Genomic DNA, 72,089 nt, shown 5'->3' with positions numbered 1-72,089 from the left:
CAAACATTTTTCTTTCTAATCTTATTGTATTCCACTTGTGTGTCCTTCCAGTTTTGTTTAATAGAAGAAAGCTCAGGATGCCAAAATGAGGCATTCTCTTTATCAATATGGACTGTATTTGCCTTTCTAGGCTATTGCTTTCTTCATGGAAGTGCCACCTTTGTGTTTGCCTGAACAGCATAGTCATGATGGCTACGATGTGGTTATCATCTACTCTGTATATCCGTTAATATTTGAAACTGTTCAGTTTTACATTTCTCTTTTAAGAAGGCTCAAATTTATAAAGAAGCCTAAAAATTTACCTTAGCAAATTTGTAGCTTTGTGTTCCTGTAATTCTATGCAGGACCACAGTAACATCTTTTCTGGTATATTTAGTACGTTTGCTAACTAAATATCAAATGAGAGGGGTTGATGCACATGATCAGTGAAATGTTTTCATTTCTAATATTTTGTTTGGCCGTATTTTGTACTTTTGTTTGAAACTAATGGGAATGTCAGCTGCCGGCCAGAGGCATAAACATATACCATCTCTAGCATGTATTTTTCTAACATACATTTTATCATAAACATGTTTTATGCCTTATTACTAGCTAATGCTATGAGGCTACTATAATCTGACTCCTTGCCAACCATATGGAGGAAAGTAGGGAAGGCTTACATTGCAGTGGCCATAGTGAATTATATAGAAGTCAAAAGCAACAGAAAAGGAGGACAGTCTTCACTCTCACTGATTTTCAGTTGAGTCTTCTTTACCAGCTGACTTCTGAACAATAGATTGAATTTCAGCCTCACATTCTAAATCTTTGTGAGGTCTGTTGTGAAAATGCTTTCTGCCATCATAGATTCTGATAGCTGCCCTCCCTCCTGGAATGCATCACACTCTGGTAGCACTCAGAGCTTTTAGCTTGTTAGCGCAAATCAACTTTTATTGCCTGCATCTAAGAGAAAAGGACAGTTAAATTGCACATCCATACATTATTTTGGCTATTTGTAAAAGGTTAAAAAAGAAGAATGGAGGCAAAAATGGCAGCATTTTTCTGAGGGCTTAAGAAATTACTTTGAAATACACATGCACACACACAGATGCACACACAGGTGCACACACACACACAGGCATACACACCAGCTGCTAGTGGTTTCCAATAGTACACCAAAGGCAAACTAAATGTTAGCTAAGTGATTTACTGTCAACATGGGATGGCATTTTGACATGCACTGTTTTTATATTTTCCCATTTCCTGTATGAAATTTGTGGAACTTTCAAAGCTGTTTGACTCCAGAAGCCTGCTTAGCTGGTCTGACAGCTCAAACCCTGCAGACAGTAAGTGGCAAGGGGTGGTAAAGAATTACTGATAAATTGGGAGTTGAGAAGCAAGAGTGATGAGGGAGGCAAGTGTTGATATTAGAAACTTTGATTTGGGGGTTTATAAAGGTAACTGAATGTGACATTCAGTCATCTCGATTCTGAAATGGGTGAGTGCAAGGATTACAGATGATAGCTTTTAGTGAAGGGCAGAATCTTTTAAATCTTTTATGGCTGAAGTTTCAAGGCAAAGTCAAAACTAGATTAGAAGATAATCAATACTCTGAGACTTACTAGGAGGTTCAGAACATTTTTACTCAGAATGCCTATCTTAAGAAATGGCTTTGGAAAACAGCCTTAGATAGAATCCATAAAGGGAGGTTCTTAAAGGAGATAACAGAAAAGTGCATTTTAAAAATACAAAATAAGTGTAATAAACATCTTATTTGCCCACAAATGCGTAGCCAAAATGGTTATCTGTATATAATTATGGCAATTCTGATGTGCACATGTCCAAAGCTTCTGTTGAGTAAATTTGCCTTTACCAGCTTTTCTCACATGTATTAGAAGATTTAAGCTATTAGAAAATATATAAAGCTAACTGTTTTCTTCCAGCCTATGGGTTTGATGATATATTCTCTAGGCTATGGTTGGAAAAAATTGGCAAGTGTCAGTCTTATAATTGAGTCTTTAGTAGATTTTTGAAAAAAGTGATTCAAATTAAGTCTGCTATATGCAAACTTAATTTGAGGTTGCCATCTGAATATTAATTGTGAGTGAATCTATTGTTATACCTAAAATGTAGTGCAATGCCCTGTTTGTTCAATAACATGTGTGGAGCCTCTACCTGATGATAGAACAGCCTTGTGTGTAAATGCATCCTAAAGCTTCCTGCAACTTACTACACATTTCTCCCCTCTCCTTCAATTTTCTACTCTATACATGCCCAATCTCTTAGGCCACGATGTAGCATCATATCTAAATGATAAAAAATCTAATTATTTTTATTTTCCACAACAAAACATACAAACCTCCTTGCATCTATACCTATCCAACCTCATTAGCTATTATTAAGGAAATGTCTTTCATCTATTAAAGGTAAGATTCCCCACCTACCCTAGCCTTCTCACAGGCTTTGCATCTCTTCCTTAATTGCACCAGACTCTACATCTGTCTTACTGTTGCCGTTAGCAACACACACAAGTGTCTTTTCTATTCAAGAAGAATCTTCTGAGTCTCATATTCCCCTCCAGATATCACCTTTTTTTTCTATTCCCCTTTACAGTGTAACTTTTCAAGAATTGTTTCTTCCTGCTGTCTCCATTTTCACACATCACATCTGCCCCTCTTTCCACTCCAGTTTGGGCTACATCTTTCCTTCCTACCCCCCTGTGAAGATATTTGTTCCAAGGTTGCCAATCACGTCTCTGCAGTTAAGAAGTAGGCTTCCTTTTTGTTCTGATTTTATCTGCCTTTTGGCAATATTCAACAGGGTAAATCACTTTATTTCTTGAAATATTATCTTCCCTTCGTTTCCAGGATACTACCCTCTCATGGTTTTTCTGACATTTTTGACCTCACTCTCTCAGTTTCTTTTGGTTTTGTCATTTCATTTTATTTTGTTTTTTTTCCTGATGCCCCTGCTCACCATACTTCTCTTAATAGCTTTTTCATCAATTCCTGTGGCTTAAAATATCATTTTATCTCCAGCCCAAAGCTTTATTCTCAGCTCCAAACTCAAATATTCAACCACAGCTTGACAACTCCAGTTGGAAGACTCACAATCATCTCCAACTAAACACTTCAAAATGGATTCCTTGATTACAACCTACTCCCTCTCCACACTGATCTCATCTTTTCACTAAATGGCACCATCTACCCATTTGTTCAAGCCAAAGGCAAGAATCATTCCTGATATCTCTCTCACATAATTTCCTACATTGATCTATTGGCAAACATTGACACTTCTTCCTGCAAAGTGTATTTAAAATCCATTTGTCCACCTTGATCACGATTTTCATTACCCCAGTCCAATTTCTATCACCTCTTGCCTGGTCCAGTGCAATCATCTCCACTGTGTCTCCCTGTCTGTCTACTTTCTTACCCTTCTACAACTCAATAATCACCAGATCAATTGTTTCAAATATAAATCACCTCTTATCACTTCCCTGCCTATAAAGTCATTAATGACCTTCCATTGCACTTGAATAAAATCCAAATTCTTCACATGGCCGGAACTGTTTTCTCCACTTGCAACATGTTTTGTCCCCAATTTTCATTCTTTGGACATAAGCAGATGTCATTATCTCAGAGAAAACTTCCCTCACTACCTAGATTTCTAGGTATCAGGACTTTGTTTATTTATCTCATGGTAACCACTGTAATCACTTGTCTTCATTTGTTGATGCTGAACTGCAGAGAACAGGGACCATGATTGTTTTATACATTAATACATTATCCAGTGCCTACTTTCACATCTGAAACATTTAATAGTTCAATAATTATATTTCAATTAAGGGAGAAAGAAAGGGAGGGAAGTGGGGGCGGGGGGAAATTAAGGAATATGATTTCTAGCAAATTTACAAGCACTTGCTCCAAATCATTTTTAAAATTATAAATATCTTGGGTTCAGTAAGTTATTTGCCCTCATGACACATTTCACTGAAGCAAGAGTTGTATGTCATTCATGTCTCCCGTGTTTCAGTCCACAACTTCTTCAATTATAGCACATAGTCTCTCTCTATATCTATTACTCTAAAATGCATTTAATCAGTTTAATTTATCAAAATGGTCATTCAGTTGCCTTTCTTAGAGCGAAGCAATTTTATATGCATTTTTGTTTCAAGTAAAATATAAGCACTATTATATTTATAATTTTAAAAATAGCCTTCTTTAAACAATTAATATTTATACTTTGTATTCAGTTTTTTTTTTTTTTTTTTTTTTTTTTGAGATGTAGTCTCACTCTGTCACTCAGACTGGAGTGCAGTGGCATGATCTTGGCTCACTGCAAGCTCTCTCTCCTGGGTTCATGCCATTCTCCTGCCTCAGCCTCCTGAGTAGTTGGGACTACAGGTGCCCACCACCACGCCCCGCTAATTTTTTTGTTTTTGTTTTTTTGTTTTTTAAGTAGAAATGGGGTTTCACGTTAGCCAGGATGGTCTTGATTTCCTGATCTCGTGATCCACCCGCCTTGGCCTCCCAAAGCACTGTGATTACAGGTGTTACCCACTGCACCCAGCCGAGCTCATCAGATGTTAAACACAATGAAAGGTGTTTTTGTTTTCGTTTTTTGTTTTGTTTTGTTTTGTTTTGAGATGGAGTCTCACTCTGTTGCCCAGGCTGGAGTGCCATGGTGTGATCTCAGCTCAGTGCAACCTCCGCCTCCTGGGTTCAAGCAATTCTCCTGCCTCAGCCTCCCGAGTAGCTGGGATTACAGGTGCCTGCCACCATGCCCAGCCAATTTTTGTATTTTTAGTAGAGATGGAGTTTCACCATGTTTGCCAGGCTGGTCTCGAACTCCTGACCTCATGATCTGCCTGCCTCAGCCTCCCAAAGTGCTGAGATTACAGGCGTGAGCCACTGCGCCCAGCCAAAAGTTTTCTAAATTCTACTATTTTCATGGATTTTATCTTTCCTTAGCAGTTGAATTATTTATATGATGTACGTATATAAATCCGACAATATAAATCTAAGAATGACTAAACTGAATCACAAGTTTTCAGACAAGTTAATAACAGCCCCTTTTGGCAACTGAGTATTATTAAATATTATTAGATGCTAGAGGCAGCTCATATTGAATGAAATCAGATAAAAATTATTGGATGAGGTTTCAACCTCAGTGTGTGATATGCATCCATCTGAAATTAGATGGGCTATATCAAAAGCCAATCAGTGTTGGCCTGATGAGGATCCAGAAGAGACCTCATGGGCATTATCATATGCCTCCACTTCTTTGCCCTTTTCATTTGGTTTTGGAGTCATCAAAAGGTAGTATTGATATGTGACTTCTATTTCCATCAAATCAAGGTTTTTTCCTCCTGTGATCCTAATTAATGGTCAATATCTGCATCATCAATTGGATTGGACATTTCATCAATACGACTTAGCAATGAAGTCACTATTAATCAGATCTACATTTCTAAATGCTATTTCTGGCTTACCATAAAATCTGGCTTAAATTGATTTTATTTTGGTAAATGTTTGCCTTGCCTCAGCATTTTTAATGAGAAAAACAGGGAAATCTACCAAAATAACAAATGTTATTAAATAGGGATCAAAGCAAAGAAACTTCTAGCTGCTAATATGGAACTCTGATTGTTGCATGCCCTGTCTCATTTCTGTATCATAACTTTCAGCTTTCTACCTAGACTACATATTCTCTAAGAGAGTTTCACAAATTGCATTATTATGAAAGATATTCACCACCTTTCACTTTCAGGTCCTTTTGATGGGAGAATTATTCTTCCTAACCCATTGATAATTGGCTTGTAGGTGTGACTTCATTTGGCTAATGAAGTGTGAGTCAACATAACATGTCACTTCCAAAGAGAAATTTTAAAAGCCAGTACATTCCTGCCACTGCTGTTTTTTCATTACAATTAGACCAGCATGAGTGGACAGGGCCTACTCCTTCAGCCTAAATTGCAACATAAAGATTGGTATGCAGATGAGTCAAAAAGCTAACCTTCAAAGTTATATGAAACAAATAACAAATAAACCTTTGCCTTGTAAACGTCTAAGATTATTTTGTGCTTCAATGTTATTGGAGTGAAACCTTTCTTAAACTGCCTAATATAAATGTTTTCTATGTTATCCACTATATAACCTCAAATCCTTGCAGAATATATAGTGCAGAGAAGATAATGTGTTGAATGAATAAATGAACCAGAAAAAGAGACACTAGTTCGCATTCCTATTAATTATAACATTTTATTCCTTTACAAATCACTACCGGTACTGAGATATAATGTATTCTAGTTAACAAGACAGAATTCAGTTCCGAAGTGGAGATCTATTTAAGAGTAAGCTGTTACTACTTTGGTACCCTAAGAAAATAAGCAGCAATTTTCATACTTATTTGAAATGTGAAGGTTTTAAACACAGCAAAATATTCAAGTATGTAAATAATAAGTATTGCTTAATAAAGATCCCAGTTCGTGTAGACTAAATGGTAATCTCTGTCTCTTAATTTTTCCTGCCTGGGGAGCTTTGATAAAAATAAACGATGTTGTGATGCCTGTGCTTATCAGACATGACCACACATTTCCCAAGGAGAGTATTTGTCAGGCACCCGTACTGCCTGTGGGGGTTAAATTCAATGTCTCCTTATTAGCCCTGCACTTAATTTTGGTAAATTCTTCAGTATCGTTATTTCCCCAATTTGAATATGTTAAACTATTAGTATTTCACAATCTGTCACAAGCAGCATGTTGATGAACTTCTGTGCACCATGATCTTTGTAACCCCCTTCATTATCTTCATAGGATTGAATACTGGTCTCAGAGTCTTGCCTATTTCACTTAAGTCTCCTACTGAGGACAATCATGCACTCCACCCATACACAATGTAGAAGTTTAAGTCTGGATTTAAATATCACAGGATAAGAAAGAAATCTGGCAATCATGTAGTAAAGTTCATCTGTTTGTACAAATATATTTGGATCTAAATTAGGATATCTAAAAGATTGGCCACTAAAGGCTTTACTCATGATTCTAATTTGGTCATCTTGAAGATTTCTGGATGATCATAGCCAGCCATCAACAAAGAGTGATCTTTACCCTCTCCTATAAGAAATATGTAACTGTAACCAAGCACAGTACTAGGGAGAAAAAGAAAAATCTATCTTTTGGCTGTCTCTGACAGTTGGGTCAGGAGCCAAGTTAACAACAAAGCAAACATTCTGTGTACCCCTGCCTTTGATCTTTAGCAACATTTGGTTAGAACAAAAGTTGGATTGAACTATGATAAAAATGAAGCTACTTCTTCAGTCATATAGTAATGTGAGTGAGTTACTGTTCTGGATAAAAGAGTATGCCTCTGGCTGTTATTAGTTTAAAAATATATAAGAAAAAGAAAGAAGTAAGTCTGGCTTCAAATAATACTGAATACCCAGTTACCAATTAATCATTTGAATTCCAAATGTCTCATTTGGGGAAGTTTGACAATAGCATGCAGGCTCAATGCTCCTATTTATGTCTTCTAACAAAGCACAGTGAAGACCTTCTTTGGTACTTTTCCTTTCACTGTATTCCACTCATGATTGAAAGCAAGTAATTTATAATGAATGATGCCTTCAAGGTAGAGTGAGATTGCTACCTGCTTTTACAGCTGGTAATGGAAAAACTGCAGACATCGTGGGTAATAACTTACCTCATTAACTTTCTCAGACATGTTTTAGGCAATAATCACCTGATTTAAACCTTTGGGTGTACAAAAACATCTTGGCCTTCAGTGGAACATATCTGCTTCCATAATACCCCAACTCGTGACACTTTTCTTATTTCTTTTCTAGTGCATTAGGACATTCTGAGTATGACTTTACCTTCTATGGGATAATATGCATGTGCCACTTTGCCTTGTTCTCATCATGTACTCCCATATAATGAGAAAAATGCATTTGAACAGTTTGTGAATGGAACACAAAGGTAATTTCAGAACATTTGTCTATAATTGGAGAGCCCCTGCCTATGAAGCTACAAAGACTGGGTGACCCTGCAGACCCTTGTTTTGAGAAAGTAGCTAAAATGCTTACATTCAGGCACTGTCAGTGTGTGAAGGTTTGCTCTGCTGGGTGATTCAGAGAATAGCAATAATGATGATAATGACAATGATGATCATAATGAAAGTGGGAGTTGTTTTGGAAAACAATGTTCCGTCTCACTCAAAGCCAACAAAACAGGGACACCAGGGGAGCCTGTCAGGCATAGAAACTGTCTACAAAGAGTCTCTGTTCCTACTGCCCTTTCCAGCCAACCCAGCTACTGTGACTCAGCTCCCTCAAACACCTTTCTGATATCCATGAAGACCAAAATATTTGTTTTTATCAAAAACAAAGCAAAGCAAAACAACTAAGACTTCCCTTCCATTAGCACAATCTTGACAGAAGAGAAAACTTATTACCAGGGCTGTTCCCACCCAGTCAACTTCTAGGTTGGATTTCCTACCAGGAGGGAAGCTTCAGAAAGTTCTTTTCCTAGTTTCTCAAGAGTGCAAAAGTCTTTCCTCTATCCTCAGGACTATAACCCTAACGATTTACTTACTGATAAGAAGACAAATCTATACTCACAGCAGGTAATGGATGCATTCAAACATAATAAGGGATCTCAAATTGACACTGAACATCAAACTGGGGAAAGCAGGAAATAACTTGTACATTCTTAAGCTTAGGTAGGAAATCCAAATATACTCTATGCCGCACACAAGGAACTCAAGGAAATTGTTAAGTTAATATTTTTTGGCCTTCTACATCTCTCTTTTCTTCTTCCCCCTTGAAAATGTATATTCTTTCCCCAGCCATTCAGTTATCTCTTCTAGGACTGTGCTCTCAGTCAGGTTTCAGTATAAGGTAATAAAATACAGAACTATGGTAGGATTACTGTTGACCAAGATTAAAGCTACAAGGCTGGATAGTACCATCAAGAAAGACCTAGAACATTCTCATGATGTCATAAATAATAGCCCTCTGCTTTTTCTTCCTTTTAACTTGTTTAATAATAAACTATAACACCAAAAACAAACGAATTGATCTAAAACTCTGATTATCTCCCAGACCACCTGGCAAATATATCACTGTGGTACCAATGATTTACTCCTACAGCAGCTATTCCCCAAGAGCTATCAAATTATTACCAGGTGCTATGAAAGTGTGATGCCCAGGCTTTTGTCCTCTTGGGATTTATAACTGGGAAGGCAAGACGGAAAGGCAAGCGTAGTTGCATGACAAAGCAAACCACGAGCAAAGAAAATGCAAATGACTATGATTAAATGTAAATGGGTTGGGTAACATTGCTTCAGAAGATTAAAGGAGTACATAAAACTGGAACATGGCAGATGGGACCATAGTAGAGTAAGCAGTTCTGGAAAGAGAGAGCAGAGGGTTGAGTAATGCCATGGAAGAAACAAAACAAGCAAGGCAGAGAAGCAGGAGGACTGTCCTGGCATAGTTGCATAGTACACTCAAAGTTGAAGGTTCATATATAGAACTAACTAGAATTAAGGTGGAAGGTATATTTGGATTAGATTGTTTAAGAACTTAAATTCCAAGTCATTCCTATATTTTCCCTTTCAATTCATTTGACAAAAAGAAAGGGAAGACAGGAAGCCAGGAAGGCAGAAAGGCAGGAAGGAAGGCAGGAAGAGCAGTTTGGGCATTCTCTGGTCAAATTAGACAAGGACACTCTTGATTAAACCTAGTATAAAATACTTATTGGCCATAATGGTGACCTCTGTTCTATCATCTATGTGCTTTGGGAGGTTAAGGCAAGGCAGGAGGATCACTTGAACCCAGGAGTTCAAAAACAGCCTGGGCAGTATAGTGAAACCCCATCACTACAAAAATGAAAAGAAAAATAGGCAGGCTTGGTGGTACACACCTATAGTCTCAGCTACATGGGAGGCTGAGGCAGGAGCATCGCTTAAGCCCAGGAGTCCAAGATTATAGTGAACTATAATTGTGCCACTGCACACCATTCTGGGCAAAAGAGCAAGACCCTAGCTCAAGGGGGACAAAAAAAGATTTATTTGTAACTGGAAGTTCATGTGCAGGATGGGTGTCTGAAAAGAGAAAAAGAAGAGAGTAGAGAGTGTACAATGTCCCCCAAGGCTGCCTTCTCATGGCTTTCGCATTCTACAGAAAGATTGATCTATCCAGTTTCTCACTATGCATCTGCAGAAATCAAAGGACCAAAGAAGCAAACGATCTACCAGAGGCCAGCCAGCTATGGGGAGCAGGGGCACAGCTGAAACCTGTCTCCTGGCTTTCAGTCAAGGGATGTTTCCATTCTTCTACCACGCCAATTATTAATAATTAAGAGTGGAGGTGCCTTCTTGCATTGTTGGAATAAGTTACCTGAATGGGCAAGAATCATGAGATAGAAGTAATTTTTCATAGTTCTTTTGCTTAGGTAAGTGTTACTGACGTATTTTTGGTGTGAGAAGCATCTTCTTCTTTTTACCTCTCTCTAGCCCTGAGACCTTCGTAGGATTTGTGGTGGGATGAGGTTGAGAGGAACCATGGCACATTCAAAGATGCAGAGCAGAGAGCCAGCTCTATAGTTGAATATAACAGAAAGCAAGCAGTGATAATAGATGGATTTTTCTACCCTTCCTCCTAAGAAGCCAAAGATGAGAGTGTGACCCCAGCACCTGACTTGGGGTGCCATCCTGTATGACTCATTACCTGTTCCTTTGCCCTATATTTCAATAAAAGCTTAATATTTATTTGGCAAGGTAGAAACTCAAAGTATATGACATAGTCTCAATAAATCTATCCTCTCATTTATGACATAAGGTTCTCCTAACTTAATTTTATTGACATTTTATTTAATTTTAACTTACTGTCATATATAAAAATTGCTTACCTTTTTGAAATTTTATTTACTTGAATAATTAAAATTTTTAAGAAGCATAAAAATGGACAAAACCTTTGTGAGATTTCCGAGAAAACATATAGAGCAAAATATTGAAAAATGATCACATAGATGATAAAATCAAATAGACACTAAGCTGTGAAATTAATAAAAAACACTCATAAAAGAAAAAGCTAAAAAAAGGAACAGCATAACACTATAAAAGTTATCGAACAGCTCTAGTCCATGTAAATAATTTCCAACTACAATATGTATGAGAGAATAAACCAGAAATATGTGATTCATTGGTAAGCACTGCCTTACACATGTTATCAAGTTTGAATCACCAAAGTATTTACTTTACTTGAAAAGAAGATGTTTGTTTTATAATAAAAAATGAAAATATGTAAATGATGATATTTTATTGATAATGTTCAAAACATGCTATAATGTTATGTTATGCTAGCTATAACTGTTTAAATTGTAAGAAGCTCACTTAATCAAGTGGGCTTCATCCCTGGGATGCAAGGCTGGTTCAACATATGCAAATCAATAAACATAATCCAGCATATAAACAGAACCAAAGACAAAAACCACATGATTATCTCAACAGATGCAGAAAAGGCCTTTGACAAAATTCAACAGCCCTTCATGCTAAAAACTCTCAATATTAGGTATTGATGGAATGTGTCTCAAAATAGTAAGAGCTATTTATAACAAACCCACAGCCAATATCATACTGAATAGGCAAAAACTGGAAGCATTCCCTTTGAAAACTGGCACAAGAGAGGGATACCCTCTTTCACCACTACTGTTCAACATAGTGTTGGAAGTTCTGGCCAGGGCAATCAGGCAGGAGAAAGAAATAAAGGCTATTCCGTTAGGAAAACAGGAAGTCAAATTGTCCGCATTCGCAGATGACATGACTGTATGTTTAGAAAACCCCATCATTTCAGCCCAAAATCTCCTTAAGCTGACACGCAAATTCAGCAAAGTCTCAGGATACAAAATTAATGTGCAAAAATCACAAGCATTCTTATGTATCAATAACAGACACACAGAGAGCCAAGCCATGGGTGAACTCCCATTCACAATTCCTTCAAAGAGAATAAAATACCTAGGTATCCAACTTAGAAGGGATGTGAAGGACTTCTTCAAGAAGAACTACAAACCACTGCTCAATGAAATAAAAGAAGACACAAACAAATGGAAGAACATTCCATGCTCATGGATAGGAAGAATCAATATCGTGAAAATGGCCATACTGCCCAAGGTAATTTATAGATTCAGTGCCATCCCCATTAAGCTACCAATGAGTTTCTTCACAGAATTGGAAAAAACTGCTTTAAAGTTCATATGGAACCAAAAAAGAGCCCGCATTGCCAAGACAATCCTAAGTCAAAAGAAGAAAGCTGGAGGCATCATGCTACCTGACTTCAAACTATACTACAAGGCTACAGTAACCAAAACAGCATGATGCTGGTACCAAAACGGAGATATAGACCAATGGAACAGAACAGAGCCCTCAGAAATAATACCACACATCTACAACCATCTGATCTTTGACAAACCTGACAAAAACAAGAAATGGGGAAAGGATTCCCTATTTAATAAATGGTGCTGGGAAAATTGGCTAGCCATAAGCAGAAAGCTGAAACTGGATCCCTTCCTTACACCTTATACAAAAATTAATTCAAGATGGATTAAAGACTTAAATGTTAGACCTAAAACCATAAAAACCCTAGAAGAAAACCTAGGCAATATCATTCAGGACATAGGCATGGGCAAGGATTTCATGTCTAAAACACCAAAAGCAATGGCAACAAAAGCCAAAATTGACACAAGGGATCTTATTAAACTAAAGAGCTTCTGCACAGCAAAAGAAACTATCATCAGAGTGAACAGGCAACCTACAGAATGGAAGAAAATTTTTGCAATCTACTCATCTGACAAAGGGCTAATATCCAGAACCTACAAAGAACTCAATCAAATTTACAAGAAAAAAACAAACAACCCCATCAAAAAGTGGGCAAAGGATATGAACAGACATTTCTCAAAACAAGACATGCACACAGCCAACAGACACATGAAAAATGTTCGCCATCACTGGCCATCAGAGAAATGCAAATCAAAACCACAATGAGATACCATCTCACACCAGTTAAATGGCAATCATTAAAAAGTCAGGAAACAACAGGTGCTGGTGAGAATGTGAAGAAATAGGAAGACTGTTACACTATTGGTGGGACTGTAAACTAGTTCAATCATTGTGGAAGACAGCGTGGCAATTCCTCAAGGACCTAGAACTAGAAGTACCATATGACCCAGCCATCCTGTTACTGTGTATATACCCAAAAGATTATAAATCATGCTGCTATAAGACACATGCACACGTATGTTCATTGCGGCACTATTCACAATAGCAAAGACTTGGAATCAACCCAAATGCCCATCAGTGACAGACTGGATTAAGAAAATGTGGCACACATACACCATGGAATACTATGCAGCCATAAAAAAGGATGAGTTCATGTCCTTTGTAGGGATGTGGATGCAGCTGGAAACCATCATTCTCAGCAAACTTTCACAAGAACAGAAAACCAAACACTGTGTGTTCTCACTCATAGGTGGGAACTGAACAATGAGATCACTTGGACACAGGAAGGGGAACATCACACACTGGGGCCTATTGTGGGGAGCGGGGAGCGGGGAGGGATAGCCTTAGGAGATATAGCTAATGTAAATGACGAATTAATAAGTGCAGCACACTAACATGGCACATATATACATATGTAACAAACCTGCACGTTGTACACATGTACCCTAGAACCTAAAGTATAATAAAAAATGAATTGTAAGAAGCTATAGTATAGATTATTCTCAATAACTTCTATGTCATAGGATTTAAATTTCGCCATCAATATTTAATGTGTTCAATCTTTCAGTGGAGCCATCTATAACACTGTAGTCTGTAAGGAATGGGGAAGCACAGAGAGTTTTAAGCAGAAAGTAATGTGGAGAAAACTGGACTTTAGTAAGATTAGCCTGATGACAAAATGCTAGATAAATTAGAAAAGGGAACTTGACTAGTATCTCCCTACAGTGAAACTACCCTCATTAGCCAACTCTCAGCATTTTCTTGTCATTTCCACACCAGTCTACTGACAATCCCTTTTTGTTTCGTTTTGTTCTACCTAAATTCATATTTGCCCCAATCATAGTGGAGAATGACAATTTGAATAGCTAGTTTATAAAAACTTCAGGAAGACACTGTGCTGAATTTTTTTTAACTCCTGCCCATGACAATTTGAATAGCTAGTTTATAAAAACTTCAGGAAGACACTGTGCTGAATTTTTTTTAACTCCTGCCCTGACTTTTCCATAAGATTTATGAATGTGAAGTTTAAAGCTGCTCTCCAGCTCTCCCTGGTAGTAACTGCATCCCTTACTACTGACACTATCTCAGCATCAGTACAGAATATACAAGGCTGCCAGTTCTTTCTTCTCTTGTGTCTTTGATCACTGCTCCTCTAAATAATATAAGAGATTTTCAGTATTGGGCTTTAGTGTCAATTTATCACAAAGGAAACACTGTTGCTTGTTATTGGTTCAAGCTGCATTCCTATGGAGGCTTATTTTTATATCAAAATTATTACCAACCTGGTAAATGATGAGGCTTTAGTGTATTCAAATGATGTCACATCACTGGGAAAAATTCACCCGAAGAATACCTTTAGGTATGAAACCTTTGAAAGTTCTCTAGACTAAGCAATCTCCAATTTCCTACTTCCCAATTGAATGAGAAAAGATTCTTTTAATTTAAGCTTTAAAGTTTCTATTCAGTTCCCTGGGCAAAAGGTAGAGAGGAAAGAAAAATAGAGGCTTTCAGAGAGATCTGTATCTTTTTTGCATAAGATGAACCAACCAATGACATTAAACTGTGGCAGCTTTACAAGCTAGCAGATTCAAGACATTTCAACCTAACCTCGGATGACACCAAACTCCATGAGTTCCCTGAAACTTTTAAGTAACAATGATTAACATGAAAATGAAACTGACTAAATAATGGAGCCCTCTGTATGTTAATGACACTAGATAATAATCCTTTTCTACCTAGCAGACACAGAGGAGTAAACCACTATTAGGGTTTTGTATTTTTATTATTCTCTCCCTCCCTCTCTCTTTCTCTCTTTTTTTCCTAACATTAAATATTAAAGATTTCCTAAGGATTCTCCTCCCAGAAGAGATGAAAAAAAATCAGCATACAGATTTGAAGATATATTGTTATCATGGGGTTTTGCAAAGCAGTATTCAATCCTCACATACACACAAAAAATAATTGCTCTGTTCATTGTACCACTGAAGAAAATAGACTCCTCATTCAGTCTAAGCTCCATCTGGTCTAAATAACATCTCAGCTGGTGTTGCTTTCTGTCTAATGAGGAAGAACCTCAATATATAGATGGGTTTTCCCATATTTTTGCAAGCTAATTAAAGGCTGAAATTTTTCTAAAATGCAATGAATGGAAAAACTAAAGAGGTTAACTCACCAATCTTGTGGGTTTTTTTTTTTTTAAATATTTCTAAATTGCTTAAAACTATTTAAAAGGCTTTAAAACTTTGAATTTATAAAATGCTTAAAAACCTTCTAATTGGTTATAATCCAGCTACCATTTAGTAATAATCACATTTTCTATAAAACCTATTTTAGACCTGGGAAGTCAGCAAATACATTATTTAAACTGTCTAATGGTATACTGTTAGTGAAGGGTCAATGTCTATTAAACCATTATTTTTCATTCACCACAAAGTTTGAAAGCTATGCATTTGAAATAATCTTCTCAGCAAAGAAGAATGAAAAAAAAAAATGCTTGTGTTTAAAAAAGAGCTTTGCTGTTGGGTAGAATTTAAAACATGGTTTGAATTTGATTGGTGACCTCAAGAAATAGAGAAATATCTAGTGTTGGCTTCTAATCAGTAAATAATTCACACTTCAGACACCTTCCTAGCTGATCCCTGGTGGACTGGACGTCTTTGAAAAAAGATTCCTAAGGGCTCATTAGAGCTTTATCTTTCTGAAAGTGAAATCATTTCCCAGATATGAGAGAAGACACAGGAGAGCACTGGGGGAATATGTGGTTGGCAAGTGAGTTGCCCAGTTAAATACTTTAAATGGAGTTGATGAGTATATGGAAAAAGGTATTGCACCCATAGATTAATATAAAATAGTAGATTAAATGGAGGACAACATATGTGACATCGAGTGTACCAGCATAATACAGTTTTTTTTTTTTGTCCTATATATACTCAGGTGACAATATCACAGAATCTTATATGAAAAATAGATTTCCTATTGTCATTGAATATATACCAACACAGACTAGGTAACGAAGTTAACTTGAAATTTTGAACAAGAAAGGAAATTTTATATCCTCTGAGACTTGATGACATGACATTAATGTCTATAATGAGATAATGGAAATGTATCACTTCTTCTAAAGATATAATTTTGGTAGAAGAAGACCATTAAGAGTAGCAGAATCTGAAGCATCTGCAGCCATGACCATATGAGAAACAGGCCATGTGGTCAATAGAACCTTAGAAAATTTTATTGGCCTAGTGATAATTTCCATGCTCCTGGGTTAGGTGATCTCCTAGACAAAAGCTGACAGAGTAACTCCCAAATATTTTATTACTACCTATAGGACAATAAACTCCTAAGCCTCTTCCCTGTATAACCTCTTTCCAATACTACCCTTTAAACATCTATATGTAGTGAAAACGTGTTTCTCTGAAAAGTCACCTTTAATATTCTCAATAGTATATGGCAAGACTCTTATTTTCTATTCCAAGTCTCAGAAATTCTAAATATAGTTTATAGCATAAAAGATTCCTCTTACCTTCTCTCCTATAGCTTTGTTTATTAAATGTGTTTTAGGAGAAAGTGGAGAGAATTGTGGGAAGGGGATTTGACTATGTCTGCTTGAAAAGACACATTCTAATTCAACAAAATAGATGGGAAAAAAAAGAACAGTTAAATTGAATATAGTGATATCTATGTTGTCTAAATAATAAAGGAGATAATCAAATTAAGTATTTGGCACAGATTTGCTGTAGTCGACACTTAACAAATGATCCCTCCTACCACCACATTTCCTTTCCAAATACCAGTTCCAACATTTGAACAGAGGCAAGAAATTTCAACTCTACTGGAAAAACAAATACAAAATTTGTAAAATTCTTTGCTTTTTTACAAAGTTACAATCTCATAGAAGACAAAAAGGCAAAAAATTAAAATTATGCAGTATATTTTGTTTAATGAAGAAAATAAAACTGGATTTAATTCAAAGGTACAGAAATTTGAGTAGGAATGATAATCAGGACTTTGTGATAATGAGCAAAGATAACACTTGATGTGGTTGGACTTAAACACAGTGTAATAGAGTGGAAGTATATGACTGGAGTTGGAAAGACCTGCAGTATTTACTTAATTGCTTTAAATTGTAGTTTCCTCATCAATAAAATAAGAATGCCAGCTTTCAAAGTCACTGTAAGGATTAAATCAGATACTGTTGGTAAAAGCTAGGTAGCATATAGCAAATACCAACAACTCAAGTCTACTTTCCCCGGAGGTTAGGAGCATACATTTCAAATAGGTTAAAGAAAATAGTAGTATGGCACCATGATATGAGACATTGAGGGAGAATGTGGCTTGTAGAAGATATTCTAGAAAATGGCATTAGGACTATATAACTGTGAATGATCCATGCTAAATAAAAATGTATCCAAAAAAATTCTTCAGTTGCTGAGAGGACTATCTCATTAACTTAAATTTTAAAAGTGCATGTGTATAATTTGGAAGACAGACACAAAACTAAAAGCCTACACAAAAGGTTGGTGTTTACCTGGGAATTATTTTTTTAATGAACACTCAAAATGATCTAACACTTTTGAGGGGCAAGCATTAAAAGAAATGAAAGCAAGACTTTTACACCTACTCTCAGCAGGATGACTGATACAGAAGAGAGAGATGTGTCTGACGCTTAGAGGAAACCGTAGTAGGACACTAGGTGTCTGAGAAGATGCAAACCAATAATTACCTTCAGGAGCGTGAATGGCCATCACGCTAGAAATGGAAGAATAGGATAAAGAAAAATTATACCTTAGGATAATGGAGGAGAAAATTTAAGAGCAACATTCTATTTTAATTTACTCTTCAGGAGAGATTTATCTCTACCAGGCATGCAGAGATGTGCTGGTAATAAAATGAAGAACAAAGAGGTAGCTGCTGTTTTCACAGAGCTTATAATATAGTGAGGAGATAGTAAATAAATAATCACATAGATAAATATATAGAGATTCGTATCTGAAAATTGCTAGGTGAGAAGTATTTCAAAATTCACATTTTTTTTTTTAGATTTCAGAGGTAATATATGAATATACTGTGTATTAAAAAAATACAAATACAAAAAAAGTGCCTGAGGCAGCACCCATAATCAAACACTTTAAAATGCATTTTATTGAAACACATTCAATAAAATATATGAATAATCATACAAACTCAGATAAAAATAAAAATATTACAGCTTATATATATGTAAATATATGTCATGATACATAAGGTACAGGTAGAGATAAGCATACTGCTTTCTATTTTCTTAAAGTTCTAAACATCTACAAATTCAAACTAACTTTACTTGTACTACACATTCCATAACGGTTTACAGCATCTCTTTGCCTGAGGCTCTTAAAAAAAGATCATATCTGATCATTAAAAAGTGAAAAATTCATGGATGCTGGTGAAGTTGTGGAGAAAAAGGAATGCTTTTACACTGTTAGTGGGAGTGCAAAGTAGTTCAGCCATTGTGGAAGACAGTGTGGCATCAATTCCTCAGAGACATAGAGACAGAAATACCATTTGACTCAGCAATCCCATCACTGGGTATATGTCCAAAGGAGTATAAATCATTCTATTATAAAGACACATGCATGTGTACATTCATTACAGCACTATTTACAATAGCAAAGACATGGAATCAACCTAAATGCCCATTAATGATAGATTGGATACACATAATGTATACATGGTAAATATATACCATGGAATACTAAGCATGCATTAAAATAAAACACAATGAGATCTTGTCCTTTGCAGGACATGGATAGAGCTGGAGGCCATCATCCTTAGCAAAGTAATACAGGAACAGAAAACCAAATACCATATGTTCTCACTTATAAGTGGGAGCTAAATTGTGAGAACACACATAGCGGGGAACAACACACACTGGGGCCTAGTGGAGAGTGGAGGGAGAGGATCAGGAAAAATAATGGATATTAGGCTTAATATCTGGGTGATGAAATAATCTGTACAACAAACTCCCATGACACTAGTTTACCTATGTAACAAACCTACACATGTACCTCTGAATTTAAAAGTTTACAAAAAGCCATATTAATGTTACCAATGTCATTAGTATCAGGTTGGAGTGGGACAGAGTAAAACTCTATAATCACAAAGCAAAATGTCTCATTGGGGAAAACTAAGTGCCAAAACATTTATTTATACAAGAATATCAAGAGAGGGATTTGTGTCCAGAGCAATAACATTTTACAGATTTTTCCAGTCTAGTTTTCTTGCAACGAGCTCATGCTGCTAGAAAATAGGTTTTGTGTGCATAATAATGCACAGGTAAATTAAACACCTCTTTGAAATATCTCAGATGCTTGCTTTCTCAATCCCTGACATCTTCATTTGGTGTGTGCCCACAGGGTTGCATTGCAAGAATTAGATCCCTTATACCCTGTTCTGTTGGTGTTTTCTCATGGGCCATGTTTAAGGTTTCTGCAGGAACACAGTACCAGTGAATCAGCATTACACATTTATTCACAGCTCAGGATTTTTTTAAAGATATTTTCCTGCCAAATGCCTCAGTGTGGTTTTCAGCTGCATCGTGATCTACATAAACCCTTTTTCAATAGATTTTCTGAAATTTTACACCATGACATTCTTTAAATTTTGTGTAGATAGCTTTCTAAATATTCCACCACCTTCAATTTTCTGTTCTTCTTGGTGTATTCTAGTTTTTCCATGGCCAACAAACCAGTCAGTACTTATATTCTCTTCCTAATGTCAAACTCACTTGATCAGTAAGTGGTTAAGATATTTAGGGTTCATCATATGCAATGTTTTTCCATTTTTCATAGTCTTTGCATCATGGTCACTGAACAAACCTCCAACAATCTGTCTCTCTTCTTAATGTCTTACGTCATGGTGATTCCAATACTCTACTCTTTAGTAACATGCCTCATAGATATGCAACATTAAAGTATCTTACACTAACTCCACTTTCTGTGCTTTTGGTATTAATAGATACTTCCTTTTTTTCTTCTTCTCACTGTTAACCATAAACAGATTTTACCTCTCTGTCATTTCTTAACACTATTACATCTAAAGCCACAAAATAGCCATGTTTAGCAGAGGTATGAAAGATGTGGTAGTGTACTGAGATACAACTGTCTTACATAAGTTCATATTAAAATATATATATGTATATATATACATATATACACATACGCATGTGTGATATATATGTGTGTGTGTATATATATGAGAGACATTAAGAAAAAAATTGAATGATACAGAGTCCTTTAGGTTTTGGGATTCTGTGGGATCATTTAAATAAACTGTTCAAATGTGTAGCACCAAATAAGGTACATCTTACAGGCTGAAATAATTTTCAGATGCAACCTGAGTCACTGTTTAGAATACTTGAAAAATTGTAGATATTTAAAGATGATCATTAAAACCAGCAATGCACAAAGTCTCAATTTCTCAAATAAAGCAAAATATGTTATGATAAAGTTACCGAATAAATGAATTTTGAGTGTCTACAATTGGCCATACTATCAATCTTCTGAGGACGAAGTCCATAGATAAATGATGCTAGAGCGAAAGTTGATTTTCCCATTAGGTTTGCTTTGGACTCATGCCCCAAAATGAATCTTCTCTTCACTTCTATCTATGCAGCAGTTGACCAAAAACTTCCATCTCTCCTATGCCTACTCTTTTATTATTGTCATTTTCTGGATGTGGATACTCTATTCCCCTCCATCTCCAACCCCCTTCAAACCACGTTTTCATTTCAGAGTCCAGGCTATTCCTTCCTTCACCATTTCTCTGTTTCAGGCTGAATGGCCACTGTTTTGCCTCAGGACTCTTCCTATATGATTTGTCCCCTGTAAGCAGATCCAAGAGTTGAAGTTCACTGTGCTCTGATCCCACCTCTCAACCTGGACTGCAGCTTCCAGTGAGTGTCACACGAGAGAAGAAAGGCACCTGCTGTCAGCATAAGTGCATTCACATGGTCATACCAAATTAACTTTCTCTATCCTTTTTTTTTTTTTTTCCTTTGGTATTGCCATGGCATTATAAGTTGGTTGATCAACGAATTGTGATCAGAAAGTAATGAAGAAACTGTTTCATGGTAAAATACTAAAATATGTACTAAATAATTATTTCCTTTTTGAGTTTTCACATGCTCCAACAGATTCTTAACAACTGGAACCCTAAATATGGTGCTACCCATTTTATATCAATAACTTAACCAATAACCTAAAAACAACATTTATAAAGTTGTAAGTGACACTAAATTATAAGACATGACAAAATAAAGACTAGGTCACAGTTAAAAATAACATTTCATGGGAATAAATGTAAATGTTATTTGATTCCAAAAATATTTCTAAACTCTGTAATTTGAAAAGATAATAAAGCCCAGAGCCCCATCAAATGAGCTAAGAACAGGTCAGTCAGAAATTTTTCTATTTTTTAAGCCATCAGGGACAGGTAGCTCACTGTTGCCCAAAACTGCCCATGGCATTTAAAAAAAAAAATAGCAAAACAATTCTTTGTAATATTGGGTTCAATTTTGTCTTCTTTTGCCTTATTTTAACATAAATTACTTTCCATTCTACCTTCCAACTGCGGCCATTCAGATATTTGAAGAGAGTTCACAAAACAGAAAACTGTCACATCATTCTTCTTTATGGTACCTTTCTGGTTCCTTTCACGGTTCCTCATAAGATATTTCCTGTAATTCCATGACTATTCTTATCTTTCACCCCCTAAAATACTCCAGTGTATCAATATGTCTCAAAGATCAGGATGTAGAAATTAGCACATACTGTAGGGGAGAAATTATAAGCATACAATATAATGGTTATCTCTCTTTTCCTGAACATTTTCTGAATTATTATAATCTTATGATACATAAAGACAAGATAGGAAAGCCACAGTCAGGCAACAGAAATGTGAAAAGTCTGAAGTTGTTGACTTCAAGATTACAATGGGAAAATTCTGCAGTACAGCTGATCAGCCACTTAAGCAAATCCAAACGGCATTAGTAGAGGTGTAATATCTAAACCTTAGAAATCAATAACCCTGTAACATGCTGCATTGATTAAACCATATCTGGAATATTGTTTTGATTCTTGAAAAATATTTATTGTTGAAATCTTGAAAACCCAGTGTGCAACTAAAAAACAGTCCCTAGGAAGATAAGAATGATCTCAGAACCATGTAACCTAAAAACCTGCTGGAGTAATAGTGCATCTCAGGCCAGGTGAAGAAGAACTTACTAGGATGACTGCTGTCAAAACTCTGAAGCATGACACCTGAAAGAGTGTTGCTAATTGCGGTTGTTTCATAAGACAGAACCAGAAAAATGAGTAAAAGCTACAGAGAGGCAGGAATAACTACTTTGTGATATGGTAAATTCACTGCAAGTATTCTGGTAGAGGTAGATTTCTATTTAGCAAGATTAATGTACTACAGATTCTGGCATTAGGTACCTATTTGAGCAAATCTGTAATTTTCTTTCAAAAGCGAAGCTACCATGATTACTAATACTAAAATTCTCCATCAGTTCTAGAGAAAACAGATATACTAACAGTAAGATTATATAGAGGCAGAAAAAAGGTATGCATTTATCATGCCACATTACCACAAATCATGAAAAAATGAAGGTGTCCTGGGTTTATCTGTGTCATTGGCCCATCTTTTTCCCCAGCCCACTTTGATGCTTCCCTCTGGCAGATCATTTTCTACCAACCACTTCTTAGCCTTTGGACCACGCTGTCCTGTACTTCCTAGTATTTTATGCTCCGAGAAGCTACAACTGAGAGAAGCACCAGGGAGGAGTCATTTAATTCCCTTAATTGTCTTGCCATTCTAACCTCTGGAGGCCCTGTTGATAGTGTTTTTTTTATATTCACTTTTAATTATTTGATAAAATATTATGCATCATTTAAATCACCAAAATATATATATATATGTGTTAATATACATTTGTGCATTCATTTAATCAAGTATATACAAACATTTCTTTCGAATGGCACTGTGAAATCATCTCAAAGCAGGCAAAATACAGGATTTTTCATTTCTCTGTTCTGATTTTGTAAATTAGAAATTAATAAAAATGGGAGTTAAATATGAAATAACAAAAAGAGTCTAAGCAGATTATGTATTGGGTAGGCTGGTCAAAAATAAAAGTCATGAGAAACACTCATACACATAACAGACACTGTGATTTACAATACTTTTTAAATGTTAGTAGTTAAAGAAGCATCATAGCCAATACTTGATGTAACTATCTTTTTACATACAAATAGTTTGCCTTTAGGTAAATAAGTATTGTAGATACTTCCTTCTTCTTTCCACAAAACAACCAACCAAAACTGTAGTGCCAACTAGTTGGTAGATTTAACATTAAATAATTATTTAAGAATTTCCATAGTGTAAAAGGCTGAAATCATAAGTGGCCTTTCTCTCTCTTGTCATTTTAATCATATCTTAGTATAAAATTAATAAAGAGACTATAAAGATACAACCCCTATAGAAATCCATATGGAGATAAGTGCTTATGGATGCAGAGCTTTGTTTACTTTACCATTAAGCTCCTGAAAGCATTGTGTTGGTGAGAAATATTGGAGAGCCACAATGTATGAGAAAAGCAAAGAACTCAGGTATCAACTTTTTTTTCTCCTTTTTTTTTATTGTTATACTTTAAGTTCTAGGGTACATGTGCATAACATGTAGGTTTGTTACATATGTATACTTGTGCCATGTTGGTGTGCTGCACCCATCAACTCGTCAGCACTCATCAACCAGTCATTTGCATCAGGTATAACTCCCAATGCAATCCCACCCCGCTTCCCCCTCCCCATCATAGGCCCCAGTGTGCGATGTTCCCCTTCCCGAGTCCAAGTGATCTCATTGTTCAGTTCCCACCTATGAGTGAGAACATGCGGTGTTTGGTTTTCTGTTCTTGTGAAAGTTTGCTGAGAATGATGGTTTCCAGCTGCATCCATGTCCCTACAAAGGACACAAACTCATCCTTTTTTATGGCTGCATAGTATTCCATGGTGTATCTGTGTCACATTTTCTTAATCCAGTCTGTCACTGATGGACATTTGGGTTGATTCCAAGTCTTTGCTATTGTGAATAGTGCTGCAATGAACATATGTATGCATGTGTCTTTATAGCAGCATGATTTATAATCCTTTGGGCATATACCCAGTAATGGGATGGCTGGGTCATATGATACTTCTAGCTATAGATCCTTGAGGAATCGCCATACTGTTTTCCATAATGGTTGAAGTAGTTTACAATCCCACCAACAGTGTAAAAGTGTTCCTATTTCTCCATATCCTCTCCAGCACCTGTTGTTTCCTGACTTTTTAATGATTGCCATTCTAACTGGTGTGAGATGGTATCTCATTGTGGTTTTGATTTGCATTTCTCTGATGGCCAGTGATGACGAGCATTTTTTCATGTGTCTGTTGGCTGTATGTGTGTCTTCTTTTGAGAAATGTCTGTTCATATCCTTTGCCCACTTTTTGATGGAGTTGTTTGTTTTTTCTTGTAAATTTGTTTGAGTTCTTTGCAGGTTCTGGATATTAGCCCTTGGTCAGATGAGTAGATTGCAAAAATTTTCTCCCATTCTGTAGGTTGCCTGTTCACTCTGATGGTAGTTTCTTTTGCTGTGCAGAAGCTCTTTAGTTTAATTAGATCCCATTTGTCAAATTTGGCTTTTGTTCAGTTATCAACTTTAAACCCTGATGGCTTTACTTCTCTAATTTAAGCCAACAACAAAGGAAAGTGCCATTGTCCTGCTACATTCCTTTAAAGTAACAGGTGCTTTCTCGATAAACAGTATTGATCCTCCAAGAATTAAATAATGACAACACCATCGGATGGTGAATAAGACAGTAGAACGTGTAGCTGGGGTAGCAATGACTTGACTATTGTGAAATCTATGTGCTAATATTTCTTTTTCTAAAATTATGCATCAATAGTTCACTCAGCAAGTAAATTTGAATAAGTTATATTGGAATGCTAACTCACCAAACTAATTCTGTGCAACGGCACAGATCGCATGCTTTTGATATATTTGATAAAACTGTAGAGCTAACTGATCATGCAGTTCTACTAAGTAGAATTATTTCTAGAACAAACACGGAAAAGAGAAATAAGTATGTTTGTTTGACAAAGGACCTGGAACAAATTTGAAGATTGAGATGCATCAAAGTGAAACTCATCGTTTTGGTGACAGGTATGGCTGTGCATGCACTACTTAAACATCTTAAATTACCAGAGATTTGTTATGCACGGGTTGCTTTTGTTAGTTTAGAGTAGAGTCATCCTGGATATGTGTGGCAAAAATGTAGATAATTTTAATACCAAGGATAAATAATTGTAAAGTTTTATACTTGAATATTATTTTTATTATTATAAGAAAACAAGAAAAGCAAATGAAGATCTACTAATACTCTGCTCACAATTAGTCACATAGAAGCCTGAAGTCTTATTCTCTACACATCTCCATGACAAGATTATGTTGGACTAAATTATGTTGTAAATACCTTAAAATAGCATAGAATGTTCAGAACATTAGTTTCCTCTACTGTACTTTCCACTTTACCTCTGTCCGTTCTCTTGTCTTCTCCAAGTCCTGAATGCTACTGATGTGTGGCAGAATCTGTTCCTAAATTATTTCAAATCCAGAAGTATATATCTGTTCATTGAAGCACGTTACAGTATTCTCAGAGCACTTCATTGCCTTTTAGTTCCCTTCTGAAATCATTACCAAATAGTCCTTCTATTTCCGGACTCTTCAGCTTCAATTTCACTTCTGCTAATTTCATCCCTAGACAAAACCAGACCATGATCTAGTGGTTATAACACAAGGTGTAGCAGGAGCTCATTTGACGTCTATCTTCCCTGAGTTGGGACTGATGCAATGCATGGCCTTGGGCAAGTTACTTAGCCTCCATTGCCCCCATATGAACCTGAGTCTTAACACCTACCACACCAGGGGTTGTCAGAATTCATTAATAAACTATCATTATCAGTCTTCATTATGCACCTGTGTGCAAAATCAAACAATCCCTCTTGTTCTAATTGAGCAGTACAGTGTATGTTTTTTCCTGGGGTTTTATTTTTGATGTACTAGAAGAGACTATTGTGTGTTCTCTCTACTCCTGTTCAAGACAACTATTAGAACCAGACCACTTTATCTAGGTAATTTGGTTTAGTGGAATTTTTTAAGCCATACAGCAACTTAGATGTTGACGCTGAGAAATTAAAATGATGATTATTAGGCTAGGTTCTCATCCATTGCAAAGTGACAGGCTCATTTTTCTCTCTTCAAACCTGCCAGCTAGCTGGCCCCTTTGCTTCTCAAAGCAGCAAAGTTTTAAAGAACCGAGGAACATTACCCAAGCCACAATGCAATAACTCTAATAAACTGCACCTGTGGATGACTCTCTGGTTTATTTATATACTGTATCACAGGTCATTAACAGAAAATAACCCACTGAGATACAACATTCTTGTTTACAGTGAGGTTCTGGTGGTGACAGCAGGAATATAAAATACAAAATCAACAGGGAACACTGAACTAATAAAAAGACAAGGGTCTATAAAGCATAGAAAAAAACAAAGCCAACTGTGCAGGCAAAAATAAAATAAAATAAACTTCCATCATAAAACAATCAAAAGCTATGGTATATTTATAGAGACTGGGGAACCCAAAGACCCACTGAGCTGGGATATTTATGGGTGTCAGATTGAAAGTCAGGAAATCTGTGTGCTGTCTGAAGTGAAAGCTTGATCAGTTAGATATGTCCTTAGAAAAAGAGATTTGTTTCCCCTTCTTCTGATGGTCCTTACCAACCTTTCCAGCCAATAAGCTTTCAGATATCCGTATTACTTTGATACGAAAGTAGCCTTTCCAAACAGTCATGTATATTAACTTTAGAAAATGCTTGCTCAGAAATTCTAAGCCAAAAAATAAAATTTTGGCCACTCTATTACTATGATATCATTTCCCTGTCTTCATTGCCAAGAACAATGGCACCTCTCTTTACAAGCAGCTGATCACTAGTAGGTAGCATAATTTTAAGTGTCAGTAATTTTGCTGAGAAGATTTGACTTAATAGAACATCTCTATTCCTGAATCACAGTATTTGAAATATTATACTTTAATAATATATATTAACATTACATCTCTCTGCCACTCATCTTTTAAAAACCAACACTTTTAAGATAATTAGACAAAATTCGCAATAAATGCTATTACAATAAGTATTTAGATGAATTTGGAAGAGGACGGAAGGAGGCAGGTAGGCAGGTGAGTTGGACTCAGTTAAGGAAGCGTTTACTTCTCAGTATTTCCTAGGACCAGTTTTAACCATATCCTTTCAATGTGGATATAGTAGCCTAGTCTTATTGCCTCTAGCCTTCTACATTTTTGCTATGTCTTATTCTATTTTGTGCTGCTGTAACAGAATACCTTAGACTGGGTAATTTATGAAGAACAGAAATATATTTCTTACAGTTCTGGAGGCTTGGAAGTCCAAGATCAATCAGCCCACATATGGTGATAGCCTTCATGCTGTGTCATCCCATTGCAGAAAGCAGAAGGGCAAGAGAGTGTGAGCAAGAGAGAAAAAGAGATTAAACTCACTGTCTCAACCACTTTTTCAATAGTTAGTAATCCGTTAATGAACGTAGCACTCTCATGACCTAAACACCTCCCATTAGGCCCCACCTCCCAACATTTTTGTTGAGGATTAAGTTTCCAACACATGTTTTTTGGGGAATACATTAAAACCATAGCATGTCTCTTCAACACAAGCTTCTAGTTATTTAACAAATTCTCATTTTCTACTACATGCAAAACAAAATAAAAACAAACAAAAATAACAAAATAGGCCCTGTCTTCCAGCAACTTGTCATTTATTTAGAAGCTGCCTCCATGAAGTCAGGGACCTTTTTTTGGTCACTGCTGTACCTCCAGCATTTAGAATAACACCAGGCATACGCTATATGGTCAATAAATGTGTTAAATGAAGCAATAAGTCAATGAATGAATAAAATAGATATGCAAAATGGCATTGGGCTTATAGAAGTCTAAGCACAGAGAGATTGTATGAAAACAAAGAGCCTGGTACCATGTCTGTCATATAGAATTAATAAATAGTGTTTTTGTTTTTTTTTAAATGGAAGCTAATATGATTGAAGAAATATTTGTGTATGAAGTAGCAAAGTTTCTGGATTAATAAAAGAAGTTTGGCTTAGGGTGGATAGAGATTAGCAAGGGAAAGCAATCTCAGTAAAGAAATATATGATCTGAGGAACCAAGAGGTTAAAACTGTACTCTATGCATCTATGTGGGTAAGTTTTGCTGACACCTATAAAATGGTCACTGATCAGCCTATCTCCAGTATTAGAAGCTTTTTATAAAATGCATTTTTTTTAAGAAGATACAGAATCTTTAGCTAATAAAAGCCATAAATAGTAAAAATAGGACATTCCTTATAAATGTATTAATTGTTCACATGTGCCTATGGATCTTAATTAAGCAAGGTTGGCCTCAGCTTTGTAAGATTAGAAGGGTAGTTCAGGCTGACTTGTGATTATCTTTTCTTCATAGTTTTGAAAGTAATAAAGTAAAATGGTGTCGATTTAAACACAAAAAAGGAGCTAGAAAACCAACGTCAGTGCACCAGGGTGCAGGCCCCATGAGGCAGTTCACCAGTAGAAATCCCAGTAGCAATCACAATGGATGGGAGAAACATAATTTTTACTATCCCCCTCTGTCTTAGTCTGTTTGTGGTGTTACATCAAAATATCTGAGACTGGGTAATTTATAAAGAACAGAAACTTATTTTCTCACAGTTGTGCAGGCTGAGAAGTTCATGATTAAGGCACCAGCAGGATTGATTATTTGGTGAGGGATGTTCTCTGCTTCCTTCCGAAATGGCACATTGTCCCTGTGTCTTCTAGAAGGAAGAGAGGAGGAACGCCACGTCTTCACAAAGCAGAAAGCGGAAAGGCAAGAGAACCGGACACTGCATGAAGTCTCTTTTATAAGGTACTTAATCCCCCCTAGGAGGAAGGAGCCCAATCAACTCTTAAAGACACCACCTGTAAATACCATCACATTGGCAACACCTGAATTTTGGAGGCGGCACATTCAAACCATAGCCCCTTCTGAGTTCTCAGCTGGGACCCCAGTGATAAAGACAGGCTATCAAGAGAAAAACAAAAGGAAGTTTATTAATATATGTATCTGATAAATACATGTTACTCAGGGAAAGGGTAACTCTCAAAGAGATGACTTAGAACTCTAGCTTATCTATCCTCTTCAACAAAGAACTTAAACGTTTTAGAGTAGCAAAAAGACCCAGGAAAAAGACATAAGAGCTCCAGGGGCAGCAAATTGTGGGAAGTCGATATATGAAAACCTCATCGTAGAAAAAGGCTAGGTAGTAAAGTCATTTGTGCAGATTCCTCTGGTGCCATCTCCAGGCTGATAAGGGTCTAAGGTCATCTCTGTACCCCCGATGCAATATGTTGAGAAGGGGAGTTTTCCTCTGCAGTATTCATTCCTGAAATCCATAATCTCAGGGTAATCATAAGAAAACATCAGCAAACCAAAATTGTGGACTATTTTACAATAACTGAGCAGTATTTTTTAAAGTTTCAGGGTCATGAAAGACAAAGAAAGTCAGAGATACGGTCACAGATTGAAGGAGATTGACAAGACATAACAGCAAAATGCAGTGTAGGAACCTGGATGGAATCTGGGAAAAGGAAAGGGGCATCAGTGGAAAGACTGAGGAAATCCTAGTAAAGTCTAATTTAGTTAATGTTGTTACTTTTGATAAATGTACCATGACTCTGTAAGATGTTAACGTCAGGGAAACGTGGGTGAAGGGTATATAGAAATTAACTCTGTGAACTAATGTGCCAACACTTCTGTAAACCCAAAATTTTTTCAAAGTTAGTTTTTTAAGCCGGGCACCGTGGCTCACGCCTATAATCCCAGCACTTTGGGAGGCCGAGGCTGGCGGATTACCTGAGGTCAGGAGTTTGAGAACAGCCTGGCCAATGTAGTGAAACCAGGTCTCTATTAAAAATTAGCTGGGAATGGTGGTGCACGCCTGTAATCCCAGCCACTCAGGCGGCTGCGGCAGGATAATCACTGGAACCTGGGAGGCGGGGTTTGCAGTGAGCCAAGACGGCGCCATTGCACTCCAGCCTGGGCGACAAGAGCGAAACTCCATGCCAAAAAAAAAAAGGTATTTTAAGATAAAAAATAAAATAGCCTTCAATGATCAGCCTCTGTCCTTCCTGGTAGACAGGAAAAGGGACACCTTTGTAAATTAATGTCCTGCTTTAAGGCAAATTGAGGCGGAGGTAGGGGAGTGTGTGCAAAAAGTTTTTCTTATATCTTCTTTCCAATCGCCTTCAGCTTAAAAATAATCCTTATGTCAAAGTGACATATTTTGGAGTGGCATATTTTCCTACCCTTCAACAGTAACTGGCAAATTGCAAGCATTCAATACATTTGAATAAATGAAAGAATAACCAGTTCAAACTGCTTTCTTTCACACAGGCAGAAATGAAGCCCAGAGAGCTTACGTGGTTTGCTGAGAGCCACAGAGCTTGTTAGTGGCAATGTTAGTCCAACTCTTCTGATTTTTGGCCCAGTGTTAGTCTGCATTTCCCTGTTTATTCTAGTTTACAGTGACGCCATTAAAGGAAACGGACCCGCTAGCAGCTGCTCTCTAAATATGTTCCTGATTTGAGTCTCTAGCCATGAGACATACATCTCTATTCTTGTTTCCAGTGAGAGATGAACTGGCATTCTTGTGCATGTTTCTGAGGAGGAAATCATTTTGAGTTGAAACACAGCCAGACTGAGGAAGTCCTGCTGAGTCTGAAGGAAGTTCACTCATCCTTTGCAAATGCTCTGGAAGATAGAAAAAATAATTCTTGTCTTTGCAGTTTTAGCTAGCACATATCGGGCAACAATCCACTGGATTATTTCTTATGCACCTGTATGTAAATAATCTGAATAGAACTGATTAACATTTAAATTCTAAGTTACTGAAGTATCCAAGGGGAAATTGATTAGATTGACTTGATTTGGTGCCAATATGGTAAATGCCTTAATGTTTTAAACAAATTGAGGCAGCAATCTCCGATGATTTTGAAACATAACATTTTTTAAAAATTCTCCCTTTGAAATCTGGAAGAAAGTACCTTATCTCAAACAGTTTGTTTTCCTTCTCCTTAGTATCAAATGAATGTTAACATTTATTTTCATAGTCAGGAGATACTAGCAATGGATCACCATTGTATTCCTCTAGTGGATTATTTTTAACCCGAATGGCTTTTTTGTTGTTGTTTGAAAAAACCAAATGCCTGTGAGGCTCAGTTTGCTTGGAAAATATGTAAATGATGGCTTTCCTCTGTCAATCTGGGAGTGACAATTCGGTAAACCCTTCATCCACATCATCTGCAGCATAATAGCATTTTAATTTAGAGTGAACCTTTTTGCTTAGCTCATATGTATCTTGTGCATTTTAAGATAAACTATTTACAGAGAAGTATAAAAGTCCCTAGAGATGCAACATCTCATTTTCAATTCTGTTGGCAGGAATACTAATTACATTATCACATATTCAGCAGCATTCAGCAAAGTTATTTATTCATTCATCCTTAAGACCTGGGATGCCTACCAGGTCAGTTTCAATAAGCAGTACCTTGAGAATCTCTGCTGATGGTACATACAGATAATTAGGTGTAGAGTTGTTAGAAAAATCTCACCCCAAAAAGCTCAGCCTTGGAGATTTGCCTGCTCTTTCATTCTCTGAGCCAGAGAGAAAATCCAATAGTTGCTAGAAATGAGGAAACACTTATCCAAATCTCTCACCCCTACAGGTTCAGTTTCTTAATTGAAGTTTGGTTTTAATTCTTAGAATAGCAAGAGAACTTGTTGACAGTTCAATATTGTGAAAATATTCAGAATTTACATTTGGAACAATTTTGCTCTTCAGATGATTTTGAAAGTGAATGTGCTCTGATTAATGCTGCCTACCTTTACCTTTGAAATCTTTAATAATCATTGGTTAAAAATAATCATTTACACTGCACATCATCTTCCAGTAGTCTTGCTCTACTGAGATGTTAAAGGAAATAGAAGAATATAAATATTCATATTGTATTATATATGTCAGATTTTCCTAGCAGTATTAACAGTGTTGAGAAAATGAGCACCTGACAATGACTAGACCTTGGAAGAATATAGTTCGATAACAAACAACCTGATCTGAGAAATTGCCCAATTTCACAGAGCAAATGATAGCTTTGCTATTATTCCAGGATTGTAGCAAAAGTGTCTTCTGGTTTGCGTCACTCAAAATGTAGAGAAAAAGTAAATCACAGACCACAAAGCAAATTCTTGGTTGGGTCATTAGAGCTTGCTTTTGTCTCAGGTTTGGATTTTCTACCTTTTTTCTCAAGGAATTTGTGAGTTACCTTAGATTAGCTGCAACATTTGAGCCAAATCCTATCCAATCCTGACCCCAGGCACCCCTTCCTTTAATATAGGAGAATTCTATCTTCCCTTCCTACCACACGAGCCAATGGAAATTCAGATGCAGAAAAGGAGTTTCATTCTCAAGGTGTTGCTACACACTCAATGTCAAAAAGCAACTGGAAACCCAGTAAGAAATCTAACTTTTGCACACCTTTAATGTCACTTTCCCCTAGAAATAGAAGATAAAAATTGTTAGGCAGAAAAAACCCACTGAAATGTATTTTTCTGAAAATGGTAATGTTAGAAATCTATTCCTTGGGATTTAGAGTTCATAATAAAGATCCCAGAATGCCAAAGCTTTTTTGGTAACAGTACATGATGATGGAAAGACATTTTTCATTTTCTGAGTTCTCTTTTAAATGATGATTTTCTTTACTATAGACAATAGTGATTTTGGGGTCAAATATTCAGCTTTTTAAATTAATATTGTAAGTTAAAAGGCTAGAGAATTTTACTTGGTCAAAGAACATATTCAACTTCTCTTTATAAATAGTTTAACTTGTTTAATGGCTTAATTTTCTGGCTTCCTCTGGCAATTGTCTCTTGTGAATGTAACAGTTGATCACCCAACACTGGCTATGAGATGAGTAAGCTGTATTCCCTCAAGCTGCAGAGGTCAGGAGGATATTCAATGTAAGTATACAATTCAGACTCCATCGGGAAGGTTTCCTTCTGGTAATAAGATGGAATGCAATCTCTTCCCAATCCTACAGTGGAGTCCAAACCATAGTAACAGATACAGAAAGCATGAAAGTTTCACTAGAGAAAGAAGAGGGCATAGGGTAATGCAAGCAGGCATGCCATTTCTAGGATAGTAGAGAGTGACTAAATTTTAGAGTTTATTTAAAAGAAACAAAACTTTTGCTAGCAAAATAATCAGCAAGTGTTTGATATGTAAAGTCAACTTTCAACAGCTGCAAATGGATGTCAAAAATGTACAAATATCAATAATGGTTCTAAAAGGTAAAAGTGACGGCCAAACACAGATTTGTATTAGAAAAGGAATGCTGTGGAAATGAGAAAAAGAAGATGAGTAAGACTTGGATATTGCAAAAACAGGAAGCAGCCAGACTGAACTCACATTGACATTGTTCTCTTGGAACAAACTAAAGGTTTTCTCCAATTCTTTGGTGAGAATTGATATGAAAATAAATGTATCTTTTATAATCTGTTGTGTATGATTATGCTTGACAGTACAATGCTTACAACATTTTTCTCTGTAGTACAGATTAGGTCATTCCAATTAATCATTTCACTGTTTGCATTAAATTCTACAGCTATCTGGACTGGTAGGGACCCCTGATTATTACAGTGAAGGTCTTGGTGTTAGAATTTTTGCAAACAAGGAAACAGCTCACCATTCAGAGGGTCCTGCATTGTATGTTTCTACTTTTTTAGGATACCAGCCAAAAAAAACTCATGGGGTCCACATGTGATTGACTCCTTGGTTCATAACTCTCCTTGCAGGTGTCATGACACCTCGAAGTTTAATTTGAAGAGATCAGCACATTTTTTCAGCAATAATTATTGTGGATTTATGCTTGTCTTTTCCATTATTTAATTAATTTTAACATATTTTCTAAATTCATTTGGGACAAAACCATTTAGTTTAACTATGATGTGTGTGTTTGTGTGTGTCAGTGTGGATGTGTGTGCAAGGGGGAAGGAGAGAGAGACAGAGAAATAGAAACACATTAATGTCAGACAAGCCCTGTAGGTGTCAGTCCAGGTGAAATTGAAGTAAGAAGATACTACCCACATTTTCGATTTGTTACTTCACATTGGCAGAATATAAATCAAAAGAGGGGCTATGTCTAACATGACCTATGAACTAAGTATTTTTCAATGGCATCATAGTTCAGTATGTGGAGTGGAGCATCATTGGAGTAGAGTAGTATCTTAGATAGAATTTAGGATCCAAAGCCAAAATTACCTTTGAAAATCTCATTCATCACCCACAGAGGGTTAGTATTAAAACCTCTCTTAGTAAGTCCAACTCAGTTTTTCTTTGAGCATGTCAATAGATCACTATTTCCTTGGCTGGGTATCGAACGAAATAATTTACACTCACTTTAGTAACTATACTGAATGGGAGCATGCATACATCTCAATTATAAGAAGTACACTCATAACAGTGAGAATGTTGCATCAGAAAATTGCTTTGGAAGTTATGTTCTCATAGCACATTCATATAGGGGCATTCTTTCATCAAGTAGAATGCCAGGTGAAATACAGTTAGTTATAAAATTGATTATTATGTCTGTGTGTATGTAGATGTGTATGTGTTTTGCCTTTAGCTGGGCAGGTAAACACACTGTATTATAAATGCAATGCCACCATAATGGATTCAGTTTGGTGACTTCATTGGGCACTTTTTTGTAGACTATTTTTCAATCTGTTTGTTTCTGAATCACACAGACATTGCCTAATGTTTATTCAAACTTATCAAGCTTAAGAATATTCTTTAACCTTCTTATAACAGCCCCCACTGTTCCACCTGCTGAGACTCAAACAAACACCAGTGTGTCTTAAGAATGTCTTTGCTGCTGCTGCAGTTAGATGCTTCCTCAGGGATCTTAGGAATAGCAGCAGCCCAGGAAACTCCATCAGTGTTATAGCTATGTGCCTGAGCTTTGGTTAATCTTCTAGAACTTGTAGCTGAGGTAGAAGGAATGGGTGGTAACACACCTGGAACTTTAGTTTGGAGTAGATCAGAACATTATTTTTTCTGTCTTACAAGTAAAGCTCCTGGCATACTGCACCCTTTCAAACATTCCTACTCTTGTTCAAAATAAGATCATGATAGCTCTATCTTCATAGAATACTTTCTCTCTGTTTAAGAGGTTCCCACTTTAAAAAATAAAAAGGCCCACGAGGCTTGAATCCACTTGAATTGTCTAAAACAATTATAGTGTCTTTTATCTGAGTAAAAATTTTTGTGTCCATTGAATGTTATCATTAGTAGCCTTGATGATAATGAGTCTAAGCTAGAGCTTCTGAATAGGAAAGGGTTCATTTGCTAAACAGGCGCTTGTGGGTCAGGGGAAAATTGTCCCTTCATAACTGATGACTGATATAATTCAGCAAGCCTGGGCTTCATATGAATGTGTTGGCCTGTTTGTGATATAATCTGATAGTGTGTACTGCAGGACTTCCGACAGTTACAGTAAGAGATGTCACTCGTTTATATTAAAAATAAAAATGGTAAGTTTTCATTTTTACTTTTCTTGGATGATTGTAAAACTAACAACTGCATCTGCATTTGACATGAACAATGATTATATAAAGAACAGTCTGTAAGACTCAATAACCTTTGGAAGTTGATAAACTTTAAATGATATGCAAATAGACAATGAAGACTGTATATACATTCTAAAAGGAATAGTGCAGGAAGTAAGCATAAAGTGGATCAGTAAACTAATATATCCACTAGGATGTATTAGTCTCCTAGTCTGAAAAAAAGAAGGAGCGGGAGGTGGAGGGGGAGGTGGGGGAAGAAAAGAAGGAGGAGGAAGAGGAGAAGGACTTGCTTAAACCTGTGTTTAAATTTCAGTTAAATTACACTAAAATTTTTGTGGAAAAAAGTAGACATCCACATTTTTTAAATTAGGAAAAGAGCAAAATAATAAGGGAAATGTATTAACCCAAGGGAAACTTTTATCAGCAAGTAATCTTAGTTTTCACATTGGCAGTATACAGTATAGTAAGAAGAGCATGAAGTTCGGAATCAGAGGAACCAGATTATACTTCCAAATTTGCTTGACACTAAGTAAGTCACTTCGTCACTGGGTCTTTGTTTTTTTCTGCATCTTTCTCACAGAGTTTGGTTATGCTCAAAGTAGAGTATGTGCATCAAAGTACTCCACAAACTATTCTTTTTAAATAAATTGTACTTAATTGAGTGGAAATGAGTTTAACTCCCTACTCTGCCACTAGGAAGAAGTGTGATCTGTGGCAATTTCCAACATCTCTAGGGATCTGGAGAGGAGGTTTTGTGTTATCAGAGTCCATATGGTTTCTTCCAGTTCAAAGCCCTGGTTTCACAGTACAAAAACTACAGGCCAGTAACTCTTTCCACCAATTTTCTCAGTGACTGGTGAATTTCAAGGCAAAAAAAAAAAAATCTGAAGAGGTTCTTGGTGACCTGAAAGAGTTAATGTGGACTCCTGAACAGCCTAGTGACAACCAGGGAATAGTTATATTTGGTTGACTATGACAAAGAATCTGATCTCATTTGTAGTGCCAAAGCTGTCAAGCCCCACGCACCAGAAGCCTATCACCAAATATTAATTTACCTGTTGTGTGCGTCTAGTAAGTGACAGCTATGAATCCCATATCATTTTTGGTGGCCTTCCCACTGACATGTTCTTTGATTAAGAAAATAGTAAGCCAGAAAGTCAGTGTGTCCCTAATGTGGCCACCTCAGTTTAGCCTCCTTATTATGCTGGAATATTTTCCCCTAAATTAGATTTCCTGTCTTCATAGTGGCAGTTTACATGAATTTAATACATTACAAAATGTGCAGTTCCCTTGAGATTCTGTGATAGATTGCAGTATTTGAAACCCATATTTCCATGGGAAATAAAAACCTAGGCCATGGCCAAATATTTTATCAGCTTAGCATTATCTTGAGATAATGGCACTATTAATGCTTGTCACCCTTGTCGGCTTCCCAGGGCTTGTGCTGGCTCTTTTCTTGCTTCTGAACAAGGTGCTGAAAGCTTTAAAGCTCTGAGCTACACCAGCAATAACCAACCTAGATAGATACCCTTTGTACTATGTTGTCTGGCATATAATAATGCACAATCGGCTCCTCTATTCTTTTCTCCTCAGTGATACTGAATCTGATGATCAATTATGCTACATGGGATGAGATTACTATATAACAGCTTGCCTGTGATTGGCTGCTAAAGCCATGTCAAGGGATGACAGCACAGCTGTGAGCTCTTACTGTAACATGTCTGGAAGAAGGGACATCATGTAAGAAAAATGCAGAACACAAAATCCAAAGACTTAGTAAAGTGAAATCTAAAGACCCAGGAACAACAAATTACCAGCTAGGAAAACATCAGAACCTCCTAGATGAAACCAAAACGGACAATTAGAGGCAAATCTTTCATTGGTTTATTCAGATCCATTTAACCAAATGAAAAATAAAATTAAAAACCAAGACTTATAGAATTACATACATTTATTTTGGCTCTCTTTCCCTCTCTTCTATCCGTCTTTACTTTTAGTTGTCTGTCCAGGAGTTGGGTTTCTACGGGTGGAGAGTTGTTTTTGTTTACACTAGTTTTTTCCCTTATCTCACATTTTCTCTACATAAAGCTTCTGTCTGGGCAAAGGGTACATTGCTCCCTAAGGAATTCAGAAAGCTATTTCTCAGTACACATGTCTGCTTTGCCCTCAAATTTAAATTCTGGTGCCTTAATAGTCACCAGCTAACTTTTATTAGTAGGCTGTGTTCTACCTACTGACTGACAACTGAAAATTGACTTTTCTATTTTTGGTAATATTCCAACCATGGCCTAAAAAACAACTGCATATGCATATGCATGGTAGTATTCTAGGTGCAAGGAGAATGTGCAATTAGAGCTAAGCATTCACTGATGTTCTGTTGTAACAAAAACATGTAAGAGTTGAAATCAAAAACATGTTAGATTCCCAAGCAGTAACTTAGAGATTATTTGTATCATCTTTATGTAAAAGGTAAAAGTTGGAATTTAATCATATGTCAAAAAATATAACTTTAAAAATGAAGACTCTGGTTTTAATCCAATGTCATCAGAATTGGAAAAGGATCAATGTAAGTATTTCTTGTAACTGCAATGAGTCAGTCATTCCCCTCACATGTTCTGGATAGTCTCAAATAATTTGAACTAGAATTCTACTTCCATTTTCTGAGAAAATCGGCTCACAAATACTGTCATGCATAGTAGCTACACAATTTGCATCAGTTTAAGGGAATCACTTTGTGGGAGGAAGACAACAAAGTCTGATGCCTCCCTGTTCATGGTAAGAATCTATTTTGCTTGGACTTGGAAGTAAGGAGGGAGAAACACACAGTAGTAGTAACACCTCTGGTATGGTTTGACTCTGTGTCCCCACCCAAATCTCATCTCTAATTGTAATTCCCAACGTGTCCAGAGGGGGAACAGGTGGGAGGTGATTGGATCACGGGGATAGTTTCCCCCATGCTGTTCTTATGATAGTGAGGGAGTTCTCATGAGGTCTGATGGTTTAAAAGTGGCAGTTTCTTCTGCATGCTCTCTCTCCTGCTGCCAAGTAAGCTGTGTCTTTCTTCCCTTTTGCCTTCCACCATGATTGTAAGTTTCCTGAGGCCTCCCAGCTATGTGGACTGTGAGTCAATTTAACTTCTTTTGCTTATAGATTACCCAGTCTCAGGCAGTTCTCTATAGCAGTGTTGTTAAAAATGGACTAATACAACCTTGCACCTAGCTTTAGCGTTCACGGTAGGTATTGAAAGTTTCTGTGAAAGTATGATAGCATGCTTCATGAGGAACACACAAGAACATATCACATACTTCTGATAATCATTTAGTTTGCAACATGATGCAGGCTGCAGGTCAGTTCCTTGAAAAGCAATCTCTAAAGCAGAGATTTTCATAGAAGTTTATTGAGGGTAGTTCTTCAGATAAATAGATAGGTATAGTGAAGAGAGAAGGACTGGGTAGAGGGGAGGGTTGAAGTGTAACGTAGGCCCAGTCTTAGCCAATACTGTCAAGATCTCTGGAGTTGAGATGCTGTTCAAAGTAATCTCAAAATGGAACAAGAGGTAGGCCTTTATACTCTGACATGGATCAATCAGTGGATGTGAATTGCTCTGGGAAGGGGACATCCCCTTAGGTGAAGATGCTCTCTTCAACTGAGGTCAAGTCCCAGAGATGGACACAACACTCTCAACCACAAACTCTCCCAAATTCTGGGAAAAATGCCGCCCTCAGTCCTCAAGGGGAAATCTGGACAGCACATTTTAGTATCTACTACGGGACGAGTATATAAGAAGAAGGCAGCATAATAGATTTGGGAACACATGAGCTTTGAATTTAGACAGACCTACATTCAAAGATTGGATCAGACAATGACAAATTATGATAACCTTAGCCAACTTGTTTAACCTCTGGAAGCCTCTGCTTTCTCATCTGAAAATTGGGAATGAGAATACCTCCCTCACTCTGTCTAACTTAACAAATTAAGTTAGACATTATACATAATATGCTCCCATTGTGCCTGGAACATATTAGATGTTCAATAAGTATTGGTTCTATACTCCTCACCACTCCTTTTATACAAAAAAAAAGAAAAAAAAATTAGTCAACTAATTTACTGAGCATCTACTACCTTCTGAGCACTATGCTAGTACTGTTAGAGGGTAAGAATAACTATAAGGCATTGTCCCTGTCCTGAAGTACTTATCACTTAGTTAGAACAAATAAGACTAACACAAGTAAAATAAGTACAAATAATAACATTAGAAAATCATTGAATATTAAATTAAATGTTTGTTTATAGAAAAAGATCAATGACAGCCAGACTAATCAGGCAAGGAACAAACAAACAAGTTTTATCAAAGAAGTAATTATTGAGCTGGGCTTTAAAGGGCAGGTCAAATTTAAGTACTTGGCAAGAGAAATAAAACATTCTGAAGAGGGAATCCTTACAGAGACAGATGAGAAAGAGCAGGGCTTTCTCTGACTTGAGTGTCATTGTGTATATGGAACTACACAATTTTGAATAGCCATTCATAAACTGCCACCCTGCAGCTCAGCCTAATCCCTCTAGAGCTGTTGCAAAGCTGACTCCCTTTAACCTATTAAAATAACATGGGACTAGTGAAAACTGAGAATGTGTGTAAGAAAGAGTGAAACCAATGTTTATTTGTATGGGTACACATTGATTCCTGACTTCTAAGGACCTTCATTTTACACCTTACTCCCGTATTAGAAAGTCACTTGCACACTAAATCTGGTTTAGACAACTACTAAAATGCTTAGTCATATGCTGAATTGTATTAGCAGGAGCTGTGTGCAGATAAGTACTCCACTGATTTCCTGCATATCTGGCACTGATCTGCTACAGTCAGGACCTGAAGGGCAAAGACCACGTTTTGTTCATTTCTGTATTCTCAGCATCCAACATAGGAATGATTACCTAATCAAGAATGGACAAAATGAGTTTGATGGCAGTGAGTGAATTTACCTAATCAGAGCATGTTGTAAAGTAAAAGCATAAAAGATCAGACAGGTAGAAAATTAAAAAAGACATTGACAAGTAGGTAAGGTAGCTTAGACTTGAAGTAAGAGTGATTGTGATTTTGAATCAGAAGAGTTATATAATCAAAGTTGTTTAAGATGGACTTATTTTATAGCCAATCATAGATTAGAAGAGACAGCAAGAAGCTATAGGGGAAAAAACAGTCAATTTTACTGGTAAATTGGATGTAATTTACCAATTGCAATTGGATAAAAAAGTTTAATAGTACAAAGACAACTCCTGGATGAGAGTTCAAGACATAAGAAAATTTGAAAGTCACAGGCACAAATTTAACAGTTGAAACCAATATAATAAATGTGTTCTCCAAAAATGGGAATTAGAAGGAGAGAACTCCAAACTAAGAACTAAGCCTTGGGGGATGCGCACAGTTGATCAGATATGCAGTAAGAAGGACCTGGCATTGACTAGAAATAAAAAAGAAAGGAGTGATTCCATGAGGGCAGAGGTGACCAAGCATACCAGAAGTTACCAAAAGGCCCAGAGTAGTAAAAAAGTCACTAGAATTAGTATTTTAAAAATTCCTTTGGGCCAGGTGCAGTGGCTCATGCCTGTAATCCCAGCACTCTCGGAGGCTGAGGTGGGCAGATCACGAGGTCAGGAATTCGAGACCAGCCTGGCCAGCATGGTGAAATCCCATCTCTACTAAAAAACACAAAAAAATTAGCCAGGCATGGTGACGGGCACCAGTAATCCCACCTACTCGGGAGGCTGAGGCAGGAGGATCGCTTGAACCTGGGAGGCAGAAGTTGCAGTGCCCCAAGATCGCACCATTGCACTCCAGCCTGGTCGACAGTGTAATGAGACTCTCATAAAAAAACACACTTCCTTTATGCGCTTTAAAAAAGTAATTGAAATTGTTGGGACTGGAATGCTAAAGGTTGGGCAAGGAAGCAGGTAGAAAAGACATGGAGGTCATAGGCATTGTGATGGTTACTTTTATGTGTCAACATGCCTAGGCAATGATACCAAGTTGTTTGGTCAAACACTAGTCTAGGTGTGGCTGTGAAAATGTTTTTAGATGTAATTAATGTTTACATTAACAGACTGAGTAAAACAGTTTACCCTACATAATGTGGGTAAGTCTCATCTCATCCGTCAAAGGCCTTAAGAGAAAAGACTGAGGTCCCCTGAAGAAGAAGAAATTCTGTCTCTGATCTTCCTTTAGACACAAGACTATAAAATCAAATTTTTGCTGGGTCTCCAGCTTGCTGGTCTCAGATTTGCCAGCTTCCACAATCACATGAGCCAATTCCTTCAAATAAGTGTTTATACATCCTATTGGTCTTGTTGCTCTGGAGAACCCTCAATAAAACAGGTATCAACCATTAATTTGATACAGTTTAAAGTCAAAAGTGATAAACAATGGTAGAGGAGCAGGAGATAATATTGTATCTGAGATATAGAAGATAAATTTGAGTAAGAGGACTTAAGATTGCACTTTGCAGATACATATTGTAGCCCAGGTCTTCTGTCCACCAATTAGAAGAGACAGTTGACTCTATCCAAAGAGGTCAGCACATCCCCAAATCCCCCTAAGACAAGGACTACATCCAAATCAGTTCAGGTCAAGGTTTAATGGACCATTCTCATCACAGGGCTTCTGTGGTTAATTCTTTGGACAAAATGTGTACAGCGAGATTCACCGTATTTCATTCTTTGTCATTCATTACGATTCCCAAAGTGTAGCACCATCTTACTGTATACTAAATGTCTGTATTCTGACTTCCGTTATGCTCTACACTTTCTTTTTCACTGAACAAACCTCACATTGCATACTTGTCACCCAGTTATATCCAGGTCACATGTCATTGCGATATGTTCCTAAGTACCTTTACATCCTATTTTTTAGCATCTGTTATACTATTTTGTCATTACTATTTACTTGTATATATCATACACTAGATTGTAAACTCCATGAGACCAGGCAGTGTTTAGCAGTACCCTGATAAGCACTTGACAGATGTTTGTTTTATGATAGAATGAATGAATTAAGGAACAAAGTTTTAATAAAGCCATCGGTACTTCTATAAGAAAAGTTGTAACAGGAAATGGAAAGTATACTCATATCAGTAAAACTCTACAAAAGTTTAGTTATAAAAATGTGAATTACAATGAAGCAGACAGAAAATGGGATATTATAAAGCAAGCTTGTCCAACCTTCAGCCCAACGCAAATTTGTAAACTTTCTTAAAATATTATGAGATATTTTTGTGAATTTTTGTAGCTCATTAGCTACCATTAGTGTATTTTATGTGTGGCCTAAGACAATTCTTTTTCCAGTGTGGTCCAGGGAAGCTAAAAGATTGGACACTCTTTCTATAGAGGAATCATCCAAGAACCTGAACATTTCAACAGAAGATTTGTTGCCAAACTAGACCCAAAGCAAGAAGGTAAGGAACCTAGATACGAAGAGACTCAGGGGTAGAACAGGTCACAATATGAGGAAGAGTGAACATATTTATCAATGGACACAATTGGCCCAAGACTACCTCCTAGGGAGAGAACTTGGGAAATAATGTCTTGATTTGTTTCCTTTCTCCCTCTAGTATTGTCTTGGGGACTCCCATTGGCTGGAACCATAAGAACCTATTGATACCGTCCATACAGGTCAATTCTTGGAGCAGAGAGCAGGGTAGAAAGAAGTCAAAAATGTATCTGAGAGGAAAGCAGATATCTATCTGGCTTCATGCCATTTACAACTGAGACCTGGATCTTTTAGCACTCAATAAAGTTTCTCAAATATGTTTCCTCATATTTTCTGCTAGAAATGCCTTTGTCTTCTTTGCAACAAAGAAATGGTTTAATCCTTCAAGGCCTGAGTCAGAAATATCCTTCCCAGTATCTTCTCCAGTCCTCTTCCAGATAATATTAATTGTAATATATACAAATGATGCCATAGCATCTTTCTAGAGTAATTATGGTGGCAGTAATGGTGGAAATAGTCACAGTAGTTAACACTTATTTAAGATGTTTTATGTATTGGGCACTTTTTTTGCTTTATATATATACATACATTACCTTATTTAATCTTTAATTTATAATCCATGAGACATATCCACATTTTACAAATAAACTGAAGACAAGAATCCAAGTTACTAAAATTAATCCTTTAAATAATGTAGATTATAAAATCAGAATGTGAATCTCTCTCTCTCTCTCTCTCTCTCTCTCTCTCTCTCTCATTCCAAAAGCCTGTGCCTTTTAACCACTTACTGTTACTGCCATGAGTTGTGTGTCTACATACTAGGCTAACAGGTTCATATGAGAAGGGGCCACGTCCTACTCATTTTGTAAACTGTGGTGCTTTGTGTAGTGTCTGCTCCATAACAGACATCCACAAATGTTCCTGGAATTAAATATGAATGATGTAGAGAAAACAAACAAGAAGAGATTATAGAATCAAAGCACATTTATCAACCATAAATAATAGAAAAATGCAAACTATAGAATGAAAGAAAAGCAGGCAAAAGCTAAGTACAAGAAACAGTCATTGCTTTTCCTAGACATGCAGTAGGTTTACTTTGATCCACTTCTCTCAGCTGGATTCAAGTTAATATTTCTTTTCTACTCACTATTTTGCTAAGAGCCATAAGATCAGCTTTTTTGAGTTTGAAACAGCCAGTCTCCCTTTCCTTGGAACAGTCTTCTCCTGAAGCAACACCTCTCTTTTGGAGCAAAGCTTCCCTCCTAGGTTTCTTTGTTCTGCCAGTGCCGAGTCCCTTTGAGCCTCTCTCTGCAGCAGGTCTGGAACCAATACTTCCCCATTCTTTTGAAAGGCTTAGCAAGTTGTCTCTCTTCTGGGTTGCCCTTGCAGTGCTGGAGGCCTGTGCAGTCTCTGTCTAAACTCATTTCAGTAAAACCCCTCCAGAAAAAGCTAGTTGAATATTTAAGCTTGTTAATCTTTTTTTTTTTTTTTTTTTTGAGGGGGAGTCTCACTCTGTCACCAGGCTGGAGTACAGTGGCTTGATCTCAGCTCACTGCAACCTCCACCTCCTAGGTTTAAGCGATTCTCCTGCCTCAACCTCTTGAATAGCTGGGATTACAGGTGCGCACCACCACACCAGGTTAATTGTTGTGTTTTTAGTAGAGAAGGGGTTTCAGAATGTTGGCCAGATGGTCTCAATCTCCTGACCTCGCGATCCGCCTGCCTTGGCCTCCCAAAGTGCTGGGATGACAAGCATGAGCCACTGCGCCCGGCCTGGTTAACTATTTTTGAAGGTAGGAATATTTTGATATAGAACTAATATCTCACATAAAAAATAAATCACTTTACTATAAACAGTTTGACTTCTTCACAAGCAAGGCAGATAGATACAGGACTCAAGTTCAACGATAGGTAGAAAAATGAATCTAGTGATTACAAATTTAAAATTTGGAAAGGATTTTAGGCATCTTTCAGAGCAACTGCCTACTTAATGAAGAAATTTCTATTGCAGTAAACTAGAAGTTAGTTGTCCAGAATGAAAATCCTACTTTGAAAAATAAAAATAAAATAAAATAAAAAGAGGCTGATTCCCTGTAGGCAGCTTTGTTAACAGAGTAGTTTTCAATTAAGCAAAAATCTCCCTCCCCTGAAATTTATTAATTATTTAAAATAACATTGACTAACCCTGCTCAATTCACGGGAAGTGTGCTAGATGCTGCACAATGTGTAGTATTTATCTGCTAAAATGCTATGCAGTAGCTCTACTCAATTTCCTATGTTGTCAGTTGAGTGGTCCAAAAGTGAACTTGGAGTAGAAGACAGTAGAGAGACTGCTGGTGTGGGCAGTAGGATATGACATGTTAGAGGAGGACAAGGTGAGAAAGTGGAATAAGTTTTACATGATGGAAATAGAAAGCCAAAGAAGAGCACATCAAAAAGAGGTAGGAGTAGAGAGGACATTTGGGTGTGGGTGATCATGGTTGGGGTTGGGTGTGAATTGGATGGTGAGAGGCAGATGCAATAAGCAAAATAAATTTTCCCGAGAGTTACAGATGAACAGGAGTAGAATGTATGTTGGAATGGAAAGCAAAATGCATTTCTACATAATTATAGGTCTTGAAATAGAAGCATTTCATAACGTTTCTCCATCTCTCTTTTTCACATAATAACTGTTTTCCATTTGTTTGGTGGTGCTAGACCTACAGAGTGCCACTCTCTCATTTCTCACTCCTTCAACCCGCAAACATTATGGTTATTGGTGGAATCTGAAAGTAGCAGGGACATCAGGGAGGAGACTGTACAGCATGCTGTCTGCCCACCAGGATTGCCTTGTCGCATGATCAGGCAGCTTTGTTTGATCTACTCAGTTATCCTCTTCCCCCTTCATTATAGAAATGGATACATATAAAATATTCTTACTGGCATCAAATAAAAGTGATCTAAATAGATAGCAAGTAGTTTTATATAATTCCTATCAGAAAAAAAATCCAGTGTTAAAAAGCAATGTCATTATTTTTAATAAATAACCTCTTAGACTTAAAAAATGTATATTCTAAATATTGGATAATCTCCCCAACAACATGAACATATACAGAAGTATTATTTATCTTTCTTTATTATCTATATTTATCTCACTATCTATTAATGTTATATATCTAAAGAAATTTTCTAACCATATTACCCTTATTTTACCTCAAACACAGACAAATTTATTAAAATATGTGTTTCTATACTTACATTTTACTATCCTTTCTTCTATTTCTCAATCTCTATTTTCCCCTCAACCTACTCCATTCAAACTACTTTAGTGAACCATTTTCATTGAGATCACAGATGACAAAAATGAATGCCTCTTTTTGTTCTTTAATTTAAATGTATTTTAAACATAGTAAGTACTACTGCTATGACACTCAAAAATGTACAAAAAGGGTCAAAAATAAAATTTCCTCCCTACCTCTGCACTTACCATTCAGTTCTCCTCCCTAGAATAAATTACTATGCAGGTTTTTAGACATGCATCTGATGATATTTAGTACTCATACAAGCGATTTTCTTTTTACATTTTGCTTTAATGCTAGCTTGCACTCTTCTGTCCATTTCTTTTTTAATCTATTATATGCTATGATTTAAATGTCTGTCTCCTTCCAAAATTCATATGGTGAAATCCTAACCCCTATTAAGTGGTAGAACATTTGGGAAGTGATGGTCATGCTTTTGTAAATAGAATCAGAGCCCTTAAAAAGTGACCTGAGAAAGACTCCTTACCCCTTCCATCCTGCAAGGTCACAGCAAGAAAGCACCATCTATGAACCAGGAAGTGGGCCTCACCTGACAGCAAACATTCCTGCACCTTGATTTTGGATTTTTCGGGTTCTAGAATTCTGAGAAATAAATTTATGCTCTTCGTAAGTTACCCAGTTTACAATATTTTATTATAGAAGACTGAACAGACTAAGATATGTATCTTCAACATTATTTCATATAAATACATAAAATGAAATTTCCTATACTTTTCCTCTTCCATTATGTGATTTTATTATTTATTTAATCAGTCCTCTATTGATAAACATTTTACTGTTTTCAATCTTTTGCTATTACCAACTATGCTACAATGAACAACTTGTACACTTTGGGAGGCCGAGACGGGCGGATCACGAGGTCAGGAGATCGAGACCATCCTGGCTAACCTGGTGAAACCCCGTCTCTATTAAAAAATACAAAAAACTAGCCGGGCGTGGTGGCAGGCGCCTGTAGTCCCAGCTACTCGGGAGGCTGAGGCAGGAGAATGGCGCAAACCTGGGAGGCGGAGCTTGCAGTGAGCTGAGATCCGGCCACTGCACTCCAGCCTGGGCGACAGAGCGAGACTCCGTCAAAAAAAAAAAAAAAAAAAAAAAAAAAAACAAAGAAAAAACATGTTGGAATTCACAGGATAATTTTTTTGAACATGAATTGCCAGGTTAAAGAATGTATTTATTTTTATCTTTGCAATATACTGCTAAATTGCACCTCATATAAACCATACCAATTTATACTGTTTCTGAATACATTTGTCAGTGTAGCGTGTTGTCGATCTTTAGATGTTTACCAGTCTGAGAAATGGCTCACGCCTGTAATCCCAGCACTTTTGGAGGCTGAGGCGGGTGGACCACAAGGTCAGGAGTTCAAGACCAGCCTGACCAAGATGGTGAAACTCCATCTCTACTAAAAATACAAAAATTATCCGGGTGTGCTGGAGGGCACCTGTATGTGTGTGTTCCTGGTCATTTGCAAGTTTTTTTTCTAGTTAAAAGGAAGAGTGATCTTCAAGTGGTTATTTCTACCATTATGATTTAACGTAAAGACTACAAAGTTTATCAGAATTGTACACTTGATTACTTATGGCCAGGAGCGGTGGCTCACATCTTTAATATCAGCACTTTGGGAGGCCGAGGCAGGCAGATCACCTGAGGTCAGGAGTTTGAGACCATCCTGGCCAACATGGTAAAACCCCATCTCTACTAAAAATACAAAAATTATCCAGGCATGGTGACTCACGCCTGTAATCCTAGCTACTTGGGAGGCTGAGAGAGGATAACTGCTTGAACCCAGGAGGTGGAGGTTGTAATGAGCCAAGATCACTCCCTGCACTCCAGCCTGGGTGACAGAGTGAGACTGTCTAAAAAAAAAAAAATTACTTATATAATTCCTTTCATTCATACTGCATGACCAGTGATGAAAGTATATAGAATAAGTTTTCTTTTTTCCCAATTTGTCTCTCCTTCACCATCAATTTTAGCAGATTGTATTACCTTTATTAGTATTTAATATTTTACTGTTAAATATCTTTGTACTTCTATTACTAGTTTATCAGTTTCAAGGGTATATTTTATTTCATGGCTAGTTTATTTATAGTCATGGAATAAAAATTCTAATAGTCTTAATCTTCCACTTGTAGCCCTACAGTCATAGCATTGCAGTTCTAACATCAGAGTCTTGTATTCCTGATGCTTTTCAGGAAGCTTTTCTATTAGTTTCTTGATTGTCTGAATATCAGCCTCTAGTAATGTCTTCAGAAAGATTTCAGTGTAATTACATTATCTGTGGTCTTGCATGTTCAAAAACATATGTTGCCTTTATCTTACAAAAGAGGTGCTGCTATGCTGTTTTCTAGCATAGCATTGAATATTGCTGTGGAGAAATCTGGTTATGGTGAAGCCATCAGAAAATATAGAATGATATAGGCTAGATTGAAGAAAAACAATAGATATTAACATTCATATGTATTAAGGGAATACAGATTGTCTATGGAACTGTTTTTGTTGCTGCTATTATTGTCAAAATATTTACTCTTATATCACGCTTCCATGAAAATCGGCATGCATTAAATGCACGGTTCAATACCAAACAGCAAATGTTAAGCAATGGGTAGTACATCATTACAAATTTAACATTTGGAAAAACAAAAACCAAAAAGAAAACAAAAAACATTCTTATTAAAGATTTAAATGTAAAGCCCAAAACTATAAAAATCCTACAAGAAAATCTAGGCATCAGCATTCAGGACATAGGCATGGGCAAAGATTTCATGATGAAAATGTCAAAAGCAGTTGCAACAAAAACAAAAATTGACAAATAGGATTTAATTAAACTAAAGAGTTTCTGCACAGAAAAAAAAAAAATTATCATCGTAGTGAACAGGCAAACTACAGAACAGGAGAAAATTTTTGCAACTTATCCATCTGACAAAGGTCTAATGTCCAGCGTCTACAAGGAACTTAAACAAATTTACACGTAAAAAACCAAACAATCCCATCAGAAACTGGGCAAAGGACATGAACAGACATTTCTCAAAAGAAAACATTTATGTGGTCTACCAACATGAAAAGAAGCTCAGCATCACTGATCATTAGAGAAATGCAAATCAAAACCACAACGAGGTACCATCTCATGCCAGTCAGAATGACGATTACTAAAAAGTCAAGAAAAAACAGATGTTGGCAGGGCTGCAGAGAAATAGGAATGCTTTTACACTGTTAATGGGAATACAAATTAGTTCAACCATTGTAGAAGACAGTGTGGCAATTCCTCAAAGACCTAGAACCAGAAATACTATTTGACCTAGCAATCCCACTACTGGTATACCCAAAGGAATATAAATTATTATATTATAAGGATATACACATGTGTATGTTCATTGCGGCACTATTCACAATAGCAAATTCATGGAATCAACCCAAATGTCCATCAATGATAGACTAGATAAAGAAAATGTGGTATCATGTACACCAGGGAATACTATGCAGCCATAAAAAGGAATGAGATTGTGTTCTTTCCAGGAACATGGATGGAGCTGGAAGCCATTATCCTCAGCAAACTAATGCAGGAACAGAAAACCAAACACCGTATGTTCTTACTCATAAGTGGGAACTGAACAATGAGAACACATGGTCACAGGGAGGGAAACAACACACTGGGAGGCCTGCCCAGGGATGGGAGGGAGGGAGGGAGAGCATCAGGAAAAATAGCTAATGTATACTGGGTTTAATACTTAGGGGATGGGTTGATAGGTGCAGCCAGCCACCATGGCACACTTTTACCTAGGTAACAAGTCTGCACATCCTGCACATGTACCCAGGAACTTAATATAAAATAAAATTTAAAAAAATTAATCCCCTATAGAATTCTTGCTGTTAAACCCAGTGATATCTAACTTGTGGTTTCTGTCACAAAGATTCCACAAGCAGTCTGTAGTCTGCCCTGAGCTAAGCTATAATTCTGTCATAATAAGGTAATACTTTTCTTCTACTGAAAACCAGAGATTGCTAAACATTTAAAACGTCTCTCAGTTTCTTTCTTTTCCTAATTCACTTGCTGCATTACTTTATTTTGTTTTAGTGAGTCACTGGAGATCTTTCCTTTAATCACCAAGAAAATCATTTTGTATTCTAGTATATCCAAAACTTATTTTACTAAGCTTATTTTACTAAGTAGTAAGTGCCTGGCATCATACTAAGCCTTTTAATACACTTTATAGCTAAATAGCATATTTAATCCCAACAACAAAAATAAGGTAAGTACTGTCAATATACACATTTTACAGAAAAGAAAATTGAGTACCACAAAGTTTAAGCAGCTTACTAAGATCAAGCAGCTAGACAATACAGAGCCATAAGTAAGTCTGGCATTCTGATTCCAGAGTCCAAGGGCTTTAAACTTCACTGCTATTTGAACACAGCCACCAGCTAGCATCTGGTATTACAGTGTTACTGACATACCTTTCATCGTGTCTGCTTTTGATATCATTGGGAGAGGGATGTTGCGGCATATCATTGGACCCACAGATTCCTCATTCTGGTGCATATTTATACCAGATGTAATTGTTCAACCCCCAAAAATTGGTGCATCTCAGTCAAAACAGTTATTCAGTGTTTACTATTGTTTGAAAGTTTCACTTTTCAACTCATTGGGTGTTACTATCTCATGGGAGTTTATTCAAGAATAAAAGGTGAACACACACACACAAACACACCCCTCACTATACACGCGGATTTTGATTTTGAGAATGGTGCTATAAATTTCAGCACTGTATAAGGCTCTTTTATACTTTAGATTATGTGTTAAGCCTGATTGTTTACTTATGTTTACCTTTTGCCTGTGCCCTTTGGGAAACAGCAGTAACAGCGTAATGATCACATTCTCCTGCTTTTCAACTTACAGCATGATGAAGTTGTAGTGAGTGCACTTTCTTTTGGGAGAATAAAACTTTTGCCTCTTCTCTTGTAATCTGAAAAAAAAAAAAAAAAAAAAAAAAACCTAAATACAAGCAAAACAAAGCAGAGGGAAAAAATCGAGTGAGTTGCTCTGTTGCTCTGAAAAATATGCTCCAATAGAGAAAACTTTTTTAAAAAACATTGTTATCAGGCGAAAATAACACACTTGAATAAATATTTATGTATATTTTCATAGTGTTCTGGCTTATTCTCCTTCATGTACCTTGCAGGCAGTTAAAAAAAAAAAAAACAACTATAAATCATAAATAAGGAATAAAATGAACTCCTTGAAAGTCTCTGATTACTCCATGACTGAAATCCAGCTTAGCAATCATTTCCTTTTCTTCTCAGTATATTTCTATAAACAATCCAAAGCAAACCTGTCGGATTTATAAAATGCATGTGACATAAATGAAAGTAGAACGATCACAGCACTAGCAAGAAATTAATTTGTATTTCCCTCTGGGGGAAAAAAAAAAAAAAAAAAAAGGTGTGCTGGAAAAACAACATATTCTTAAGGAGAAACACCATGGAAGAATTTAAAAGAGCTTGAGATAAATGACATAGAGTGTTTCTAGAGCTATGAAATGAACTAGACAATCATGGACTAAGCATTTTAACATTCTTTTCTACCATTGATTGTTGTGTGAACGTGGGGATATCATTTTATTCTGGTATCTTTAATGATAAAAGTGATTAAATGATCAAGAGTCACACAAGCTGAAGGACTGACAAAAATTAATCTATCAGACACCAAAATGTGTAGTTTTGTCTGAGAAACGCATTCTGAAAATAGTCTATCACAGCTATAGAGCCTTCATATCCTAACTGGAACCACCAAAGATCATACAATAGAACCTAATTCTTTCCTTCATTTATATTTACTCAAAATAGTTACTTTATTATTATTATTTATCCTGATTTTACAGAGAAAATCTGGATTCCTTCTGTTAGAGAATCTTCTAGATATCTTTACTTCTATACAATTTTTCTATGGCTAAACCTACATACATCTCATCCATTCTGGATATTCACTCTCCAAATGTAATACAAAAAAATCAAGTGACTTGTAAATCATACCTCTGGATTATAATCTTATAAAAACTATTGAATATTAATCAAAGATAAATATAATTTTAAGTGTATTAGAAATACATAAGAATGCCTGATAATGTGAGGTGATCCTGATGCTTGTAGAAATAAGATTTCAAATAAATTGTAGTCATTGCCAAAAACATCTTTTAGAAGTAACCTAATATTGGCTCTACTTTTAAAAAGTAAGGTGAGACATCATGAGTGAGTTCACAGAAAAGTGGAAACTAATATCTATTTTTCTCAAATGTGTGAGACAAAGCCACCAGAAACTATGTTCGTGGCTAAGATTAGTCATTGTAATAAAGCACAAGGTAATACTGTTATATACTGTCACCATGTTCCAATATATAATATGTTCTAATTCAGTAGCTTTTAAAAGTTGGGAGTCATTCAAGCAATAGTTTTTGTCTATGTATGTGATGCTAAACAACTTGTTTGGTAGACTTAGAACTTTTTGTTTGTGTGTTTTTTGAGACGGAATCTCTCTCTGTCACACAGGCTGGAGTGCAGTGGTGCGATCTTGGCTCACTCCAACCTCCACCTCCTGGGTTCAAGCGATTCTCCCGCCTCAGCCTCCCGAGTAACTGGGACTACAGGCGCGTGCCACCAGGCCTGGCTAATTTTTTGTATTTTTAGTAGACATGGGGTTTCACCATGTTAGCCAGGCTAGAGTGCAGCATTATTCACAATAGCCAAAAAGTAGGAGAAACCCGTTTCTATCCAGCAAAATGTAGTATATACCTACAATGGAATGCTATTCAGTCTTAGAAAATTCTGACATATGTTATAACAGGATAAACCTTAAGGACATTATTCTAAGTGAAATAAGACAGCCACAAAATGTCAAATCCATTTATGTGAGATAGCTAGAGTCACTAAATTTATAGAGACAGAAAGCAGAATGGTGGTTGCTAGGGACTGGGGGCAGGAGATAATGGGGAGTTGTTATTTAATGGCTATAGAGTTTCATTTTTGCAACATAAAAAGAGTTCTGGAAATTGGTTGCACAATAATGTGAATGGACTTAATACTATTGAAGTACATACTTAAAAATGATAAAGATGGTAAATTTATGTTATGTATATTTTATCAAAATTAAAAATAAAAATAGAAAAAAATTAAGATTTCAGTATAAAAATATACTCAGTTTTCGGTAAATAGACTTTCTCTGAACTGTGCTGCATTCTCATAAAGAGGTGGTCTTTTCCATGCATTCATTCGTGTTTACAAACTTTTATTAAAATGAAATGCATGGCGCACACACAAGTGCAACAAGGAGGTAGCTTGTCCCTCCATTTAGAAAGTTCATACGTATCAAATTTAAGGTCAATATTTTTTGCATCATGTTGCAGAAACATCCCTTCCTTGCATTCGTGTAATTATAGTGAATTTGAGTGGAAGAGACCTTAGAGGTCAGCTAGATTTTCCTCTCTCCACTCTTTTCGAGTGTCTCTTTGCTGCTGCTCTGTGATCAATGCTTGAGATTCAGCTTTGAAAGGAGTCCTGCCTCCATCCAGACTCTTTTTTCCTCTCTGGCTGGTATTTAGGGTATTGATGAATTTTCCCATCCTCAAAGACAGAAGAACAGAGAGGGAATAGCATGATAAAAGGAGACTGGATATGAAAGTCAGAATATAGGACTCAGAAAGAAATTGTCAGGTAATTGTTCTTTTGTTTCAGAGTTCCATACAGAAATATTGTAAATAGCAGAAAAGCAATAGAAAAGAGGTATATGTTTATGTTTCTCCTGTCACCACTACAAATGCCCTGCTGATGTTAAAAGGACTACGAGAAAAAAATGAAAGAATTATTGAGACAGGTCATACTCTTCAAAGAAGGGTACACAAACACAAAGAAAATAGGATTCATACAAGCTATTACGTATCACACAAGGTAAATGGCATTGGATAACAGTGTAAGCAGCCAGGATAAGCTTCTGGCCCTTTGTATATTAAGAAAACAAAAGTTCCAATCTAAGTGACATGTGGACAGCAAAAATATTACTGCATATAAGCACCTGTCATGGGATACATGAATGTTCCTATAGTTTCCTTTAAAATGTCATGCAAATATTAGTCCTGTTTATTGTGAGTCCCCTTTCCCCGCCCTTTGTCACCTCTTCCCATAGCTCTACATTTAAAATTCAGCCAGTGACTATTCTTACCCAAGATTTTCCTTACTGACATTTGGCAGCCTACACGCCTCTAAGTGAAAATGCAAACTTAGCACTGCATGGGTTTGTACAGATTCTCTGCTTGGGTCGCTAGTCCCTGTATCATTGTCTCTCTCTCTCTTTCTCTCTTCACCCACACTCTATCTGTGCATGTCTCTCCCTTGTTCTCTCTTTATCCACTCAACCTGAACTCTTCCAAGTCCTAGACTTTATTACTGACATTTTGTCACTACCTCAGAAAGTATACCTGAGCCTTCATGTTCTCAAAATTACAAATCTTGCCATATTAGATATTCTTTGCTCTCCTACAATTGCTCTCAACTGCTTTCCACTTACCTAAATGAGTTTGTCTTTGTTTATGTTCAACTCTCTGAAGCTCATGTCATCATGACTTTAGTCAGTTGGAGGATTGTCATTTACAAGTCAAGACGCCAGTAGAATCCGTTAGGAATTTTGTTTTTATTATTGTTTTCATTTCCCCTTCACTTCCTCCTCATAAGATATAGAAGCTTATACTAGAAAAAGAAGTTTTGCAAACAGGTAACATGCATTTGTAACTAGTAGATCTGTGCCATTCCTCTTGTCACCTTTATAGTTCATTTTCTCCTTTTCTTTTACCTGACATGGTCTTCAAATAATTTCACACTGTTGCTTCTCCATACACCAGCCACGGAAGACTGTCCCAGAGTTTACAATAATCTCTTATACAGCAGGTTATTTATATTTTCTGGTTTAAAGGAAAGTTCCAGGGCCCTGTTAGACACCAATAAGTCATTTTTAAAACACAAATTTTTATGTATAACACATACAGGCTTTGTTCTTCAACTCTTGTTCCACTGTCTATTGCTATTATGGGACTAATCTCAAGAAGTAGTTGTTTAATACTCAAACAAGAACATCTTGAGAGTAAAATAACAACTTCTCTAATAATTAAGGAGCCAGTATTCTCTCTCCCTAGAACAAGTCAGGAAGATTTAGGGCCAGGCTGAAGCAACAGGGACAGTTGTTACAGCTTTTCTCTTTAGGATGTTATGACCATAGGTCAGTTGGTGAACTCTCTGCCTCTATAGCTTCACCTGCTTTATGAAGTGTATAGTTATAAGGTGCCATATCCTAGGGAGAATTTATAATTCCAGTGAAAGAAATAGGCACATCACCAGCTTTGTAGACTGGGCACATTATATCAAGTGTTTTTTTAAGCATAATTATGCTTCAATGCATATGTCTGTGTCTTACAGTGTGCTTAGTTACTATAATTTGAATTTTACTATATGTCTATATAGGTCAATTGAAGCATAGGTATTGGCAAAATAAAATAAATGTCCTCATTCATATGCCATTCAAGGGCATCATTCTTTCAACATAAATGAGTCTTATGCCTTGGAAAGTATAATACAAATCCTCTTAGAGCCTGACATTTTCTCTTGCTTGTCCCTTTGGCCCAAGTCCAATCCCATAAAATAGTCATCAAAACATAATAAGCTACAATGTTAGGCCTTATTCAGAATATTGTGAGATTTTATTGGAGAGTTCTAATTTCTCTGCAGTCACACTTCATACACACACATTATTTTCAAAATTAGTGGTAACGCTGGGAAAGAAAATGTATTATTGGAGAGATTTAGATGGATGTTAGGAATAGCATAATGATGCTATCATAGTGATCATAGTGCTATCATAATGATGCTTCTAGAAAGAGAATGGACAACTTCAATTTAATTTCTCTCATTTCAAAATAGCTTCATATTAATCTCTAAATGTTCAGTTCAGTCATATAGCAACTAATCTTAAAATGCTTGAACTCACCAAGTTTTCAATTAAGAGAACTTTCCTTTTACTTTTTGTAACTGAAAAAATCTCATAATTTCAAGTTTCCCCAGGTTTACTACAAATTCTGCAGTACAGTGTGCATACTGAGTGCTGATGCAGGGGATTAGAGCTCTGAGTTACTAGTAGTTACCAAGTTGTGCCTTGCCTTGCACATAATACACCTTCAATAAATGCTTCTTGTTAAGTTACACTATGCACATATACTATTCCAAAAACTAGAATAATGGGAAAATTTTAAAATGCACGTATTTAATTATTAACACACATAACACGTTGGCTCACGCCAGCACTTTGGGAGGCCAAGGCAGGCAGATCACGAGGTCAAGAGATTGAGACCATCCTAGCCACATGGTGAAATCCTGTCTCTACTAAAAATACAAAAATTAGCTGGGTGTGGTGGCACATGCCTGTAGTCCCAGCTGGGAGGCTGAGGCAGGAGAATCACTTGAACCTGGGAGGCAGAGGTTGCAGTGAGCTGAGATCAAGTCACTAAACTCCAGCTTGGGCGACAGAGCGAGACTCAGTCTCAAAAAACAAACAAAAAAAAAATTAAAAATATATACAAGAACTAATTTAATATTTGAATCACATTTATGGTTTTGTTAATTTTTATAATAGGTTCTGTCTAATGTTACATAACGATTAAGAATATAAACTTTGAGGACAGACATAGCAAGATATGAAAACAGCCCTCACCCTGTTTATTCACTATGAGTTTATTAAACATCTTCAATCCTCCAACTTTTATTTTTCTGTCTTTAAAGTGAGAATAACAATACGATATATCAGGTTTAATTTTGTAAATGTCAAACTAGATTATGTATGTAAGACCTCCAGTTAACTATATTTTATGTGGTAAGTTCCCAATTATCATATATATATATTTATAATATATATTATATAAGAGCCCAAGTATTATATAACTTTTTAAAATTTCTTTGCTCTTTTCCCCTTGCCTTCGTGTTTTAAAAAGACTTGTAAAAATTATTAAGAAACTCTAGAATAGATACTTTTGACATTTTTCACGCTAATAAGCACTTGAATTTATCAAGAAAATCTGACAGAGGCTTCCATTCCTCTAAGTCATGCTGTTGGAACCATAGGAAGATGTCACGAAATCTCAACAATATTAAACACATAATCAAAACCAAAAACTCTTAACTTTTTAGAAAAGTATTAACATCATCTTAGAGTTTGCATGTAAAAGACAATACAGTATAGTAAAAAGAATACAGTTTGGGATTAACATAGGCTAAGTTTTAAATATCAATTTCAGCAAGAAGTATATGCTTTGAAAAACTAGCTAAGTCTGTTTCTTCACTAGTTAAATGTAGAAGACAATTATATCTCATGAACTGATATCCAGATTAAATGTAGGCTTTTAGTAAAGTGTCTTGCACTTAGTAGATATTCAATAAAGATAGTTATTAATATAATAATATACTTAAGAGAGATTAAAAAGAATATTTCAAGCTACTTAGAGTAATGGTATATATGGTCTCATGATAATATCTAAAAGATAATAAAAGTTAAAAGCATTAAAACAAATAAAACGATTCCCACATTTATTTTTAAAAAAAGAACAACTAAAGAAAAACAGTAAAAGAAGAAAGTCTTGGTAGAATTTCATTTTCCTAGTATGCCAACAAGAAATAAATTTAGTAGCATATAACTGTAAATAGATAATTATGGTCATATATGTTAAAATAGTAATAGTAATGATGTAGATATTAAAGTTAGAATGAACTTACACTTGGAAAAAATAAAAAGTTAAGGACCCAGAATGATTCGTGCAAGCATGTGTGTATATGTGGGTTTATGTGTGGTTTCCAAATAGGAAACAACTGCCTGATGGCTAATTGCCTGGAAAATTTCAATGGCAGAAAACTAACCTCTCCAATTGATTTATATCTTTTCAGTAAAGGCAAGTGACGTTTTAAATCAGGAGATTAGAATATACAATACAAGAATTTTTAAAAGTTCTCACAATGTAGAAGATTGAACAGAGCCTGAGAGACATATGGGACACTATGAAACTCACCAGCATAAATGTAGCAAGGTTACCCGTTTGCTGATTTTTCTGCCTGATCACATCTACTGCTGAGCCCCCTAGTGAATTTTAAAACATTAGTGTTTACAAATATTTTTTCTTGCCCCCTCATCTCTCTTCTCCTTATGTTACTCAAATATTGGTGCATTTGATAATGCCCCACATTTTTGCGAGATTTTCTTTATTTTTTGTTTATTCTTTATTTTTTTTTTAATGAAATTTGTCTTGTTGTTTTTTGAGACAGGGTTTCACTCTGTTCAACCAGGCTGGAGCGCAGTGACACAATCTCGGCTCACTACAATCTCTGTCTCCCGCCAGGCTCAAGAGGTCTTCCCACCTCAGCCTCATGAGTTGCTGGGACTACAGGTATGAGTCATGATGCCCAGGTAAATTTTGTATTTTTTGTATGTTTTGCCATGTTGTCCAGACTGGTCTCAAACTCCTAAGCTTCATCAATCCACCCAACCTCAGCCTCCCAAAGGGCTGGGATTACAGGCATGAGCCACTGTAGCCATCCTCTCTCTGCTGTTAAGACTGCATAATCTCTATTAATCTATATCAAATTTGCTGATTGTCTCTTTTAACACCACAAACTGCCATTGAGCTCTTCAAGTGAATTTTTCATTTTGATCATGTATTTTTCAATTCCAGGATTTTCATTTGGTTATTTTTACAATCTCCAGATTGGTATTTCTATCAGATAAGATAACCATCATACTTTAGTTTTTAAATGTGGTTTCATTTAAGTCTTTGAACCTATTTTAAATAGATTTTTTAAAAAAAATTCACAGAGTAGATCTTTTAATTTATTTTTATTAATTGACAAAAAAATTGTGTATTTTTGTAATACACATCATGACATTTTAATATATGTCTATCATGGAATGGTTAAATTAAACTAATAAATATATCCATAATCTCACATACTTAACTTTTTATGTTAATGACATTTGAAATCTATTCCTTTAGCAATTTTCAAGTATACAAAACATTGTTATCAACTGTAGTCACTATATTGTTTAGTAGATATCCTGAACATATTTCTTTTGTCTAACTGAAATTTTGTATCCTTCGAGGAACATTTCAGTCATTGGTAAGCACCATTCTACCATCCATCCGCCTCTATGAGATTAACTTTTATACATTCACATTTAAGTAAAATCATTAGTATTTTTTGTGTGTGTCTGACTTATTTCATGTAACGTAATGTCCTCCAGGTTCATTTATGTTTTTGCAATTGACAGGATTTCCTTCTTCTTTAAGGCTTAATAGTATTTCTTTGTATGTCTGTACTACATCTCCTTTATCCATGGACACTTAGGTTGACTCCAAATCTTGGCTTTTTTGAATAATGCTGCAATGAACATGGGTGTACAGATATTTCTCTGGAATACTAATTTCAATTCCTATGGATATATACTCAGCAGGGGGTTGCTAAATCATACAATAGTTCTATTTTTAATCCAGTGGGATGCCTCCATAATGTTCTTCATAATGACTTTAATAAATTATATTCCCACCAAGAGTGGACAAGTGTTCTCTTTTTTTCCACCCCCTCTCCAATACTTCTTTGCTCATGTCTTTATGATCACAGACATCCCAACAGATGTGAATTCATATCTCATCATGGTTTTAGTATGTACTTCCATGATGATTGGTAATGTTGAGCATTTTTTCATATACCTTTTGGCCATTTGTGTACCTTCTTTTGAGAAATGTGTATTCAGGTCCTTTGCCCATTTTTTAATTGAGTTATTTGTTTTTTGCTATGAGTTTGGATTTCTCATATATTTTGGATATTAACTTGTTATTAGATATGTGTGGTTTGTGAATATTTTCTCCCATTCTGTAGGTTGTCCCTTCAGTTCATTGGTTGTTTCCTTTGGTGGATAGAAGCTTTTTAGTTTGACACAATTTTATTTGGTGATTCCCTGCTTCTCTTGACCATGCTTTTGGAATCATGTCAAAAAATATTGTTGTTCAGACCAATGCCATGGAATTTTCCTCTATGTTTACTTCTAGTAGTTTTACAGGTTCATATGTTACATTTAAGTCTTTTATCCATTTTGAGTTGATTTTTGTATATCAAGTGATATAATGGCCTAATTTCATTCTTCTGCATGTGGATATCCAGTGTTCCCAGAACAATTTATTGCCCTTTCTTCATTGTGTGTTCTTGGTGACCTTGTTGCAAATCAGATGACCACAAACTTCTGGATTTATTTATCGATGAACTATTTTGTTCCACTGGTCTCCGTGTTTCTTTTTTCGGTCAGTACCATGTTCTTGTGATTACTTTATCTCTATAGTAAATTTTGAGATCAGGTAGTGTGATTCCTCCACCTTTACTCTTTTTATAAAAGACTGCTTTGGCTACTAAGGGTCTTTTGTAGTGCCATAGACATTTTAGGATTATTTTTTCTATATTTCTATTTTCCTTCAAATTTTGTTAAAGATTACAGTGGATCTGTAGATCATTTTGGATTGTATGGACATTTAACCAACATTAACTCTTTCAATCAATGAACACATTATATCTTTGTATTTATTTCTTCTTCAGTTTATTAATTTTTAAAATAATTTCAACTTTTATTTTAGATTCAGGGAGTAGATGTGCAGGTTTTCTACGTGGGTATGTTGTGTGATGTTGATGTTTGTGATATGATAGATCCTGTAACTTATGTAGCGAGCGTAGTACGCAATAGTGAGATTTTCAACACTTGTCACTCTCCCTCCCTTCCCAATCTAGGAGGTCCCAGTGTACATTGTTGCCATCTTTCTGTCCATGTTTTCCCAGTGTTTAGCTTCCACTTATGAGTCAGGCCATGCAGCATTTTGGTTTCTTTTCCTGCATTAATTCACTTGGGATGCATCCATGTTCCACTCCAGCTGTGTCCACGTTGCATCAAAGAACATGATTTCATTCTTTTTTATGGCTGTGTGGTATTTAATAGTTTATATGTACCACATTTTCTTTATCCACTCCACCATCGATGGGCACCTAGATTTATTCCGTGTCTTCGCTACTGTGAGTAGTGCTGCAATAAACATATGAATGCCTGTGTGTTTTGGTAGAATAATTTATTATTACTATTGGATATATACCCAGTAGTGGAATTGCTGGGTTGAATGGTAGTTCTGTTGTAACTTCTTTAAGAAATCTCCAAACTGCTTTTCACAGGGGCCAAACTAATTTATATTCCCACCAACAGTGTATAAACATTATCTTTTCTCTACAGCCTCACCAACATCTGCTGTTTTTTAATGTTGGGTGATACTGGTATCAGGCTTCATAGAATGATTTAGTAAGAAGTCCCTTCTTTATTTTCTGGAATAGTTTAAGTAGAATTGGTACCAGCTTCTCTTTGTACATCTCTACCAGACTTTGGCTATGATTTCATTTGGTCTAGTGCTTTTATTAGTTGGTAGGTCTTTTATTACTGATTCAATTTTGGAACTCAGTATTGGTCTATTCAGGGTTTCCATTTCTTCTCATTCGATCTTGGAAGATCGTGTGTTTCCAGGAATTTATTCATCTTTAGTTTGTGTGCATAGAGGTGTTCGTAATAGTTTCTGAGGTTCTTTTTTGTTTCCGTGGAATCAGTTGTAATGTCACTTTAGTCATTCCTAATTGTGCTTATTTAGATTGATTTTTTTCTTCTTTGTTATCTTGCTAGCAGTTTATCAATCTTGTTTATGCTTTAAAGAAACCAAGTTTTGGTTTCATTAATTCTTTGTATGGATTTTGGGGTCTCAAATTCATTCTGTTCTGCTCTGATTTTAGTTATTTCTTTTCTTTCATTAGCTTTGGAGTTAGTTTGCTCTTGTTTTTCTAGTTCCTCTAGGCATGTTTTAGATTGTTAATTTGAGATCTTTCTAACTTTCTGAAGTGTGTGTTTAGTGCTACAAACTTTTTTCTTAACTTTGCTTTTGCTGCATCATAGAGATTTTGGTAGGTTGTGTCTCCATTTTTATTTATTTCAAATAATTTTTTAAATAATTTTTCAAATAATTTCTGCTGTAACTTTGTTCTTTACCCAAAAGTCATTCAGGAACAAGTTGAGTTTTTTTGTGTGTGGGTTTTTTTTTTTTTTTTTTTTTTTTTTTTTTTTTTAGAGATCTCTTTGGTATTGATTTCTATTTTTATTCCACTGTGGTGTAAGAGTATAATTTTGATTTTTTTGAATCTATTGAGATTTGCTTTATGGCTGAGCATGCAGTCAATCTTACAGTCTATTCTGTGTGCAGAAGGGAAGAATGTATATTCTGTGCTTGATGAATGGAGAGCTCTGTAGAAGTCTATTAGGTCTGATTGCTCAAGTGTCTAATTCAATCCCAAATATCTTTGTGGATTTTCTACCTTAATGATCTGTTTAATGCTCTCAACAATGTGTTGAAGTCCCCTACTTTTATTGTGTCACTATCTAAATATTTTCCTTGATCTGGAAGTACTTGTTTTTTGAATCTAGGTGCTCCAATGTAGGGTACATATATATTTAATATAATTAATCTTGTTGTTGAATTGAACCCTTTATTATTTAGTACTATTCTTTGTCCTTTTTTACTGTTGTTGGTTTAACGTCTTTTATCTGATGTCAAAATAGTGATTCTATTCTTTTTTCCATTTGTATGATAGATCTTTCTTCAACTCTTTCCTTTGAATTAATGGGTGTCATTACACGTGAGATGAATCTCTTGAAGAGAGCGGACAAAAGGGTCTTGTCTATCATAACAAACTTGCCACTGTGTTTCTTTTATGTGGGGCATGTAGACCATTTATATACAAGATTAATACTAATACGTGAGGTTTTGATCCTACCATGAAGTTGTTAGCTGGTTGCTTTGTAGCTTCTATTCTGCAGTCGCTTTATAAGGTTTGGGGGTTATATAATTAAGTGTGTTTTTGTGGTAGTGGGTATTGTTCCTGTTTCCATGTCTAGGACTCCCTTAAGGATCTCTTATAAGCCTCCCCTAGTGGTAACAAATTCCCTTAACACTTGCTCGTCTGGAAACAATTATTTTTTTCTCCTTTACTTTTGCAGCTTAACTTAGCAGTGTGTGAAATTGCTTATTGGAATTCCTTTTCTTAGAGAATGCTGGAAAGAGGCCCCCAATCTGTCCTGGCCTGTAAGGTTTCTGCCAAGAAGGCTGATGTTGACCTTATGGGGTTCACTTTTTATGTGATCGAGCTACCTTTAAGATTTTTTCTTTAGCATCTATATTGGATTGTCTGGTAACTATAGGCCTTGGTGATATTCATTTTGTATAGTGTCTCACAGGTGTTGTCTGGATTTTTTGTATCTGGATGTTTACCTCTCTAGCAAAAGTAGGGAATTTTTTTGAATTATTCCCTCGAATATGTTTTCTAGGTTCTTTACTTTTCTCTTTCTCTCTTAGTAGTGCCAATAATTCATAGGTTTGATCACTTTCCATAATCCCACATTTCTTGAAGATTGTGTTCATTTTTTTAAACTTTTTTTTCCTTTATTTTTATCTGACTGGGTTAGTTCAGAAGACCTTTCTTCAAGCTCTGAAATTCATTCTTCTACCTGGTCTAGTCCATTGATAAAGTTGTTTGTTTGTTTGTTTTTTGAGACAGGGTCTCCACTCTGTTGCCCAGGCTGACGTGCAGTGGCATGATCACAGCTCACTGCAGCCTTGACCTAACCTCCCTGACCTCCCAAGATCAGGTGATTCTGCCACCTTAGTCACTCGAGTAGCTGGGACCACAGGCACATGTCACCAGTCCTAGCTATTTTTTTTTTTTTTGTAGAGACAAGGTTTTGTCATGTTACTAAGGCTAGTCTCAAACTCCTGAGCTCCAGCAGTACACCCACCTTCAACCTCCCAAAGTGTCGAGATTATAAGCCAACGTGCCTGGCCAATTGTATTTTGAAATTCCTTAAATGAGATTTTCAATTTCAGAAGCTCTGATTGATTTCTTTTTTAAGATGTTTATCTCTTCCTTCATCTTCTGGATTGCTTTGGAAGTTTCTTTGTGTTGATTTTCAACTTTGCACTGGATTTCGTTGAGCTTCTTTGCAATCCATGCTTTGAGTTCCTTATCTGTCATTTCCAAGTTTCCATTTTGGTTAGGGACCATTGCTGGAGAGCTAGTGTGATCCTTTGCTGGTGTCACTGCATTAAGATATTTCATGGAGCCAGAATTCCTGTGCTGGTTCCTTCTCATCAGGAGATTCTGGCACTTCTAATTTTTGTAATTATTTTCCCGCAAGTATGATTTTTTTTTTCCTTCTTTTCCAATAAAGTTTTTTTTTTCTTTCCCTTCCCCTTTCCCCTCCTCTCTAGTGGGTGGGACTGTAGAGAATGTTTGGCAGGGTCTTTTGGCTTTGCTTATATAGCCTTACACACTTCTGTCAGCTTTATATTGGTCTGTGCAGTTTGACCTGCAGGCCACTAGATGGAGCTTAGAGGTAAGAGCCAGCTGTGGCCAATGGAACTGGGTATATACTTGATCCTTATTTACTGGGATAAGCTCTCTGTTGCCCCAGGCAATAAGCTGATCTGTGAAGTATACAGTGGTCTGAGCTCCCTGCTCAGCCCTAGCGGTTGGGGGACAAGGTGGGTGCTGCCAGATCAGGCAGATCCACCTCATGTCTCCATATGGCTAGCACAAGCACCAGTGCCAAGGGACAATCCAGTGCATGGCCAGCAAGCACCCAGAGGTGTGCCTTGGTGTGAAGCTGAGAAACTGCTTCAGCCACGAGTTTTCTGCAAGGGGAAGGGAAGCAGCCTAAACTCCTAAACCAGCAGAGTGAGATGCTTGAAAATATGCCTGGGCATGGAGTATATTGAGCCCCATTACACCACAATCTCTGCACAGCAAGGGTTGGGTGGCTCAGGCTGCTGTTCCTAGTGAACAGGTGTTCTGGCTGCCTGGAGATCTGCCTGGGTGTGGAGTGTAGAGGGTCCAACTTCACCATGATCTCTACACAAAATGAGCAGAGTAGCTGAAGCTGCTGATCTGGGCAAGCAGACTTGCCGGGACTTCCTGGAGATCTGCCTGGGCACAGAACATAGTGGGTCCCCCTGCACCAAGATCTCTGCACAGAACGGGTGGAGAAACTCAGGCTACTTGCCCAAGCAAGTAGATAGTCCAAAAGCCTGGAGTTCTGCCTGGGGATGGAGCAGAGAGGGCCTCTCTGTATGACAATCTTAGGGGAGCAGGCTGGGGTACTCAGCAGTGATACACACAAGACTAGTTCCAGGTTGTCAAACTAGCCCTGGCTGCTAGCCTCTTTGCCCAGGAGAAACCATAGCTCTAGGAGCTTTCCTCCTATCCTAGGCCTGCGGCTGGGGCGAGCACAATTCCAGTGCCTATTGCTGAGGTACTTTCCCCCAGTTCTGGCTGTTGAGGTCCCTACTTTGCTCCAGAACAAACAGTCCAGCCTCTGGCCCAAGACTAAAGTGCTTGTATGGCCCATGCTGCTAGGTCACCAGAGAATGACTGACTCTATATGTGCCCCAGTTATAAATGGTATCCTATCTCAGTCTCAGGTCTGGGATAGTTTTCCCCAGTGTCTTTCCCTCTCAGTGTCTCCAAGCCTCTCCCTAGATTAGTTCCAGGGCTTGGAAGAAACAAAGTGCAACTCCCTCTGGGTTGCTTGTATCCCCTGTGGAAAAGTGAGTCACAGAGGGAGGCTCTTTGTCTCTGACATGTACTGTTGTGTTACATATTTTGATGCTATGTTTGTAAGTGCATGCAAGTTATTGATTGTTATATCTACTCTTCAGGTTGTTCCTTTAAATGTCACATATAATACAACTTCCTTTTCATATTTGTTTTTAACTTTAGTTTATTATTTCAAATTACAAATATTACAACATGCTTTATTTTGATTAATAAAGAAATAATAGAGTTTTTAATCATTTAATTTGTCTTTTTCATAGTTTCTTTTCATATTTACCTTTACTTGAAACTCCTTTAGTATTTTTACTGTATTAATTTCTATTAAATTATTTTCCTCTCTCCTGATATAGAAGCTATACAATTTAGCTACACTTACTTATGGTAATATTTTTTAAAAGTATACAGAGTTAACTATGAATTAATGTTACATTTGTCTACCTCTTTTCTGAATATAATAAGAAACTATGACAGGGCCTAACCTGTTATTGTACAAACTCATTCATGATCTTAATATTACTACTAGATATTAAATTTCTATTTAAAGGTGTTTGAAATTTCTTAATTAGTTTTCTTATATTACAGTATACAGTTAATTAAATTTACTAATTTTTAATCAGATATCTTGGTTCCCTATTTTTGTTATAAGTTCATATATTTAACAGCAATTATATTGAGAGTCTCTAGTTGATAAAATTCTTACTTTTGTATATGTTATGGGTCTTTTTACACCACATTGTATTGTTTTACATATATAGAAGTTATATAATGAAATGTGTACATTTTCAATTTGAATTTGATCTTGCAAAATCTAAGATGCTTTAAAAGGCAATCTGTCTTGGTCTAAATGTCACAATCATAATATATGGCATAAAAGTCTAGAAATGGCTACAAAACTATTTTTCCCAAGGATATACTACTTATATTCTATGGCAATGGCAATTCTGATTTGAGCTATGGTTTATCAGTTGTAAAAATCTCCAAAGGAGAATCTTTTGGCTGATTTAAATAAATCTAAAGAGTATATGTATGAATATGAATGCAATATGTTTTCTACAGAAAATATCTAGAAAGTTTCTTGTTTTACCTCCAATATTGGATAGTAGTTGAGTATTAAAATATGTAACACACACACACACACAGACACACACACACATAAAATATGTAAGTTATTTCTTCTCAGCCTGTTGAAGATTCTTTTTAATTGCCTTCTGATATAGTTCATTTTAAACTGCAATAAATTAATATTTTTTAAAAATAAATCTCAATTTCTAAGTAGTTGCACTAGTCATATGTTGAGTACCCAACAGCCACATGTGGCTAGTGACACTAGGCAATGAAGACAAAACATGTTTGTTATTGCAGAAAATTCTATTAGACAATGTTTCTCTGGAAGCATTTAATATTTTTGATTTATTGTTGTTATTCTTTAGTTTCACTCTGTCTAGTGTGAACTTATCTTTATTTGTCTTAGTTTATCACGCAAAATGTTCTCAGTGACGCATATCTTTAATTCACGGAAATTCTTGAAGCTTTTTTCAAAAAACATATATAAAAATGTCTTCATTCTCCTTTTTTGAAAACTCCAATTAGATATATGTTTGAGCTCCTCAGTCTAAACTTCATATTCTATAAATGGCCTTTTTTCCTCTTTGTCACTCAGTAGTGAAATTCATTTAAGTAGTCAGTCTTCAACTCTATTCAGTTTATAGTTTACACTTTATATAGATTTCCAAAATTTTAAAATACTACGCTTTTTATTTTCAAGAATTATAATATTTTTATCTCCTAATCTGTTTTATTTCTGCCTGCTTTGTTTTTAAAATGTCTTGTTTTTGCTTAATAAACTGTACCAGAATACCATACCCTGCATGGCTTATAAACAACACAAATGTATTTCTCACAGTTCTAAAGGCTGGGAAGTCTAGGATCAAGGCCCTTTAACGAGTGGTGAGGGCCCCTATTCTGTTTTGTAAATGTCTTCTTGCTATATTCTCATATGAAGGAAGGGGCAAAGGGGCTGTCTAGTGTCTCTTTCACAAAAGCATTTATTTCATTCATGAGGGCTCCACCCTCATAGCTTAATTACCTCCCTAGTGCCCCACCTCTAAATGCCATTATGTTGGGAATTAGGTTTAAATATGTTAAATTTGGGGGTACACAAAGGTTTAGTCCATGGCAAGCATCCTAAGATAATAATTTTAAAGGCTTTGTCAGATTTTCAGAAATGTAATTTCATCAGAAGTTAATTGATTTTCCAACCTTTTACTTTCTCCCATGTCCTTGTTAACATTACATGCATTTGTAGATTCCACATATATTTTAGATGTTTGGGTTTCATTCATTTTATGTAGGATTCTAAAAAATTATTTGTATTTTTTATTAGAGTATTTAGCTATAACCATAATCATATTCAGTAATAAAATACCACAAACCTCAGTGGTTTAAAATGACAATTATTCATCATGTCTCACAGATCTACAGGTCAGAAGTTGGGTATCCAGAATCTAAAACGTGTTTGGGCTTAGCCTTATGCTGATATTTTTCTCCATGTCTACCTCACATTTCTTTCCTTTTCCTTGGACTAGCAGGTAAGACTACACATGTTCTCATGGCAACGATGGAAGCTCAAAGACAGTCCAACCTAACAAGCACAGTTCATATTGTATCTTATCTGCTAATATTTCACGGGCCTAAAGAAAATCACAAAGCCATGCCCTATATGTAGATGGTGGGGAGGTGAGGAAATATATTTCTTAAATGTTGTGAGAAAGATAGTAAATATTATTAAAGAATAATGTAGTCTGCCAGTTCATTTGGTTCCTATTTTTGTTTATCTTTTCCTTCAGATCTGTAGTTTTGTGATTGCCTGATGCATTGGGCTCCCACTTCCTACTCAAGTTTTACAATGGCATTTTGGGGTTCCTGTTTTTGGTAGTGTTGGTAATATTAGCAGAACCAGTCAGTAAGCCATTGATTGACTTGAATCAGTTTGTCATCCTGAGGCTCTTTCTCTTTCTGCCTCCCTAAGCCTAAAGCTTTCCATAAAGCCCTAACTACAAGCAGTAAGTCAGCAATTTCTTAGCCTTCTTTCATAAGCAGGAGTGCATTTCAGGCTCCAGAGTCTACTTACTCTGGCACATTTTGCACCTACTAAACTTCCAGCTGCTGCTGCCTTCATCTATACCAGAGGGTCTACGATTCACCCTACTCACCACTTTATATGTATTTGATACTGAATTGCTTATGACATTTTAAGGCAAGCTATGAATTTGCAGTTTTATCCTTATTATTTCATCTAGTATTATTATGTGTCTAAAGAATGGGGGAGGGGAATTGTATTTACGATAAATTATGTTATCCTCATTGAAACTCCAACTTAAAAAGAAAACCCTAATCTTACTTGATTTACTACTTACAGGTCTCCCTAGGACAGAGATGATCAGTGTGAACAACAGGGTTACTAAGTAGAGAGAATCTGACACCACGATCCAAGTGTTGAGGCCAAGGAAAATCTGATAAGTTTATGTCTCCTTATAATTTGACTTCATCACCAACACAATGCCAATCCTCCTAGTTGACTTAATTTTCTATTCTCAGTTGAAAATTATCCTGCAACGAAGTGTAATATTTCTCAAAATATAATCTATAATAATATTTAAAAATGTGTGACTTGATTTTAATAATAATCATAAAAGTTAAAATAAGTATACTCTGAATTATACAACTGCTTACTTTATAATTAAATACCGCCATGTGATTCCAATGGACATGTTTGCATGTACGTGTACAATTGTATATGTGTGCCAAGGGAAGTCTAAGTGAAGTTGGACTAAATTTCTAAAGTAATTTGGATAAAAGAATTTGTAGAATAATTGAAGTATCACAGGCATATAGTTTTGTCAACATGCCAAGATCAAAAGGACCTGCACATAGGACAATTAATCTTATTCTTGTAATTACCAACAATTCATTAGCACTTAGAATAGTGCTAACTACTAAGTAAATGTATGCTTCATTTCTGTTTCTGATACTAGCAATAAAGTAGAACTTTATCAAATGTTATTTTCAATAATGCTCAAAGAGCACCATATCTTCACATGAATGAGAATGCTTTACAACATTATCAAGTGATACATCATCAAAACTACTATGCAAGAATCTCTCAAAGATGAATTTAAATGGTACTGAAATATCCCTCTCCCTATGCCTTCTGTCTCAGTCCATGTGTGTTGCTATAAAGGAATATCTGAGACTGAGTAATTTATAAAGAAAATAGGTTTATTTGGCTCATAATTCTGCAGGCTGTACAAGAAGCATGGTACCAGCATCTGAGGACCTGAGAAAGCTTCCACTCACAGTGGAAGGGGAAGGAGAGCTGACAAGTAGAGATCACATGGCAAGAGAGGTAGCCAGAAAGACAGAAGTGGGACGTGACAGGCTCTTTTTAACAACCGGCTCTCCTGGGAACTGGGAGTGAGAATTTACCCACCCTCCCTGCAGTAAGGGCATTAATCTTCTCATGAGGGATCTCCTCATGACCCAAACACCTTTCACTAGACCCTGCCTCCAACACTGGGGATCCAATTTCAACATGAGGTTTGGAGGGGCAAATATCCAAACTACAGCATCTTCCCACAAAAATGCATAAAGTCCAGATCATTACGCATATGGAGTTCACCAAAATCTACAAGAAAGAGATACTTCCTATCTTAAAATTTTCTAGATAATACAAGAAAGAAAGCTACAAAAGTTATTAATGAGGTTAATATATTCTTAATATTGAAACAACAGAAGGAAGAACAGTATAGGAATAGGAAACAAAAAGCCAATCTTATTCATGAGTATAGATGCAAAAATCTCAAATAAATTATTAGCAAAGTAATTCTAATAAGAGATTGAAAGTTAATAACATATATGTATATAATCTATATGCATACATACATACATATACTTTATAATTTAAAAACAGTGGGTCATTTTTGTAACCTGATAAAAATATTTATCAAAACCTTAAAGCAAACTTTATACAAACTGATGAAGCATTAGAAGCATTCCCATTAAAGTTGAACACGAAACAGCTATATTCATTTCCACTACTAATATTCAAGAAACTGATAAAATTAGAACTATACAATGAAGATAAAATTTATACTATTAAGTATAACATTTCTGCTTTATATTCAATGAGACAAAAATACTTCAATTTTAATTACTGTTATTGATTTTATTACTCTTTTGCACAATTTGTAAATTTTTTGCTTTATATATGTATAAGTGTTGTACATATAAATGTGTTTGCCTATACCTACCTAATCAATAATTATAAAAACTTAAGTAAATGCTAAGGATAAATAATTTTTTGTCTTAAAAATGTTAGTTTAATCATTAAGTTTAACAAACATCATTCTAGAGGGATCATATTTAGTAATATTCCCCAGATGCCTATCTTTTTCATATTCTTAGATAATTGTATCAATATTTAATATTCATGAATA

General features: G+C 36.2%; 1 long non-coding RNA gene across 1 annotated transcript; it reads right to left on the bottom strand.

The window, feature by feature from the left end:
* Nucleotides 1-24,879: 24,879 nt before the first annotated feature.
* On the bottom strand, nt 24,880-30,307 carry LOC110743750. The gene is made up of 3 exons (XR_002523276.2): nt 29,113-30,307; nt 27,770-27,828; nt 24,880-26,079 (listed from the first exon to the last, which is right to left on the bottom strand). It is a non-coding gene; the product is annotated as an uncharacterized LOC110743750 (long non-coding RNA).
* Nucleotides 30,308-72,089: the final 41,782 nt, after the last annotated feature.

Source organism: Papio anubis, chromosome 7 (assembly GCF_008728515.1).
Source record: "Papio anubis isolate 15944 chromosome 7, Panubis1.0, whole genome shotgun sequence".
In the NCBI taxonomy this organism is placed as follows: Eukaryota; Metazoa; Chordata; class Mammalia; order Primates; family Cercopithecidae; genus Papio; species Papio anubis.
Note: the sequence above shows the minus strand (reverse complement) of the source record. Positions and strands in the feature narration are given on the sequence as shown.